Source organism: Bos indicus x Bos taurus, chromosome 5 (assembly GCF_003369695.1).
Source record: "Bos indicus x Bos taurus breed Angus x Brahman F1 hybrid chromosome 5, Bos_hybrid_MaternalHap_v2.0, whole genome shotgun sequence".
Lineage (NCBI taxonomy): Eukaryota > Metazoa > Chordata > Mammalia > Artiodactyla > Bovidae > Bos > Bos indicus x Bos taurus.
Window position 1 is genome coordinate 10,400,150 of NC_040080.1, and position 62,619 is coordinate 10,462,768.

General features: G+C 50.9%; 4 protein-coding genes and 1 long non-coding RNA gene across 7 annotated transcripts; 1 reads left to right on the forward strand and 4 right to left on the reverse strand.

Annotated features, from left to right (window-relative positions):
- Window positions 1-2,834: 2,834 nt before the first annotated feature.
- On the reverse strand, window positions 2,835-3,973 carry LOC113893611. Its single transcript, XR_003511313.1, has 2 exons — window positions 3,935-3,973; window positions 2,835-3,085 (listed from the first exon to the last, which is right to left on the reverse strand). It is a non-coding gene; the product is annotated as an uncharacterized LOC113893611 (long non-coding RNA).
- Window positions 3,974-7,948: 3,975 nt separating this feature from the next.
- On the forward strand, window positions 7,949-18,632 carry ANKRD54 (ankyrin repeat domain 54). 2 transcript variants are annotated; one of them, XM_027540832.1, is made up of 8 exons: window positions 7,949-8,408; window positions 10,484-10,531; window positions 15,156-15,254; window positions 15,937-16,008; window positions 16,488-16,535; window positions 16,608-16,732; window positions 16,878-16,985; window positions 17,301-18,632. In XM_027540832.1, exons 1-8 carry the CDS (start codon window positions 8,084-8,086, stop codon window positions 17,373-17,375), a joined length of 900 nt encoding a protein of 299 aa, XP_027396633.1. In that variant the 5' UTR covers window positions 7,949-8,083; the 3' UTR covers window positions 17,376-18,632. The 2 variants fall into 2 exon arrangements, with proteins under 2 accessions (XP_027396633.1, XP_027396634.1); XM_027540833.1 differs by having other exon boundaries at window positions 7,953-8,408; window positions 15,161-15,254.
- Window positions 18,633-26,312: 7,680 nt separating this feature from the next.
- Window positions 26,313-32,569, reverse strand: GALR3 (galanin receptor 3). The gene is made up of 2 exons (XM_027540836.1): window positions 27,710-32,569; window positions 26,313-27,112 (listed from the first exon to the last, which is right to left on the reverse strand). The coding sequence occupies exons 1-2, from the start codon at window positions 28,066-28,068 to the stop codon at window positions 26,332-26,334; spliced, it is 1,140 nt and encodes a 379-aa protein (XP_027396637.1). The 5' UTR covers window positions 28,069-32,569; the 3' UTR covers window positions 26,313-26,331.
- An 88-nt stretch (window positions 32,570-32,657) lies between these two features.
- GCAT (glycine C-acetyltransferase) lies at window positions 32,658-39,373 on the reverse strand. 2 transcript variants are annotated; one of them, XM_027540834.1, is made up of 9 exons: window positions 39,107-39,371; window positions 37,501-37,631; window positions 35,904-36,005; window positions 35,308-35,454; window positions 34,554-34,708; window positions 34,335-34,417; window positions 33,988-34,159; window positions 33,261-33,382; window positions 32,658-32,978 (listed from the first exon to the last, which is right to left on the reverse strand). In XM_027540834.1, exons 1-9 carry the CDS (start codon window positions 39,300-39,302, stop codon window positions 32,827-32,829), a joined length of 1,260 nt encoding a protein of 419 aa, XP_027396635.1. In that variant the 5' UTR covers window positions 39,303-39,371; the 3' UTR covers window positions 32,658-32,826. The 2 variants fall into 2 exon arrangements, with proteins under 2 accessions (XP_027396635.1, XP_027396636.1); XM_027540835.1 differs by lacking the exon at window positions 35,904-36,005 and having other exon boundaries at window positions 39,107-39,373.
- Window positions 39,374-39,827: 454 nt separating this feature from the next.
- LOC113892247 (histone H1.0) lies at window positions 39,828-42,064 on the reverse strand. Its single transcript, XM_027540838.1, has one exon. It carries the CDS (start codon window positions 41,781-41,783, stop codon window positions 41,199-41,201), a length of 585 nt encoding a protein of 194 aa, XP_027396639.1. The 5' UTR covers window positions 41,784-42,064; the 3' UTR covers window positions 39,828-41,198.
- Window positions 42,065-62,619: the final 20,555 nt, after the last annotated feature.

Here is a 62,619-nt window from a genome sequence, read left to right on the forward strand (position 1 = left end):
TTTCCTGTGGTCATGTATGGATGCGAGAGTTGGACTGTGAAGAAGGCTGAGCGCCGAAGAATTGATGCTTTTGAACTGTGGTGTTGGAGAAGACTCTCGAGAGTCCCTTGGACTGCAAGGAGATCCAACCAGTCCATTCTGAAGGAGATCAGCCCTGGGATTTCTTTGGAAGGAATGATGCTAAAGCTGAAACTCCAGTACTTTGGCCACCTCATGTGAAGAGTTGACTCATTGGAAAAGACTCTGATGCTGGGAGAGATTGGGGGCAGGAGGAGAAGGGGATGACAGAGGATGAGATGGCTGGATGGCATCACTGACTCGATGGACATGAGTCTGAGTGCACTCCGGGAGTTGGTGATAGACAGGGAGGCCTGGCGTGCTGCGATTCATGGGATCACAAAGAGTCGGACACGACTGAGCGACTGATCTGATCTGATCTGATGCAGTTACAGGAGAAGGCAGTGGCAACCCACTCCAGTACTCTTGCCTGGAAAATCCCGTGGACAGAGGAGTCTGGTAGGCTGCAGTCCATGGGGTCGCACAGAGTCGGACACGACTGAAGTGACTTAGCAGCAGCAGCAGGGCAACTAGAAAGCTTCAAATTTCCCAAAACCTTAGTTAGTATATGACAAAAATTTGATACAGGTTGCCCTCAACTTTGATAACTCTCAAAATGTTCATGACATTCAGTTCAGTTCAGTTCAGTCGCTCAGTCGTGTCCGACTCTTTGCGACCCCATGAATTGCGGCATGCCAGGCCTCCCTGTCCAACACCAACTCCCGGAGTTCACTCAAACTCATGTCCATCGAGTCGGTGTTGCCATCCAGCCACCTCATCCTCTGTTGTCCCCTTCTCCTCCTGCCTCCAATCCCTCCCAGAATCAGGGTCTTTTCCAGTGAGTCAACTCTTCGCATGAGGTGGCCAAAGTATTGGAGTTTCAGCTTCAGCATCAGTCCTTCCAATGAACACCCAGGACTGATCTCCTTTAGGATGGACTGGTTGGATCTCCTTGCAGTCCAAGGGACTCTCAAGAGTCTTCTCCAACACCACAGCTCAAAAGCATCAATTCTTTGGCGCTCAGCCTTCTTCACAGTCCAAGTCTCACATCCGTACATGACGACTGGAAAAACCATAGCCTTGACTAGATGGACCTTTGTTGGCAAGGTAATATCTCTGCCTTTCAATATGCTATCTAAGTTGGTCATAACTTTCCTTCCAAGGAGTAAGTGTCTTTTAATTGCATGGCTGCAGTCACCATCTGCAGTGATTTTGGAGCCCAGAAAAATAAAGTCTGACACTGTTTCTACTGTTTCCCCATCTATTTGCCATGAAGTGATAGGACCGGATGCCATAATCTTAGTTTTCTGAATGTTGAGCTTTAAGCCAACCTTTCACTCTCCTCTTTCACTTTCATCAAGAGGCTTTTGAGTTCCTCTTCACTTTCTGCCATAAGGGTGGTTTCATCTGCATATCTGAGGTTATTGATACTTCTCCCGGCAATCTTGATTCCAGCTTATGCTTCTTCCAGCCCAGCATTTCTCATGATGTACTCTGCATATAAGTTAAATAAGCAGGGTGATAATATACAGCCTTGATGTACTCCTTTTCCTTTTTGGAACCAGTCTGTTTTTCCATGTTCAGTTCTAACTGTTGCTTCCTGACCTGCATACAGGTTTCTCAAGAGGCAGGTCAGGTGGTCTGGTATTCCCATCTCTTTCAGAATTTTCCACAGTTTATTGTGATCCACAGTCAAAGGCTTTGACGTAGTCAATAAAGCAGAAATAGATGTTTTTCTGGAACTCTCTTGCTTTTTCCATGATCCAGCAGATGTTGGCAATTTGATCTCTCCTTTTCTAAAACCAGCTTGAACACCTGGAAGTTCATGGTTCATGTACTGCTGAAGCCTGGCTTGGAGAATTTTGAGCATTACTTTACTAGTGTGTGAGATGAGTGCAATTGTGCGGTAGTTTGAGCATTCTTTGGCATTACCTTTCTTTGGGATTGGAATGAAAACTGACCTTTTCTAGGTCAGTTCATGACATTACTAAAAAAGAACTGCGAGGTCTGAAGGATCTTTTCTAAATTAAAAAATTTTGCTTTGATATGCTGGAGGAAAAACTAAATTGTCTTTCCATTAAAATTGTGGAAAATGATACAAAATTGTTATATAAAGAAGAGATCAAAGTCAAGCCTTTCAAAAGAAAAAATAAAGGTGTTTAAGAAAATTAGGGCTTCATTTCTGGATTTCATAATGTTTGTGTTGTTAGCTTTTTAAAATTACAAATTGTAATTGCAAGATTTCTCCCACAATTTTCGTGTGATCCTTCGTTCTAAATAAATAAATCTCTTTCCTCTCTCGTTTTTGGTTTGTTATTTTCTGTTGTTTATTCCTTGTGTAATTTGAATCTGCCTTGTAATGCAGGGAACATGGGTTCCATCCCTGATGGGAACTAAGATCCCACATGCCACAACTTATGGAGCCCAGGTGCCCCCTAAACTAGAATCCACGCACCCAAATGATGATCCCACATGCCACAATTAAGATCCAAGGAAGACAATTTTTTTAGAAAAGAAAGAAACCCAACTTTGACCTGAGAGTAGCTGGGCCCCCATTGTAGACTATGTAATGTCTGATCACGGAGTGTTTGATTTTGCAAGGCTCCCTTGTTAATGGAAAACCAGTACTTCAAAGGGAAAGAAACTGGGGGCAGAAAAAAGCTCCTGGAATAATTTTACCTGAGAGAGTTACTGAGAGAATTTAGCAGTTGAAAAGCTAGCCTGTTTCTCTTGATCTTTTGCTTGGGATTTGAAGCAAGAAATTCTGATGCAGAAAAGCCATTAGTTATATTTAATAGTCATCCTGGGCTCTTCAGCTCTGTTCATGTCAAGCCCCACTTCCCAAGAATCTTGAGTTTGTTTGTAGTTGATGTATTATCTTGTTTGTTTCACTCTCCTGAAATGATCTCAGAAGCCTCTGCTCACTGCCCTTTGGGGCAGTAGTATGTAGGCCTTGAGAGACAAGTAGCTGAGTCTTCATAAATTAGAAGCAGAAGTATCTTTAGGGATCATCTGGTACAGGAGTTCACTAGATTGGAAAAAAAAAAAAAAAAACAAGTAGGAGGCTGTTTCCGAATGTATGTTAAACTGTAGCCTTCTTTGATAGAGACTATTGAAGACTGTTTTTCTTGCCTGCAAATAAATATTTACCTACTTTTCTGAAAAGGGCCTGTCCTTCTTTCTACAATCTAAAATAGCAATTCTCAAATTGTTACAAATATAATTGTCGTGCTCATATATATATTTCTGTGTCATGCTACATATCTTGATTGAGGTGATAGTCACCTGAGTGTATACATTTATCAGAAATCAGTGGCCTTGTGTTAAAACGTGGAAATTTCTTGTATATACTTTAAACCTCAGTTCAGTTCAGTCGCTCAGTCGTGTCCGAATCTTTGTGACCCCATGAATTGCGGCACGCCAGGCATCCCTGTCCATCACCAACTCTCGGAGTTCACTCAGACTCACGTCCATCGAGTCAGTGATGCCATCCAGCCATCTCATCGTCTGTTTTCCCCTTCTCCTCCTGCCCTCAATCCCTCCCAGCATCAGAGTCTTTTCCAATGAGTCAACTCTTCACATGAGTAAATTTCACTTAAAAATTATAAGTAAAATTAACAACAAATGACTAATGAAAAATCTTTGGAACTTCTACAGTAGGTAAAAGATTAATACCACTAAGAGATTAAAAACATAATTCTCATACCAATAAAGAGTGAGCTTAGTTATTCATTAATGAAGGAAACAGCAGTATGACAGACATGGCCTGAAAAGAATTTGAGAATAGTTGATGGGCAAAGAAAGTGTCAGACACAACCGGGCACACATGCACTAGAATGGGCAAAGAAATGCTGAAATATGATTGCTAGGGACTTACTTGGTGGTCCAGTGGTTAACAATCCACCTTCCAAAGCAGAGGACATGGGTTCAATCCCTGGTCAGGGAACTAAGATCCCACATCTGCAACTGGAGAAACTTGCATGCCACAACGAAGATCCTGTGCAGCCAAAAAATAGAAAGAAAGAAATATGACTGCTAAATTAGATCCAAATCTGTGTCTTACCCTCCAGAGTAACAAAACCATAACTCTGGTGTTACGTTCTTTACTGGATATACAAAAATCACTGTACCTTATCAGTTTCCTACAAGCTAACCTCTAACTTTACAGAGTTATAAAAAACATCTCTGAGTCCTTGTCAATTGTTAGTCAAAGTTAAATTTCCCCAGAAAGTCAGATGTCCCTTATGTAGGTTTATTAGAAATTCTCTAGAATGGCATAAAGAAGTCACACTATCACTGTACATCATGCTTTTACATACTAAATAATTTTCCTCCACACTAGTTTTTATTATTCCACATTTGATGGAGACAAGTGATATTTTAATTTCCTCTTAGCTCCATTAAAAAAAAAATCACAGGTATGAGGACAAACGGTAACTGCCTTTAGGCCTCAAATGGAGGTAACAGAGAGTGGTGGGGACTGTGGCAAACCAGAATACCATGCCCCATCTAAAGGGGAAAGTTGCTATGCAGCTCCAGCCAACCATTGCCATGTGGGAGAGTTGGTCGTGTATTGCTATACTGTCTTATTTTTTAAAGAATCTGGAAATAAAAAGTTTTATGGGAAAGATCTAAATTTTTTAATGTTGGAAACCAGTTCAAATTGTGTAGGCCAACAGGATGAAGGAATGAATGAAGGGAAAGCCAAGCCATCCTGAGCCAGTGTCAATATCTGACCTAGAACAATACTTTTGATGTGAAGACTGAAGCCCAAAGAAAGGAAACACTCGTCCCCAAATTATGAAGTGAGTCTTGGCAGAGTAGGTCTTAGAACACAAGCCCTTGGATTCCCAACCAGAAGCTTTTCCCACTTGACAACATTAGAGGTACTTTCTTTGTCTCCCATTAAGTGCTCCATGTTCTATTTGCTAACTGACCAAACATAATGACTTGCATATGAATGCTTGCAGCACCCTTAGATCAAGTTCATGCCAGTGTGATATGCCCACAATTGCATAGGATTTGCACTGGCATCACCAACTCGATGGACACGAGTTTGAGCAGGCTCTGGAAGTTGGTGATGGACAGGGAGTCAGACACAACTGAGCAGCTGAACTGAACTGACCTGCATCCTAAACTTCTTTATAAGAACAACTATCATACTTTGAGCAATAACCATCACACTCTGTACTGCTGCTACTGCTGCTGCTAAGTCGCTTCAGTCGTGTCCGACTCTGTGCAACCCCATAGACGGCAGCCCACCAGGCTCCCCCGTCCCTGGGATTCTCCAGGCAAGGACACTGGAGTGGGTTGCCATTTCCTTCTCCAATGCGTGAAAGGAAAAGTGAAAGTGAAGTTGCTCAGTCATGTCCGACTCTGTGTGACCCCATGGACTGCAGCCTACCAGGCCCCTCCATCCATGGGATTTTCCAGGCAAGAGTACTGGAGTGAGTTGCCATTGCCTTCTCCACTAGGTTCTTTTATCTTTGGCTTTGATCACTGGTTTGGGAAGATCATTGAAACAGGAAATGGCAACCCACTCCAGTACTCTTGCCTGGAAAATTTCATGGGCCTCTAGAGCAGCCTGGTGGGCTACAGCACATGGGGTCCCAAAGAGTTGGACATGACTGAGTGAGCATGCACTAACATGATATAGGGACTACTCTTACTTTTGTGGCTAAGGAAATTGATGATACGAAAAGGAAAGTCACTTGCTCAGAGCCATAAAACTACATATTTATGGTCCAATGTTGATGGTCTTAACCACTGGGACATGCTATCTTTACTCATGCATTCATTCATTCAACCAGTAAGTTAGTCAAATAGTTACAGAATACTGGCTCCAGTTGCTGAGCCAGGCATTATGAGGGAATACAATTTCATAGTCCCAAGTTCCGCTCTAAAACTCATCTGGGTTAGGCTAACTGGGTCCACATCCAACCCACATCCCATTCTTCCAATCCCAAATAACAAGTGGATCTTGCAACACACAAAGGGTTGGGCTATGCACTTCAACAAAGCTGACTTAAAATTTAGAAGTAACAGCAACCTCTAAAGTTTAGGGATCCTGTTTAAATTAAAAGATTTCTGACAACGCAAACATCTTAGGAGACCAGATGGCTTGAAGACCAGATCCACTAGTAGGACATGAAGAGAATTGTGCTTTAGACAACAAGTAAACCTTGATTCTTCAAAGAGAGACTGGAGGGATGAAGATTATTTTGGAGGTTATTACATGGAAAAAGTTGAGGAATGAGTAATAAAGTTAATTCAGGGTACACTCGGCAGAATTGAGGTATAAACACCCAGAAGTCACTTACATTCTCTGGACGCAGGTTTCCAGTGGGCTCTTTATTAAAGAGAGCAGTGTGATGGAAAGAGAGGATTTTCTATGTTCATATCCCAGTTCTCCAACTTTCTAGTCTCATACCCCTGGTTGATTCATATGACATTTCAAGACTACAGTTTCCTATTCTGCTAAGTCAGTATAATAATATCTACCTGCTAAGGCTCTTGTGAAGGAGAACTAAATGGCATCATATATATTAAGCACTTGGTAAATAGTACCCATTCAATGTTTCTTTCTAGATACAAATGAACTTGGCATATGCCCTTCTCCTGCATGGGGCAGAGGAGAAGAATAACAATAATAAATATTTTTCTCCATATGTTACAATGATAAACTTTATAGCGGTGTTCTGAGAACACTGCAAAATCTGAAAGTGCTTTTCAACTGTCAGAAAAAGATTACATTTTCACTGCGCTGAATAACAAGGAACAACTTTTGCCAGGACAGTCTTCCTCTCAAGAGAGCTGGGCATCCGTGAACAAGTCCGTTATCTCTCTGGTTTCAGCCCCTCGTCTATGAAGTAGCGGTGATCCTCTTTGCTCACTTTACAGAAGTGCATGTGGGATTCAGGGTTGTGAAAATTCTTACAAAGCAGGGTACCTGGGAGAGGTTGCTAAGCTCACCGTTAGCGGTTTGCGGAACACTTCCTTGTTTCCGGCTCTGACTTCTCCCATCCGACGTGAGCCTCTCGGAGCGTAGTCTGATTCTGTGTCCAGGACTTAGCACAGAGAATTTGCTGGCTCAGTGATTGGCTCTCAGACTCAAATGTTGATCACTCTCGTGTAATGATGTTGAGTTACAGTGTTAGTAGCTCAGTCGTGTCCGACTCTTCGTGACCCTATGGACTGGACTCCCCGCCAGACTCCTCTGTCCATGGGGTTTTCCAGGCAAGAATATTGGAGTGGGTTGCCATTTCCTTCTCCAGGGGAGCTTCCCGATCCAGGGATCGAACCCGGGTCTCCTACATAGCAGGCATATTCTTTAACGTCTGAGCCTCAGGAAAGTCCTTGAATTACAGAATTCATTTTTTTGTAAATTAGTGATCAACGCCAGGGTTACGGAGAGAACGAACGGAATTTATCGCCTTTAAAAGCTATTACTACACAGTTCGTGTTGCTAGCCCCACATTTTAACGTATTCTCATTTCCTACTTAACACTGTGTATTTTTAGGAAGTTTTTTTTTTTTTTTTTTTTTTTACGTTCATTGATTTAAACATTTTCTTCCTCTCCTTTCCCCGCCCCCCCTGGATTCTTCACTTTCCTTTGTGATTGGCTGCACATCATCTTAACGTGATTGGCTAGGGCATCTGCCCGTTATCTTTCCCTTGTTCCGATAGGAGAAATAAGAAAAAAAAGTGTCTTAAACTCAGCTATTTTATTGGCTCCGGTAGGGAAGTAAGGCGAGGGGATTGAGCAGCTCAAATTTGCGATTGGTCCTTATACCCATCAGTCATACTGCCGGAAACCAGGTCTATTGCAGTTGGAAGGGTTTTCATTGGTCCGAAACGGCCCCGCTCCCCTCCCCGAGACCGCCCCCCGACCCGGTTGCCGTGGTTGCAGGCCCGGCCCGCCAGCTCGTCCGCTGACAGCGAGCCATTAGGGCGGAGGGAAGCGGGTCCGTTGGTCCTTCAGGCACGAGGCTCCTCAGGCGGCCAGGCCCGCGCGGAGCCGTTGCCATGGCAGCCGCCGCCGGGGGCGCGGACGACGAGTCGCGCTCTGGCCGCTCAAGCTCCGACGGCGAGTGCGCGGTGGCGCCAGAGCCGCTGACGGGTCCCGAGGGCCTCTTCTCCTTCGCCGACTTTGGGTCTGCGCTGGGCGGCGGCGCGGGCCTCCCGGGCCGGGCGTCCGGCGGGGCCCAGTCCCCGCTGCGCTACCTGCATGTCCTGTGGCAGCAGGACGCGGAGCCCCGCGATGAGCTGCGCTGTAAGATCCCCGCGGGCAGGCTGCGGCGCGCCGCCAGGCCCCACCGCCGGCTCGGGCCCACTGGCAAGGAGGTGCACGGTGAGGAGCGCGGCGGGAGGCGGGGCTGGCCTCGGCTGATCTCCCCAGCCCGCTCAGGATGAGTCCTCCGACGTCTGCGCTACGGACCTGGAGTGACCCCTGAGTCCCCTTCCAGTAGGAATAGTAGTCGTATGACTGCTAAGGACCATGAGTGTAAAAAAAAAAAAAAAAAAAAGTAGTCTTCCTGCTCAGAAACAGTCCCGGAGGCTTTTCACATTGGGTAGTTCCTGAGTAGAAACGGATTCCTAGCCCCAGGTGTAGATAATACATGGGGTAGTGGAGAATATTTTCGTATCAGAGCCAAGTCGTACCAGCTTCTTTAAATGCACAGACCTGGGTTGGACTTTTCTAGCTCATGGTGGCCTTAGGCAAACTACAGACCCTTTCGGTTGTAGTTTTCTTATCTGTAAAATGGGAATGGTATGCTTTACAGGAATGTTGACAAGAGTTAGGTAAAGTAGGGAATGTATAGTCAATATTTGGCCATCAACGTGTGCCAGACAATGTTGGGTGATAATGTGGTCATTTTCTTTTCTTTTTAAGATTTATTTATTTTTGGCTCTGCTGGGCCGTCTTTGCTGAGCGCAGGCTTTCTCTAGTTATGGTGAGTGGGGGCTATTCCTTACTGCGGTGCGCAGGCTTCTCCTGGCGGTGGCTTCTCCTGTTGCAGAGCATGGGCTCTAGGTACACACTTCAGTAGCTGCAGCTTCTGGGCTCTAGAATTCAGGTTCAATAGTTGTGGCGCATGAGCTTAGTTGCTCAGAGGCCTGTGGGATCTTCCTGGACCAGGTATCAAACCCGTGTCCCCTGTATTGGCAGGCAGATTCTTAACCATTAGACCACCAGGGAAGCCCTGTGACGGTTTTTGATCCTCATAATAACTCATCAAGATCCAGATACTGTTCCCACTTTACTGAAGATAAAACTGAGGCTTGGAGAAATAACTGTCTTGCTCTAAGTCACATTCCATCTTTGGAAGGAATGATGCTAAAGCTGAAACTCCAGTACTTTGGCCACCTCATGCAAAGAGTTGACTCATTGGAAAAGACCCTGATGCTGGGAGGGATTGGGGGCAGAGGAGAAGGGGACGACAGAGGATGAGATGGCTGGATGGCATCACCGACTCGATGGATGTGAGTCTGAGTGAACTCCGGGAGTTGGTGATGGACAGGGAGGCCTGGCATGCCGCGATTCATGGGGTCGCAAAGATTCGGACGCAACTGAGCGACTGAACTGAACTGACTGAAGTCACATCAGTAAAAGTTGGTTGTGCTGGTGTTAGAACTCCTGCTCTGATACTTCTTCCATATTTCTTTTACATTTTATGGATGCCATGGAAACCAACACCCTGAAAAATTTAAGAATGGGGACTTTTAGATTCCCTCTAGGACCTACTCGTATCTTAGTGGTGTTATGAGGATTAATTGAGAATTTGAAAATGCTGTATGAATGTAAGGAATCATTATATATCTGAATTGTAATTTTTGTCCATTTCTCTGATGATAAAAGTATTGCTTTCTATTAGCCTTTAATATAGAGGTAGTGTCATTGTGGAGAAAAAAGTTTCTCTGTGGGAATTATCAAATTTAAATATGCCATTTGGGAGTGGCCTGTTTTGAAGGAGAATATAAGATTATATGTGTAACCAGCTCACAAAGAGTTTTGTGTAAATCATCTCATTTGATTTTTGCAACAACTTAGGACTGTCAGGACAGAGCTCAACCTTGTTTGTACTTGATAGATCTGAAGCCCAGGGGCTTAACTAACTTGTTCAAGGTCACAAAGTGGCAGAGCCAAGATCTGGCTGCAAAGGCCTTGGAGGATTTGCTACAAAATGTGGCTTTTGCACGAGCTGTGTCACATTTCAGGTTTCTCCTGGTTATATCCTGGCACCTCTCTTTCTTTTTAGATTTTTTTTTTTTTCCATTTGGCAGTGCTGTGTGCGACACACACATGGGTCCTTAACCACTGGACTGCCAGGAAGTTCCCAGGAAGCCATCACTTTCTGCTTCATCATGGCCATTGCTGGGTTTTTTTGTTTGTTTTTTTAACTGGCACTCTTATTCTCTTCACAGCTCTGAAAAGGCTGAGGGACTCAGCCAATGCCAACGATGTGGAAACAGGTGAGTGTGCAGAGTGAGTCTGGCTCCGTGGTCTGGTCAGGGAAGGAAAAGTCCACATCACCAGTACCTGGGAAGACAGTGCTTGAATTCTGCCAGCTCAGCCCTGGGACCACTGTATCTGTTGTATAACTGCTGTCGTCTTACAGATGACAAGTCTGGTGCAGATGCTTACTCTTCCCACGCTTGCCTGCCACCCTGTCCTTACTGGTGTCAGAGTGTTTATTACCCTGTGAGCCCCCTCATGGCGGGAGCTTTTGTATCCCTGGCACCCAGCCGCAGAGTGGGAGTTTTTGGGACCTTGTGGCTAAAAGGAATGAAAATCAATCAACTTGAACCGCCAGGAGAGCCACCATCTGCATAGAGCCCTTCCGCTGCTCCCTGAGGCTTGGTGGTAGTGGGGTTCTCAAACTTAAGTTGACAGAACATCTGAAAGGCAGGGGTGGGCTCCTAGCAGGACACGGCTCTGTTTTTTTTGTTGTTGTTGTTGTTGCCCTTCATCCTTTACTAGCTGATAGGGCAGTAGCAGCATCAAAGGTACAAGACAAGTTATAGGGAAAAAAAAGATTTAATTTTATCCACTGACTTAATTCATTCTGTGAATCAGGGAAAAGTGGTATATTGGTTTTCTGTAACTGCTGTAACAAATAACCACAGATATAGTTGTGTAAAACAGCACCAGTTTGTCATCATACAACTATGAAGGTTGGAAGTCCAGCTTAGGTCTCATCAGGCTGAAATCAGAGTGTCAGTGGGGCTGTATTTCTTGCCCAAGGCTCCAGGAAGAATTTGTTTCCCTGCCTTTCCCAGCTCCTGAGGCTGCCCACGTTCCTTGGCTCGTAGTCCTCTCCCTTCATCTTCAGAGTCAGCGATAGTAGACTGAGTCCGCACACTGGTTCTACCAATGGGAAAAGGTTCTCTGATGTTAAAGACTCATGTGTTAGATTGGGCCTGCAAAATCCAGGATAATCTAGCTGCTGCTGCTACGAAGTCGCTTCAGTCGTGTCTGACTCTGTGCGACCCCATAGACGGCAGCCCACCAGGCTCCCCCATCCCTGGGATTCTCCAGGCAAGAACACTGGAGTGGGTTGCCATTTCCTTCTCCGATGCGTGAAAGTGAAAAGTGAAAAGTGAAGTCACTCAGTCGTGTCCGACTCTTCTTGACCCCATGGACTGCAGCCGACCAGGCTCCTCCGTCCATGGGATTTTCCAGGCAAGAGTACCGGAGTGGGGTGCCATTGCCTTCTCCAATAATCTAGCTAGAGGTTGCTAACCTTAATCCTGTCTGTGAGGTCCCTTTTGCTATGTAAGGTAGCCTATCCATAAATTCTGGCTATTTAGCCATAGGCATCTTTGGGTGTTGTGATTCTGCCGTATCTCACGTGGCCATCATTCTATTTTGAGAGTGCGATGCTGTGGTCAACAGATAAAATGTAAGTGTGGATAAAGGGCCATGGATAGGAGAGCAGGCATGGAGAGGAGGTTGTTCCCCTCAGGGAGCTGGGCCTTGAGTGGGTCCCTTATCCCTGGCAGAGCATAGTGAGCAGGCCTAGAAACTGGAGGGCTTTTCAGCGCTCTCCAATTTCATCTCTTCCATGAACTTTAATATTGTGGAATATTTGGGTGGTAACCTATATGGCTTTTCAAGGAAAAATGATATATTCTCTTTTTAATACCTCTAGTGTATGGCCAGAGAATATTCTAATTATACTTCCCTTCCACAGAAAGTCTAGTTTACCTTTTTAAATTTTTTTAAATTTTATTTTATTTTTAGTTTACCTTTTTTAATAGGTTTACTTTCTCTCTCTTTTAAATCGAAGCATAGTTGAAGTACAATATTGTATAAGTTACAAGTGTACAGTATAGTGATTCACAATTTTTACAGGTTATACTTCATTTATAGTTGTTACAAAATATTGGCTATATTCCCCCTGTTGTATAATATATCCCTGTAGCTTGTTTTATACCTAATAGTTTGCCCCTAATAGTTACTTCCCCACCGCTATATTGCCTCCCCTCTTCCCAGTGGTAACCACTGGTTTGTTCTCTATGCCTGTGAGTTTATGTCTAGCTTATCTTTTCCTTTTCACAACAGTAAAAGATGTTTATCAGCTTTCACAATCATTAGCCAGTGTCTAGCTTATCTTGAATCAGGTGTCCACATGGTAGTTTCATTATTTTGGTGGAAATGCTGTAATTTTCCATTCAGAGTCTGTGACACACCCATCAGACTCTTGCAGGACTCTGATAGCAAAACTGGCTGTACTTTAGCTTTTTCACTCCTTTTTACTGTATGATTAGCATTCTGTTTTCTTGCTTCATGTTTGTTGGGTCTTTGGTATAGGTTAGCAATTATAGTGGATGTACAATTTCTGCCCTCCTATGGTTAAATTATACGTACCTTTCTGTGAATTCATAATCATTTGAAAGATTTTTTTTTTTTTGGCTGCACCAGGTCTTAGTTGCAGCATGGGGGCCCTTTAGCTGCAGGATCTTGTAGCTGTGGCATGTTAACTCTTGGCTGCAGCATGTGAAATCTAGTTCCCTGACCAGGGAGCGAACCTGGGCACCCTATGTTGGGAGCTCAGAGTCTTAGCCACTGAACTGCCAGGAAAGTCCCATTGAAAAGATTTTAAATGTGAAAATGATATATGCATTTAAAATCTTTTAAAAATTAGAAAAATATACAAGAAAAACATTTTAAATGTCAGCAAAGGAGCTAATCTTTGTTAATATTTTGGTGAATATCCTTCCTGTCCTTTTTCCTGTACAGAGGAATTTTCTTGATGAGCTTGTAGACTGTGCTGTATACACAGTTTTACAGCCTGCTTAATGCTTTCTGTATCATAAACCTTTCCCATAGTCTTCATAACCATTTGTTCTTTTTCAAAACAGAAGTGCCATCTTTCCTATTTATAGAATAAATACATAGCTGTACAATTTGTGTAAAGCTTGTAAAAAGCAGAAATTACCTTGTAATTCCATTCCCCAGCTGAAACCACAGTTTGTAATGGATGCACACGATGCCTTCAAAGGGACAAAGCAAGAGTTATTCAGTTAGTCATATATTTGCACACTGGTTTTTCACTATTAAGATAATTTCCTAGGAATGGGGTTTCTACATCAAAGGATACGTGTGTCTTGATGGCTTCTGATAGGTGTTGCTAAAGTGTTTTCCGAAAAGACTGTTAGCTGTACAGATCACAAAAATAGAACCATTTACTTTATCTCAGGGATGCTGGCTCTCTTTTGGTGACTGCACTGATGAACACCGAGGTGACCTGAAGCTCTTCCTTCTTTTCCACTCTTATAAACCTTTCCCATTCATTCATTCCCAAACCATTCATTCATTTATGCAGTCAGTCAGCAACATTTGTGAAACAGGTCAAGTCATATCTCCATCCAGGATATTAAGAAACAAAATAAAAACCTACAGTATAGCTGGAGAAGAAGAGTATAAAGTGACACCACTTCTAAAAACAAACCAAAAACCCAAAGAAAGGGAAGTCATGTGTTTAGTCAGAGAGGTAAAAGTTCTTGAGCAGGAGAAACCTGGGTTCCTATCCCAGCCCTCCTGTTGGCTTGGGTTGGAGTCTGTCTCCTCGTCTGTAGCATGGACATGGTACCATGTTGAGTGGTTGAGGGTATTGGCAGTCAGGCAGCTGATGCCTGGCTGGTGCTTGGTGTACAGGCAGTTACTCTGAAAGAGCTCAGCATGTTAATGTGAGAGCAGCAGGATGACCAGGGCACCACAGAGATGTGGGGGTCAGAGGGGCTCATTCACCTTAAGGAGACGGGAGAGATTCATGGAGCAAGAGATTATCTGGGCTTCGCCTGGAAGGACTCAGGTCCTTGAGAGGTTCGCTGGGGGATTGCTAGGGCATTCCACTGCTTGCTCTGAAATGATGTTTGGCAGCAATTTCTACATTTCAGTTTGGACATGGGCATGCAATACATAATGCCTCCCATTTTACAGTGGCTCCAGACTTTTCAGAAAAGGACTTTCATATCCATTATTCTCATCATGGCAGCTCTAGAGGTTGACTGGGCAGAAACTACTCCCATTTGCTGGTGAATGGGGGCCCAAATCTTGGCCTTCCTGCTCCCAGCCCAGCTTTGCCCACTGCCACATGCTGTTGGCAATGAACTCCTTTCCTTTTTGCTCAGCTCGGTCTGGGACTTGGTCTGCATGGCAGAGCCCAGGCTCTGTCCACTCTAAAGGGCTGCCTCTTGGGAGCTAAGTGAGCGTCAGCCCACAGATGTGTCCCAGTTGGATGGATGTGTAGCCAGACTCTTGCCCCTGTAGAGGGGCAGGACCAAAACCAATACTGGGGATTTCCATGACTCCAGAATTCCTGACCCTGAGGGCCAAGATCCTTCTGTGATGCTCTGTCCCAAGACACGTACTTGAGCACCCAGCACCCATGGTGCTCAGTTGTGCCCTCAGGAGAACAAGTCCCTTGTCACGGCAGTCCTCCAGGGGCCGCATCCTGGAGGGACCAGCTCTCCCACACATTATGGATGCCTTGCTGGAAGGGGCCCTGAGGACCCTTGCCCACCCCCGGGGCTGCAGCTTGGCTGACGCCGCCACTCTCCCTGCTTGTTCCCTCTGTCTTGGCGGTGCCAGTGCAGCAGCTCCTGGAGGAAGGCGCAGACCCCTGTGCAGCTGACGACAAGGGCCGGACTGCCTTGCACTTTGCCTCCTGCAATGGCAACGACCAGATTGGTGAGTCCTGGGGAGGTGGGGGAGGGGGGCTGGGTGAGTATTCTGCCTCCAGAGACACTGGGGAACAGCACACGGCCGGTGGGGGGCTGCTGGAGGCGAGGAAGGCTGGACCCTCCCACGCCTCTGGCCTGTGGAACTGGCACTGCCAGGCTAAGGTGGGCTCACCTGGGGAAAGAACGAGATCGACCCCAAGGTCGGACCGGACCTTCCAGACATTCAGGCAACATTTACTCAGTGCTAAGGGCAGCAGTGGGACAGCCCGCCCCCAAACCCAATTTTTTTTTTCCCAGAAGTCTTTTTAGGATGTGGTATAACTTGCAAACAGTAAAGTCTCTATGTACATACACTGCTGTGTCCACCTCCTGGATCAAAATATAGAATCTTTTCAGTGCCCGGCATCCTGTCTCATGCCCCTTAAGAACCTTCACTAGCAGCCACAGCTGTTGGGAGAACTTTCTTTAACCCTAAAATCTCAGTCCCGTATACCTGCACAGGCTCAGGGACCCTCCCAGAAGCCTTAGTTCATGGTGCTCAGCGTCCTGCACACAGGCCTCACGAGTGAGCAAGGGAGTGAAACCACACTGGGCAGTGTACTGGCTTTCAGTGTTCCGTGTAGGGATGGAGGCTAGGATGCTGCCAGTAGACACCCCCAGCGGCTCCTCTGGGGCTTTCCTTTTTCCAGTACAGCTGCTTCTGGACCACGGAGCCGACCCCAACCAGCGAGATGGGCTGGGGAACACGCCACTGCACCTGGGTGAGCGCCTGGAAGCTGCCAAGACAGCCTCCTTTGATGGAGAGCCCAGGGTCCTGCAGGCCCCCAGCAGGCTCTCCTGTCCCCTGGGGAGAGCCTGAGTCCCCAGGGCCGTACTCCCCTTGGGCTGTGTACATGGCTGACCCCATCCACTGTTGGTTGGCTGTGCCCCAAGTAGAGCTGATTTCACAACCTGAACTGGCTCAGCAGCAGCTCTGCCGGGGGAGGTTCCCACCCTGTGGCCAACTCTCATCATGGCTTGTGGCGAGGCGGGTCCCGCCTCCCAGCCTCAGTTTCCCCAGCTGTGTAGGGAGGAAGTTGGGTTTGATCGCTGAATCCCCCCAGTTGCTGCCTCAGTGATGCCTCTCGGGGTGTGATCTAGCACCTGAACCCTGAGAGACACAGTCCTGCTCCCTCCTGCGGGCACCCAGGGCCACGCCCCCCGCGGTCCTGAGCTCTCAGTCCCTGTTCTCCTTCCTCAGCGGCCTGCACCAACCACGCCCCCGTCATCACCACGCTGCTGCGAGGAGGTGAGTGCTCCCCTCCCCGTCCTCTCTCCTCCTCCCCCTGCTCAGCATGCTCACCGCTGTCTGTCCCCCCAGGGGCCCGGGTAGACGCCCTGGACCGAGCGGGCCGCACACCCCTGCACCTGGCTAAGTCCAAGCTCAACATCCTGCAGGAAGGCCACTCCCAGTGCCTGGAAGCCGTGCGGCTGGAGGTGAAGCAGGTGAGCGCTGAGCCTGCAGCACTGAGTGGGTGACTTAAGGGTTCACGTGGACCCCAGCCGACACCTGGTCCAGCATGCCCCTGGGCAGCAACCTCAGGCTGCTCTGTGCCTGTGGGCACACCCTCAGCCTGCCCTCTGGTTTCAGATCATCCAGATGCTGAGGGAGTACCTGGAGCGCCTAGGGCGGCATGAGCAGCGGGAGCGGCTAGATGACCTCTGCACCCGCCTCCAGAAGACGAGCACCCGCGAGCAGGTGAGCGCAGCTGCGGTCCAGACCAGGGCCTGGCAGGAGCCTCAGAGTGAGCCGGTTCCCGCTCTGAGGCTGGAGAGAGAGGCATGGCTGCTGGTTGCCGTCCTCTGTGGGCCTCAGAGCCTCTGTCCACCTCCTTGGAAGCGGCCTGGGTCCTTCTGTCTGGGTCAGCGAGGATTCACCCTTGGACAGCTGCTCCATAGTCCAGGGTGAAGCCCTCACAGGCCCTGGGAGAAGAGACTGTGCCTGCCTCTGCGCCTGTGGTGCTGTGGGGGAGACCTGGGACACCCCATCACAGAGCCTTGGTTTCCTCCACAGGTGGACGAAGTGACCGACCTGCTGGCCAGCTTCACCTCCCTCAGCTTGCAGATGCAAAACATGGAGAAGAGGTAGCAAGAGCGCCGCCCTGCCCGCTGCCTCCCCCGCCCTGCCTGCTGCCCTCTCGCTACAAAGAAAAGGCCTGGCGCCTGGGACCCCGTCTGCCGAGGCCTCATCCCAGCTGCTGGGAGGCAGAGGCGTTCTCTCACTGACCTCAGCGCTGCTCCCAGCTGCAGTCTCTGTCATGTCCGTGGACCGAGACCACAGCCCCCAGCTTCTTCCTTTGGCTCCCGCAGCAGCACAGCCACGCCTCAGCCCTGGCTGACTTGACACGCACTCTCCTCACAGGCCTTGCTCATCCCACAGCCTCCCTGGTGCCCTCGGCAGGCCCCAGACCCTCCTCTGAGTCCCCTCCCAGCTGTGGGCTTGTTGCAGCCAGCCGGGTGGGTTTAGGGCAGGCACCCTCTGGCCTAGGGGGCTTCTTGGCTGGCCCTGCACCTCTCACCAGCACTTAGATCAGGCTTGTCACCGGACTTGCAAGGAGACATGGCAGCTAGTTTTTTTGGTTTGGAAGGGGTCAGGGGGTTGGTGAAGCCTAGACCTTAGAAATACAAGGTTAGGGAGGACCTAGCTGAACCCAAAGCAGAAATCCCCAGCCCTTTTTTGCCCAATCACAGAAACACCAGGAAGGTGTAGCCTTTCTGCAGCCTAGTTGTAGCAGGCGAGGAGAGGCCCTCAAGATGGCCACATTCTAATCCCAGGAACCAGTGAACACCACCTTATATGATGAAAGGGACTTTGCAGATGTCATTAAGCTAAGGTCTTTAGACAGGGCGATTATCCTGGATTATCCAGGCAAGCCTGATGTAATCACATGGATCCTTATTAGAAGGAAGCAGGAGCTCAGAGAGGAAGTAGGGGACAAGGTGACCAATCAAGAAACGAGTAACGCGAGGCAGGGGTCACAAGGCAAGGAATGAGGCGGCCTCCAGTAGCTGGGAAAGGCAAGGAGGGCTTCCCTGGTGGGCCAGTGGAATCCACCTGCCAATGCAAGGGACACAGGTTTAATCCCTGGTCTGGGAAAATCCCACATGCCTCCAGGCAACTAAGCCTGTGTGCCGCAACTACTGAAGCCCAAGCACAGCAGTGAAGACCCAGTGCAGCCAAAAAATAAATTAAAAAATAATAATAATAAGGCAAGGAAATGGATTCTTCCTTCATAACTTCCAGAAGGAACCAACCTGCTGACACCTTGATTTTAGCTCAGAGATACAGGTTTCAAATTCTGACTGCCAGAACTGTAAGAGAATAAATTTGTGTTGTTTTAAGCTACTAGATTTGTGGTAATTTGTTGCAGTAGTGAAGGGAAACTAATACTCTAGTGAAGGCTCAAAAACACACAACCCTGCAACTTCTACCCTGGCAGAAGCCGACATTCCCCTTGGGGCTCAGAGATGCAAAAGGAAGCGCCCCCTCCTGGCAGGGATCTGCCATAGCGGGGAAGCCTGAAGGGAAGGCTTGCGAGACCCAGCTGTCTCCCAGAAAACATTTGACTACGGAGTCAAGATAGACTTTTCCCAAATTGTCAGTCCTGGTTCTGCTCTTGCTCTGCCCCGCTTTCCCTCTCGCCAGACTTGAGTCCTGGGTGCTTTTCAGGAGGAGGGGAGTTTGTCTCCCAAATCCCAGCTTGATCAGATCTGAATTGAACTCATGGGACCTAGCAGTTCCCCAGACCCTAAAGAAGAAAGGACCTCTGGGGAGGCAGAATGTGATATTCAGGCCTGGGGCTGCCTCCTGGGCCCTGGGAGAGGGGAAACTGCAAGCCCCATCAGGTTGCCAGGGTTGGGGAAAGACTGGGGAGAGAGGAGGGCAGAGGACGCAGTAGCGATCCTACATGCCACAACCGAATGAATAAGTAAACATTTTAAAAAAGAGGAGCAAACACGCACGTGGGCCCTGAGCGGGCTGGGCTGGGCAGGGCGAGATGGAGAACCTGACAGGTTGCCCACACAGGAGTCAGCTCTCTCCCTGGCTGCTCCAGGAATAACCGAGTTTGTGAGGGAAGCAGTGGGGAGGGTGGTGGTGGCAGGAAGAAAAAATCCACATCTGTTGATTTCACCTTCTGGGTAGGGTCCTCTTCTCTACACCTCCCATTTCATTCACGTTGGAAATACCTCTCAGGCACTTGCTTTACACTCACCAGGGCTCCAGGTGGGAACACAGCAGGGGAAGAAAACACAAAATCCCTGCCACGCAGATGGTGGTGATGCTGGGAGAAGGGTATTCACGGGTTCTCACAGCCATCCTGTGAGATAGCTGGCCTTCCTGCTGCTTCGGATGGGTAAGAAAAGGCAGGTTTGCCAGAGTGACCCAACGGGGCAGCTGGGGTGGAACCTGGACTCACCCCCAAAGCTCATGCTTCCACCATGCCTGAAGTCCGAGTCTTCTCAGAAGCGGTTTCCTAAAACTGAGGGCCACAACATTTGTTGAGCTCCTGCTACGTGCCAGCAGGCCTGTTATACAAGCCCTTTGATTTAGTGTTTGCAGTCAAAGATTAGCCAGCACCCTTGCTCACTATTTTATAGATGCACAAGATTGAGGCTCAGAGAGAGAGTAACTTGCTTGAGGTCAGATAGCAGCATGTGACCCAGCCGAGCCCAGGAATATCTGCCAAGATTCCCAAAGTGCCGATCTCCCCAGTGTTCATAAGACCCAGTAGACACCGTGGACCTTACTGAGTAAATCTCTCTCCCCACGTGGGGAGGGGCGGGCCCTTTCCTCGCTGAGCACGTGGTGCAGTGTGCCTGGTGTGCGAGGCCTGCACCTGGTCACCAAGGGAAGAGAGGACAGGGCAGAGTCATGGGACTGAGCTGGGTCTGGAGTGGTCTTTGCCCATCTTTGGTGGCTGCCCACACTATTATAGGCCTTCTGAGGTGGTCAGAGAGCTGGGAGCAGCATGAGCCAGGCCTGGTAGACGGACGGACACTAGCTAGCTGTGGGACCAGGAGATGGCATGGGAAATGTGGGGCCCAGGAGTGTGAGGGGCTGGCCAGAGAGGGAGATGAGACCAGGCTGCAGAGATCCTGAGGTCAGAAGATTTGCCCTGGCGACAGAAAGCAGGTGAGGCAGGCTCACCTCCACCCTCAAGGTCATATGCGTCCTTACCCAGAGCAATCACCATGAGCTCCGGGGAAAAGACCCCCTCCCACCAGATCCCCAACTGCTTCAGAGGCTGAGCCCAAGCCAGGGTCAGGAGGACAGGACGCTGGACTGATACATACCTGGATAATCCAACAAAGTCCCCAGCTCCCCCCAGCTATAGGGAATGAGAGCCCAAAGGCCCTGATGCTGACTCTCCAGCGACCACTGAGGCCTCGGTACACGCAGGGAGATATGATCAGTTCACTTGACAGTTGAGGAAACAAACTCAGGGAAGCAAAGGAGTCTTGCCCAAAGCCCCAGACCAGGACCCAGAGTAGTCCCTTGTCTCTATGACTGGCCCATGCCAGCCTAGTGACGTTCTCCCACTTTGGAAGCTGGGGAGGATGGCACGTTTATTAAATGCCCTTGGCCATCAGCATGCCCAGAGGGGGCAGAGGCAGATGAATTGAGCCTCCTCCACAATCGAGTTGGATTGTGAGGGTTCTTGGGGGTTTTTTTTTTTTGGCCACACCATGCAGCTTGTGGGATCCTAGTTCCCCAACCAGGGATTGAACCTCGGCCCCTGCAGTGGAAACTCGGAATCCTAACCTCTGGACCACCAGAGAAGTCTCAGATTGTGAGGGTTTTTAGGGTTCTGATGGAGGCAAGGATGTGCCCGGGAGAGCCCTGGAAACCTCTCATATAGGTGGCAGCAGCCAGGAAGCAGCCCGGGGCCGTGTGCCTGCCTTGCAGCCTGGCTCAGGCAGCTCAGTTCACAGTACTAAGAGGTCAGCTGTAAAGTGCAAGAGCCAGGATTCAAACCTGGTGATGTGGCTCACAGTCCGTGCCTTGACCCCTGCACTGTGCCACCTCTCTGAGTTGACCTGGCAGGCCCACCAGATGCCCAGTCCAGCATCCTCCCCAGAACCACAGCCATCCAGAGCACCCCCAGGAACTCCCAGCTGGCACCCCTTTGCCCCTCAACCCCTCCTTACAACCCTTCCCCCAGCTTCAGTCTCACCCCTACGCAGAGCCCAAGCTGCTAAAGCAAGGTGGCACCAAGCAGATGCCTCAATAAATCAGTCTTGTCCTCTTAAGCCAGAAACTATTCCACCCCCACAGCCGGTCCTTCTGGCCTCATGCCATCTTGGATCCAGCCGGCAACTTGCAAATGAGCCCTGCATCCAGGCTGAGGACTAATGTTCATTCATAGGGGAACTCGGGGTGGTTAATTGGTATTTATGTCCCCAGGTACACACCTTGAAGTTGATAGATGGTGCTGTTCCTGTCAGCCGGAGGCAGGGAGAGAGACTGGTTAACATGGTTGTGCCAAGGTCCTCACCTCACCCACCCTCCCCGGGGCTGAGTTTCACCTTGGCTACATTTGCTACATGGGGTGGGCTGGCGGTGGGGGTCACCATTGCACATTCAAATTCCTCCCTCCCCTTAAAAAAAAAACAAACTTCTATCTGCCTCTTCTCTTCCCTAAAGACCATAAAACTGAAATCAGACCAACTTGAATTAGACCTCAGCACTGTCTGGGACTACCTCTGTGATCTTGGGCCAGTGACTTAATCTCTCTGAGCCTCAGTTTCTCCAAATCCAAACTCTAAAGCAGATGAGACACACCTTCCAGGGCCAAGTACAAGGTCTGAAGTACAGCAGGCGCCCAGTTCACCACTGCCCACAGACACCCTGACCATGTCCCCAGGCCCCTTGTCTCAGTGGGTTCCCACCGAGCTCAACATCCCCCCACTGCCACTCCCTGTAGCCTAAGCCAGAAGACTGGGCGTTATCTGGGACATCGCTTTCCCCCACCCCGTAACATTTAATCACTATTTAGCCCCAACAATTGTACCTTGTATGTGGTTGTCCCATCTGTCCATGTCTCTCTACCCATTGCCATGTCTTGGACACCTTCATCTCTCTGGGTTCTCACACCAGCCTCTTAACTAGTCTGCCTACCCTCAGCTTCATTCTGCTCTCCCTCCCCAGGTACAGTCTACCTTGCAGCCAGAAAGAATTCCCTCGAGAGTGTATCTGATCCGGTCACTCTTTTGTTCAAAATCTTTCCATGGCTCCCCCTGCCCTCGGGACAAAGTACAGTCTTGGTTACAGACAGGATTTAGAGAATCCTTTGCAGCTGCCTCCCCCAACTTCTCCCACCTCACCTCCTGCTGGGGCTCCCTTGTACCTTGTCCCAGACCCTGGGTGTGTCATGCTGTGCCTGCGTCAGGTGGAGGACTCCAGGGCCTGTGCACATGTTCTCCCGTCTCCCTCTTCCACATGTGCACTGACTCGCACTTCAGGGCTTGGCTTGGGCATTAGCTCCTCCCGGAAATCTTCTTTGCCTCTCCAAGCTGGGTAGGACCCTCCTCTGGGCTCCCACAGTCCCCCATGCTTCTATCTTGCTTTCCTGCAGAACTCTGTATTGAGTAGGTATTCAGACTTGAAGGCTGCAGGATCAATCCTAACAGGTTGGTACAAACAGGAGGGTGAGAGAGTTACATAATTCAAATCTCCTTCCAAATAAGAGGAGCTCCATCCTGACCCCCAGGCTGGCCCGAGACCTCATAGGAGGCTCAGGTCAGGTGGATTCTCCTGGGCCCTAGGGGCAGTGACTGGGGCTCATTCAGCTTCTGGACAGCCCGATTGCCTGCCTGTGGTCCTCCAGGACTCAACTCTCTCCACCAAAGTATTACAATCATCTGCTCTTCCACACATTTCATTAGCCTCCTGAAGCAGACCTGGGAGCTTCAGGGGCTGAGCCTAAGCCCAGCATCAGGCCATCAGTCTTCCTGCCAAATCCACGGCAAAAATACTGTCCCAGCCCCAGGCCAAGCCCTTGGTGGTAGCTTTCCTGGCCCACGGCTCACAGAACAGCCTCTGGGTTAGATCCTTGCTGCCAGTCTGGCACCTCCAACCCAGCCTCTACACAGCAACAGTGGGCCCCTCCCTTCCTGAAAACCTTCAGGAAGGTTTTGCCTGCCTGAAAGGATGGAGTTCTTGTCCCCCGCCAGCTGACCTAGGAGGCACACGTGACCTCACTGCACCCACCCTCCCAGCCTCCCCAGACCCTACCCCACCCTATCCAACCCTGCTTCAGCTACACAAACCCACATACTGCTCCTACCTGTACCTGCCCTGGCCTTTGCTCTGCCTGGCAGGCCCGTCCCACCTTTTCCCAGGAAAAATGCCTATTAAATGTCATCTCCTCTGGGTATCCTGCTTGGACTGGTCAAGGAAGGCAGGCATTTCCTCCTCTGGGCCCTGTGTACTTTTCTGTTATGGCCCCATGACACAGTGCTATCCTTTCTTCTTTTGGTTTTTGGCTCTCCAGCTAGCCTAAGTGCTCCCGCAAGGCAGGGGTCAGGCCAAATTCACGTCATCTCCGACTTCCTCTCGAGGGCTAGATTAAGGCAGGCATTCAAATGTTTGAGGGATAAAGGAAGAAAGGGTCACGCCTTGCCTTCCCTGGCACCTCTGTCCTCATGTATCATGTCAGCCGCCTACTCTAGGCCAGGCTGTATGGCCCTCCGTTAGTCGGGGTGTCTGGGCTTCTTTATCTAGCTCCAATGGGTCAGGGAGACCCATTCAGAAGCAGCAGTCAGAAGCAGGAGGCCTCGGGGTCCAGCCAGGGTCTGGGCTGTATGAGTGTCCCTCTGCCAGGCCACTATGCAGGGCTTTCACTGACGGACCCCTCCCCCAGGCCTGGAGTTTCATTCAAGTTCAGGCTCTGGCTCTGTCACTCCCTGGCTGGGCGCTTGTCCATTTTGTTTGCAGTCTGTCACCTGTCCGTGCCCACAGAGGTGACTGTGGAGGAGCACCAGCCCACCTGGGTGGCTGGACTAACCATGGCATGGCCACCCTGCAAGATTTTATTCTGCACTTTGACTTTGCAGGCTCTCACCATTGTCGTGTGTAGCAACCCTGTCAGATGCTCTTAGATGTTTTTCCAATACTTCCCAGGCTGCCCCGAGAGCCATTCCTCTCGCCCAGTTAGGATCCTGGCTCTTCCTCAATTTTGCCACTTAGCTATGATCAAGTACCTCATCTCGAGCCTCAGTTTTCACTTCCACAAATGGAGGTCATATCCCTTGCCTGTTGGTGCGAGGCACGGATGAGGCAGGGGAGGTGTGAGTGATGGCTGTGGGAGACAGAGGCCACTCTGGGGGCTGCAGAAGTGGCAGCATCACAGCCCCTGCCCTCCAGGAAACTTTCCCGCTGCTGCAGCCTGAGTCAGTCAGGGACATCTTGGCAGAGACCGGGGAGAAACAGCCCGGGACCAGGTGTCAGCCCTGGTGCTGGGCCCTGGCAGCACTGGCTCCCCAGCTGGCTCTCAGCCTCCCCCTGAGAAGGCTGACTGCCACTCTGATCCCTGGGTCTGTGGCAGGTGGCAGGCAGTGAGGAGGTCTCAGCAGCTGCCCAGTGTCAAGGAGGGCCTTTCCAGGGTGCCCAGCAGCTGGGGTATGTGTGCTGGGGAGACAGAGAATTGGAAGGTCTCAGCCAGAAGCTAATAAACAATATTGGCTTACGGTGAAGGAGGAAGTGGGCAGCTCCACAACCATCGAGACTGATCTATTGCTTAATTAGGAGGTTTCCACAGCCACAGACTATGCCAGCTGTGTGTATGGCCAGGTAGGGAGGGTGCCACAGGGTAATCAGGGCTGCTGGAAGGCCAGCTGGGGTCTGAGTGCAGCTCAATGTCTCCTCTGAGCCAGGAGCCTTAAGTGGCTGAAGGAATAATGCGAGAGGTTGGGGTCAGGCAATGGACCTAGGACTTGATGCCTGGGGCATGCCCATCAGGACCCGCTGTCCTGAGTACTGAAACAGAATTCTGCTATAGCAGGGGGCTAGGGGCCCTCTGCGGTTTCAGGGCAGCCAGTTGAGTATGGGGAGCTATAGGTTTGGGGAAGAGAGCTGATGCAGAATCAGGAAGAACCAAGAAAAACACTGGAAACCATGGGATCTGAGAACAGAGGTCCCAGAGGTGGAGAAGTCGGTTCTTCTAAGTAGAAAAAGGTAAACAGCAGTAGGTTTGAATCCAGACTCTCCCAAACACTAGTTACGTGGCAAATCACTAAACCCCTCTGATTCCTGATGTCTACATTTTTAAAGAGGAACGAATGATATCTGACCTTGCAAAACTGTAATTAGATTGAAGAATGTAATACCACAGTAGCTGTTCCCTTCTCCAGGGAATCTTCTCAACCAAGGAAAGGAACCCAGGTCTCCCACATTGCAGGATTCTTTACCAGCTGAGCCATCAGGGAAGCCCCATGGGATACATATGAAGTGCTTAATAAATATTTGCTATATTTATTTTGTATCTGTTAGTATTAAGTTACTCTGACTTCCCTGATGGCTCAGATGGTAAAGAAATTGCCTGCAATGCAGGAGACCCAGCTTCGATCCCTGGGTTGGGAAGATCCCCTGGAGAAGGGAAGGGCAATCCACTCCAGTATTCTTGTCTGGGAAATCCCAAAGGCAGAGAGGCCTGACGGACTACAGTCCTTGGGGTCGCAAAGATCGGACACGACTGAGCAACCAAGACTACCACTACACTATTAAGTTACTCAGGACAGCGCTTCGAAGGGAGAAGGAGCTTGGTAGAGGAAGCAGGGCTTCCAAGATGCTAACAGAGTTGGCAGAATGGGCAGAGGGGCTACCCTCCTTCCTGCCAGACTTGCTATGGACACAGTCTGGGGCCTGGGGGCCTGCGCTTGGCTGCGTGGAATCATTTTCACCGTCCAAGGGTGTCCACTCCATGAATTGAGTATCCACTGCTCCTCCGAGGGCTCCTGGCTTTGGCCCTATCCCCTAGTACGGTCCGGCCCTGGGGGAAGAGGAAGGACAGATGGACACCTGGCAGAGCGGAGGCAGACAAGGTTTATTCTGGTACTCTGACAGGTAGGGCCCTGCACGCCTCTCCACCACCTGCGGGCTCCGGACCCCGCTCCCCGCCCCAGTCGCCGCCCGCCGGCAGCCTCCCGCGAGGCCGGGCGTTCCCGGAGCAGCCAGCGGCGTCCCCGGGCCCCGGGCGGACGCGACGGAGGGCGCGGCGGGCACCACCCGGGGGGCAGCGGGCGCGGGGGCGGTGGCGGCCGCAGGGCCACAGGCGGCGGAGGCGCGCGCGGAAGTGGCGGGAGGCGAGCGCGTAAACGAGCGGGTTGAGGCAGGAGTTGGCGTAGGCGAGGCAGTGCGAGGCCAGGCGGCAGGCGTAGGTGGCCGGGCTGAAGGCGAAGCGGCCGTACCAGAAGCAGAGGATGAGCGCGTGGTGCGGGCCCCAGCAGAGGGCGTAGAGCGCCGCCACCGCCAGCATGACGCGCCCCGCGCGGCCCGTGGCTCTGCGCCGGGCCTCGGCCGCCGCCGCGCCCGCGGGGCCCACGGCGGCCCAGAGGAAGCGCAGCGTGCGCCCGTAGGCCAGGCTCACCACGGCCACGGGCAGCAGGTAGCCGGCGGCGAAGGTGGCCACGTCGAGGGCGCGGCGGCGCGCGTCCTCCCAGGCGGGCACACAGAGCTCAAGCGCGCCGTAGCGCACCGTTCCGTAGTAGCTGAGGTAGGGCGCCGAGAAGAGCGCCGCCAGCAGCCAGACCAGGCCCACGGCGGCGCGGGCGTTGCGCGGCGTGCGCAGGGCCCGCGAACGCAGCGGGTGCCGCACGGCCAGGTACCTGCGGGCGGGCGCGGAGTCAGCGCGGTGGCGAGCGGGCGGCCTGGATACCGCCCGGTATCCAGTGAGCGCGCGCCGGGCCTCGCTCGCAGGGAGGTTGTGAGGATGAAGGGAGTTAGCGCGCAAAGCGCTTGGAGCAGCGCCCCCGGCACCTAGCGAGGCTGGGTCGGAGCTCAGCGAGAAGTGACCAACCGGCTCAAGGTCATCAACGAGTCAACTAGAGAGTGAGCCTGGGCTTGACCCCAAGTTTCAACCCCTGAAAGCCGGTCTGACCACAACTCGGGCCAGATGTGGGCGGTAATAAAATAGCTGATGAATTTCATTCGTGTGTTCCTTTGGCCATTCATTTCATGCTTACAGAGCACGGACTAAGTGCCAGGCCCTGAGCTGACACTTGGAACACAGAGATGTTCTCTGGATTCTCCCAGTGAAGATGCAGTGAGGACAGGATGACCCCCTCAAGTATGCCCTGCAGGTGCCCGGAGACTGGTTGGTGGGGGCCAGACAGCTCTTCTTTTTCTCCCTCCCCCTCCCTTTTTGGTCCCCCATTTCCTCCTTCCCCTCCCCCAGACCCGGCCGCGTTCCCAGCCCAGCGCACCTGTCCACTGAGACAGCCGCCAGGGTGAAGCTGCTGGCGTACATGGTGAGGTAGATGAGCAGGTGCACAGCCTTACAAACCAGGGCCCCGAAGAGCCAGTCGTCCAGCGTGTAGATGGCGGCCTGGAAAGGCACGCAGCACAGGATGAAGCAGAGGTCAGCCGCTGCCAGGTTGAGGATGAATAGATCCGTCGTGCTGCCCGGCTCCTGCCAGGCACTCGGGCCAGGCTGCAGCAGCACTGCCAGCACCAGCCCGTTGCCCACCGTGCCCAGCAGGAAGATGAGGGCAAAGACCACGGGCACTGCCACAGCCCCCATACTCCCTGGGCTGTCTAGCGAAACATTCTGGATATCAGCCATCTTCCCAACAGATGGGCACCTGAGGAAGAAAAGCTGGAGTCCTCAGCTCTGGTCACTCAATTCAGGGGTCTAGTTCCCCCACCATAGGCCTGGCCAATTCTCCTGGGGTGGAAGCTTGTGGGGGATAGGGGTGTTGGGCAGACAAAGACAAAAGTTATCCCTGGGACCCACTGTGCAAGCTCCTGGCAGTCTCATTGGTGTCTAAGGTGGGTTTCTCAGTTTCCTAGGAAACATCCCAGGGCCTGAAGGACTGATTAGGTAGTTGATAGACACCCTCAACCAATGATGCAGGTAAAGACACATGCAAAGCGGGTGCGGGGAGGGGCAGTTCCAACCCCAGGATCTGGTGTATTTTCCTCACTTGTCAATGGGGATCTGAAATACAGGGAAGACTTTTGGATATTAGTCAAATTCAGCCAAACATGGGTGACACCCCTGAGTCACTGGATAGTCCAGCTTAGTGACAGCACCACCTGGCATAGCTGGGAGCACCATATAGGTCACTGCCCCCTTTTCACATGAGGAAACTGAGGCTCAGAGAGGGGACTTGGGAAGCTAGTGTCACACTCTGAGTGGTAGACCTGAGGTTGTTGCCGCCGTGGTACCGACTCCCAGGCTGGAGCACTCATCTGAGAGCTGTAATAGGCGGTGCCCCTGACAACCCGCATGTGTGCATGTGCGTGTGTGTTACATCTATGTAAGCTGTGATCACCTGACCCCTGTCGCACCCCATGGCCCACATCGGCTGCTACCTGTGGGTCTCCCTGCATGCTTGGACCTCTGGGGTGGCTGGATGAATGAAGGGCAAGGGGGCCAAGCAGGGAGGAGGAAAGAAAGGTGGTATCTTTGAGACACCCCCATCCCAACATGCAGGAGCCCCCACCCCCACCCCAGCAAGCCCAGATGGGTGACACAGACCTCAACCCTGATGGGCTCCTGCTCTCCCTGGGTGAACTGACCAGGCTGAAGCTGCCTCCTGGCTCAGTGGCTGCCTCTTGGTGCCTACCTGCAGGTACAGCTCTGCCTCCCACTGCTCCCTCTTCTCCTTTAAGTCCTCTCCTCTCCCTCCGAAGTAGCCGCCTCCTCCTCAGCCCCTGATTTTCCCCAGGTGGCATGCTCTTCTGCCTGGCTCTCCTCTCCTCCGCCTCTCTGCGTTGCTTCTGCCTTTCTGCAGCGAGTAACCCATTGATCTCGCTCTCTGAGATTCTCGCTTTGTGGTTAACCCCTCTGTGCCCAAGGCCCAGTCCATTCCTGGCCCTCTCACCTCCTGTGGTCCTGCCTACTCACTCTACTCCACATCCTCTCTGCTCCAAGAAGGGCTCCAACCCAAGTTCAGATAGGACTCCTAGTCTTTTTTTTTTTTGCCACACGGCCTGTGGGATCTTAGTTCCCCAACTAGGGATCGAACCAGAGCCGTCTGCCTTGGAAGTGCGGAGTCTTGACCACTGAACTGTCAAGGAAGTCCCAGGACTTCTAATCTTGAATGGAGTGTCCAACGCTAGGAAACCAGATAAAAGTCCCTTTTTCTGCAGACTAGGATTCCTCCTGGCCCTGAGAATTTCAAGACCCATCAGCTTCCCTGAGCTGATTCCAGGGCTTCAGTCTGCCTGAAGACTGGAGGGCCTATGTGCGTGTCTGGAGTCTAACTTTTAGTCTTAGGGCAGTGGGGAACTACAGGAGATTCTAGGGCAGGGATGTGACCTGCTCATTTATTTTGTAATTAGCTTATTATGGCCTGGGGTTAAAAGAATGGCTAGAGGGGGAGTGATTTAATGAGAGACCCATTAAGAGCCTCTCCTCCAGGCAAAGAGGTTACCAGGTCTTGGTGAATGACTGGTGCTTCAGTCATGGGGTTCTGGTCTGGACCTCCTCTTGGAAGGACCACATGGCCACATCTTCCAGAGGGTTAGAGGCCAGTGGGACAAGATGCATTGGATTTAACAACAAGGTTGTTGTTGGTACTAGACAAGTGTAGTGGGGGCAGAAGGGAGACTGCAGTGAATGGGGAGGAGAGGCGGTAGGGGTTGTGTGGTCTTTCTAGAAGCTGGGAGGGTGGGATGAATGTCAAGAAGTCTGTGCAAGGGGAAAGAAAACAGTCTGAGAGGATACTGACGAAGCCAGGACTTGCAACCAAGGTCCGAGGAGCTAGGAAGAGACTCTTCAGGACTGGCTTCCCGAGGCCCTGGGATGTTCACCAGTGCTCAGGCTCCTCTAAAGCCTGATGCCACCCATCCCAGATGTGGAACATCCCTGAACTTTTAGAAGCAGAAACTCATTGAATTGAAGATATTAGGGATCATCTCCAAATTCTGCAAACCCGAATTCAGAGCTATCAAAACTGCATTAAGGAGTTAGAATTGTAGAATCTTGTGATCTCTGACGAGCAGAACTGTAGGATCTAGACTTAAGAGTGGTAGGATTTGAGAACTTGGGGGTCCACAACCATCTTGTATGGAAGGAATGCACTGTGAGACGCCCAGAAGCCTGGACTCACAAATGTGGCAGGCCTGGCCCCTGAAAGCCCCTGACACACTGCCCTCCCTCCCCTTGGGAACCCCAAGCCAGATATGCCCCTCCTTGTCAGAGTTTGGGCTCTGGATGGGTTGGAGCAGTTCTAGGGCAAAGAGCTCCCAGGAGCAGCAGTGCTGAGCTGTGATATGACAGCAGAGGAGAGGAAGATGGTGGCAACCAGAGTGGGACTACCGATGAGGCAGGCAGGACGGGCGCCTCGCCACGACCTGAGCCCCAGCGGGCCCCGGGCACCCACACCTCCCCTTGTTCCAACTGCTGCTTCTGGCAGCTGTGGCCTTGAACCCTGCACCCAATGCAGAGTACAGATGGTGCAGCCTGAGAGCAGTCCCTGGAGATCTGGGCCCTGCAAGATGTGAAATTGCAACTTTGTGGCTGGCCCTCAGCCCTATAGCCTGTCTTGGCCTCTGGCAATGACCAGTATGTGCTGAGCCCAAGCATATGTGCCCAGCGGTGCCCCTGTGCCTGCTGGCACCTCCTGTGACCCCTTGGGACAGTTGCGAAAGACCTGCGCCATGGGGCACCTGGGCCAGTACAGGTCACATGCTGAGCCACGAGCTGGCTGAAAACTTGGCGCCCTACTGCGACGAGCTGGCCCACAGTGTCACAGTGCTGGGCTGTCCCCAGGCACACAGTGTCAGCAGCTGGTGGTGCCTGGAAACTGTAGGAGGAAGAAGCATGCACTCTGTACCACTGGTGGGTGGACCTCACCTACGGCTGTCTTGTCTTGGCATCACCGATTGTGACCCGTCATCCCGTGGCTGCTCATGGCCACTTGCCATGACCTGCCAGCCTGAGCAGACCACACACATCAAGCTGCTGGCCTGGCCAGGGGCTGGGCACCAAGTGGTAGGTACTTGCTGCTGAAGTGGGCCTGGTGCTAGATGCCCCACCCCGTGTTTGTGCCCCTGACGTGGCCACAGCAGCCCCCTTCCCGGGGCCTGTATCCCCCAGTACCCCAAACTCCTAGCTTCAAGCTGCCCAGGATCACAGGCTAGGATTCTCAGAATCCCAGCGTTAAGACTCTGCTGGCTGGAGCCAGAGCTCACCCAGGTAGCTCTCTAGACATCCAGGCTGAAGGGAGGGCTGGGGGTGTGGGGCACCAGAGCCGTGGTCCCCACCTTTCATGAAAAAGGGCTTTTTCATCCTCCCTGCCCCCTCGCCAGCAGACTGTCAGCTCCCAAGGCCACACCATGCTGAGGCTGGTGACTCAGACCCATCCTTTACCTTATCAGGTGCCCATAAGGCTGAGTGGGGAGGGCTATGGAGAGAGAAGGGCTGCGACTGTGGGAAGGGGACTGTCATCTACAGCAGGGGAGCAGTAAGCCATTGTCGGGGGGCAAGGGAGGATGGGGTCTTGTCTGTGGGGCTGCAAAAACAGCCTGTCCAAGGCCTGAAGTCTAGAGGGGGCTGGAAAATAGCAGCCAGAACCCGAGCTCACTGCGCCCCCTGGCGGTTCCTCTGACCAGACCAGTGAGCCCTGGGAATATGGAGATGGAAGGGCCCCAGATACCAATGTAACAGCCAGTCTTGGTACAGCAGGGAAGACCGAGGCACACACGGGGGAAGGGGCTGCCTAAGGCCACAAATGCAGGGACAAAGAGGGGCTAGAATACAGGGCTCCAGACTCTTGGGGCCTCTCCAATAGTGACAGACATTCTTTCCTCTGGGATGCAATCTTCTGCTTCTCTCAAACATGGGCTTGGGTGCCCAGCCCCTTCTTATCTGGGCAGCTGTAGGCCATCCTTGGGGTGGGGAGCAGAGGACGAGGGGTTCACCAAGGCTAGACTCTGGAGGCTGCGGAGTAGGGGGGCGGGTGGCACGGGAAGGGGCCTGTAGGGCTGGTGCTCAGCTTCTCTCTACGTCAGGAAAGCATCCAACTGAGCCAAACAGTGGCCCCGGCCTCTGTCATCCCACCTGCCTGGGTCCCACCTTAATTTGGGAGAGGTGGTCAACTCTGAGAGCTATCACAGCCCTCAAAGCCCCAGATCTTGCCTGATCCTTCGACCAGCTGCAGGACTGGGGCTGCTCCGAGAGAATAAAGCAGACTAACACGTCACAGCCGATTTTCACACTGTTGCTTTAACCTCACACCCACAAGCACAGGCCTCATCCCAGCCTGGCGCCAGGACTGACAGAGCTGAGAGCTTCTAGCCTGGGCTGATCAAAGGCCCCCCTTTTCACTGTGTTGGGAGGGGGACCTCGGCCCTGCTTGTCACTACCCAGAACTCAAGGCAGCGCGCCGTGCAGTCGCCCCACCTCCACGAAGGCCTCCACACAGCGGTCAATGTCCTCCTCACTGTGCACTGCTGAGATCTGGACTCGGATCCGGGCCTTGCCTTTGGGGACCACAGGGTAGCTGAACCCAATGACAAAGATGCCTGTGAGGGTAGAGAGGGTTCAAGCTGAGGCTCACCGGAGCCAGGTAGGTTCTGGGGGCATGACAGATAGCTCCTACTTTTCTAGGGGCTACAGAGGGCAAGGGAGCTGCCAAAGGTCTCTCAAACCTGGGACTGCCTCATGGCCTAGGGTTTTCAAGCTTGGACAGACATCTGATCTAAGAAAGGTAGTAGGGCTGGGGGAAGAGGGAATATTCACAGTCTAAGGGTTCCCTCCTTTTCTTTTAGGACCCACAGCCACATCTCAAGCCCCGCCCTCCTTACCTCTCTTAAGCATGTCATCCGCTATGTTTAAGGCCAGCCGAGCGTCACCCAGCATCACAGGGCAGATGGGGTGATTGGCTCCTGAGATGGTGAAGCCAGCAGCCTCCATCTGACTGCGGAATCTGTGGGCATGAGCTGGGTGTCACTGGTAGTTGGGGGACTGTGGAGCAATCACACCCACTCCTGATGGACATGGATGTGACCCAAGGCTTGTGGCCAAGTCTGCAGGAGGGACCAAAAAAGACAGAGATGCTGACCCAGAGAGGCAGATGGGGAAAGAGGCAGAGAAGCAGGAAGACCAATTAGGAAGGCAGAAAGACAGGACTGTACAAGAAGGGGGAATGCAGGATCATTTGCAAAGAAATGCACCGGGGAGACTTCCCTGGGAGTCCAATGATTAATACTCCATACTTCCAATGCAGGGAGTGTGGGTTCGATCCTTGGTTGGGGAACTAAGATCCCACAGGCAGTAGGGCCAAAAAATAAAAAAATAAAAATACATGAAATGCGCCAAGAAATGGAAGGAAAAGACAGACAGAGAGAAGAGGGTGGGGCAAGCAGGTAGCCCCTGATTAAGAGAGACAAGTCCCAGTGCAACCCACTGGGGACGTGGAGGTGGGCAGAGGCAGGACGCAAAGGCAGGGAGTTACAGGCCTGTGCAGGCACACAGGGCAGGCCCCCACCAGCTCCCTTGGCCCTGCTGGCCCCACCCTGCCCAGGACCGCACCGCAGGGTCTTGGCCGCCATAGACTGGACGATGGCGTTGCTCTCCATGAGCAGGTCCAGGGCCTTGGAGGCACAGCCGACAGCAGCAGGGGGCAGGCTGTTGGAGAAGAGGTAGGGCCGGGCACGCTGCCGTAGCAGGGATACCAGGGCCCCAGGCCCAGTCGTGTAGCCCCCTGAGAACAAGGGTGAGAACAAGGAGCCAGAGCTTACCCCATGGTCCTCCTGAGAGGACCGTCCATGCTGTCTTCTTCCCTGCAGCCCCAGGCCTCCCCTTCCTACCTCCCCCAAGTCCCCTCCAGGGCCGTGCATGCAGATAAAGGGAGCCCAGGGGCCCAAGCCTGCAGGCACCTGATGCTCCGCCCAGGGCCTTCCCCAGTGTGGAGTTGATGATGGTGACTTGGTCCATCACGCCCAGCAGCTCATCCGTGCCCCTGCAAGGGAAGCTGCCACTACCACCACGGCCACCTGAGCACCTAGGCTCATGGGTTGGGCGTAGGGGCTGGCCTTGTGGTTTCCCACCCACCCTGACGAGTCCAACCCAAGGCTTCAGGGGCCATGTGCTCCCACCGTCCTGTGGCCCCCAGGAAGCCAGTGGCGTGGCTTTCGTCCACAAAGACTAAGGCACCATATTGAGAGGCAAGGCGGCAGATCTCCTGCAGGGGTGCGATGTCACCATCCATGGAAAAGGCCCCATCAGTGGCCACCAGGCGCAGCCGATGCTTCTGCAGGGAAGATACAGAAGGCAGTGGCTGGTATCACGAGTTGGGCCAAGTCACTCCCTTTCTGTGCTGCTTGGCGCTCTTAAGGTTCACTCTGCCCAGTGCCCATAACAGAGGGAGCACACATGTACCCTCGTGCTGAGGCTGGCACATGCTCTCCCTCCTCTGGGCCTCTCTGGGCCTTCCCCATCTCTTCCAGGGCAGTCTGGAGACATACTTAGCCACTGGGCAGTGAGAATGCTCCCAGTCTCCTCTCCAGAGGGCAGAGTGGGGTGGGGTTAGTTCTGTCCATAAGCTTATCCCACTCTGATGCTGGGCAGGGGCCTGCCACACATAAGGTGCTTCCTCAAACTCAAAACAGCTTTGTGCCATGGGATAAAGTTTTGGGTCTGAGATTGTTGATGTTATTTAGTTGCTAAGTCATGTTGGGTCTGAGGATCTGGGTTCAGATCTTGGCTGTTTCGAACTTTCAGGCTATTTGCCTGTGAGTGAGGAGACGGCTTCTGCAAGCCTCTTTTCCTTCACCGGGGTAGGGGGCAGTTTCGGGGGAGGCTGAGGATAAGACCAGTCCTTGGCCCTGGAAGTGCGAGGCCCTGCCGCACCTGGGCCTCCTGCAGCTTGGCCTCCAGATCAGCCATATCCAGGTGGTGGTAGCGGTACTTGTGGGCCTTGCACAGACGGATGCCATCGATGATGGAGGCATGGTTCAGCTCATCCGACAGGACTGCGTCCTCCGAAGTCAGCAGTGCCTGGTGGAAGGCAGTCACAAGTAGAGCCATCACCCAACCACCATGGGGTTCTCCCTCCCTCATGACTCCCCCTGAATCAATATTTCACTGCCAACCAGGCATTCTTCTGGGCAGGGAGGCAAGGAGCCCTCTGTCTCTATCTTGATCCCCAGGCATCCCAGGACTGGGCTGAATCAGGGGCCCTGCTCTAGCAAAAGCAGGTGAGAACATGTTTGATGAATGCCTGGCCCCTAACACCCTCAGCCTTCCAGCTGATGTAGGTTACCTCCCATGGAAGCTGGCCTCCTTGTAAGCCCCAGGATTCCTCCTGGACACCTGCTGGCCCAACCTTGACCTCCAAAGAAATGGGCACTGGAGCCTCTTGACATGGCCCTGGCATCCTGCCAAGTTCTCCCAAGCCCTGCACAGCCTGGTAGGCCTCACCAACTCCCACCCGTGGCGTCACACACCTCAAAGAGGCCGGTGTTGGCATCAAAACAGCTGGGATAGAGGATGGCATCCTCCCTTTGGTGGAAGCGGGCTATCTTTGCTTCTAGGTCTTTGTGGATGCTCTGAAGTAAAGGGGTGAAGCACACAGTAACGCCTTTGGGGCCACGTGGGACAAGCCCCGGGGACAGAGGCTCAGAGCCACAAACACACCCTCCCCCTGCTTTTTGCACCACAAGGGTTCACCCAGAGCCAACACAGGAATCTGAAGCATTAGGGGCCCACTAGGTGCCCCTCTTCCTGGTTGGGTTTTCCTTTTACAGTGAGGGTCTGATGGTAGAATTATGAAGCTAATGGCAAAGGAAGATATTTTCTCTTTCAAACTGAGTACTCTTTTTTTTTCTATTTTTTCTTTATTTTCTTTTAATTAATTTATTTTTTCGCCACACCACACAGCATGCAGGATCTTAGTTCCCTGACCAGGGATCAAAGATCAAATCTGCGCCCCCTGCAGTGGAAGCACAGAGTCTTAACCAATGGATCATGACAGAAGTCCCTAAGCGCCTTTTTCTGTTGTTTAATGCCAAAAAGGGGGATTACATAAGTAACTCTAGGTTCATTTGGGCCTCCAATTGTTAGATTTTGAAGCTGTCCAGAATTACCTGCCCTGGTTGGAAGTCAAAAGTTCCATTCATTTCACCTTCACCTTTCTGAGAGGACAAATAATAATAATCACAAGGACTCAGAAGCACTGACTCTTGAGCGAGGCCATATAGGTTCAAGTTCCATCACAACAGGCTGGGTGCTCTGGGCAAGAAAATTAACTTCTCGGGGCCTCAGTGTCCTCATCTCTAGAACAGGGGCAAGAATAGCTCTTAGAACTTGGGATTATTATCTGCATTAAGGAGTAATTTGCAATGTTCTTAAAATAGCACATGTTACACAGTAAGCACTGTAAGTTTCATGTATAGAGTTCATTTTGTAACATTTACAAAATAAAATAATTAAGCAACAATTTATTGAGCACTGCTATGTGCCAGGCCTTGTTCTAAGCATTTTTACATGTATTGGGTTGGCCAGAAAGTTCATTCAGGGTTTTCTGTAAGAAGTTATGGAAAAACTTGAATGAACTTTTTTGCCAACCCACTATTAACTCTTTAATTTGGGATAATCTTATTAAGTATTATTATTCCCACTTTACCAATGAAGGCATTGATGCTCAGACAAGTTAAGACACTTGCCCATGGTAACAGAACCAATATATGGTGGTACTAGAAACCAAACTCAGGCAGAATAGCTCCAAAAACCTCTATCTCAATCCCTGCCTTCTATTCTTCCTTTCTTGAAGAGGAACAGGTAAGAAGCTCTGTTCTGTGGGTGGGGAAATGGATGCTCTGAGAGGTTAAATTTCTTGCCCAAGGCTTCACAACAAAACAGAAGCTTGAACCCAGTTTTCCCAGTGAACAGCACTGGGGCTAAGCACGGGCCTAGAGTTCTGGGATGAGCTGAATTGCCTAACCAGCCCTGCTGACTGCAGAAGCAGACACCTGAGGTCAGTGGCCAACACTGGGGACCACCCCGTCCTCCCCCGCCCCAGCCTGGGCCACACCCTCAGTGTACCTGGGTGCCACAGATGAAGCGGACTGAGCTAAGGCCGGCTCCAAACTCCTTTAGGGTCCGCAGACCTGCCTGAATGACCTCAGGGTGGCTGCTCAGGCCCAGGTAGTTGTTGGCACAGAAGTTAATAATTCCTGAGACAGAGGACAGGGGATGGACACAGGAGCTCAGGACAATCAGGGCCTGTAAAGGTGCCAGGCCCTGGGGACTCAGGAGAGGAAATGAACCTGAAGTTGCCCTTGATGAGGCAACAACCACACAGCACCATCTGTTCTGGGGCAGAGGCCAGGTTGGGGAGTGGGGAGCCCCTAGCAGGCACCAAATTCAACAGCTGCAGGAGAGGGAGGGGCAGAAATGGACTCCCAGAGCAGCACCTTGGAGAATGAGAAGGTTTGGATCACATTCACCCCCAGCCCTTCCTCTCTGGCTTCTCCTATCTCTGAAGAAAACCAGTAACCCCTCATCTGGCCCTTGGCTCTTTCCTGGGTAAAAGAAGAGGGCATCACAGAGCCCTGTGATGGTCTCCAAACTCCACACAGTTGACTTTGCTGCCTGGTACAGAACAGTATGCTCAGCAGGGTGGCCTCTCTTGAGACCTTGACCCTTGCATTTTAAAGCCCAAAGTGGACACAGCTGATCCAGGGAGGAAATTAAGGCTCCAAGAGGGCAAGGTTTATTCAGTTTGGGAGAGGCAAAACAGGATGGGAACCTGGGTCTCCTAATTTCCCACTGTTTGATCTGCTCCAAGGTTCCCTGGAGGAGGATAGAGACCTCTGTTTTACAAATAAGCACAACAGCACCAAATATTCCAGGCCTATTTCCTGGGCAGAAGGCAGGTTTGGAGGCCTATTGGTAACCAGCACCCACCTGGGTCCTGGCACAAACAAGATGAGCAATGACCACAGATGACAGAAACCAGGGCGGCCTGGTGGGCCAGTTCACAATCTGACTTGTGGGGCAGCCCTCAAGCCCCTTGCTCAAACAGTGATTTTGGCCAGAAAGTTGGTCTCTATGGACAGTTATGTGACCTTCCAGCTCCAATATACCAGAAGACCTACACTAAAATCCCAGCTCTTCCTGCAGCTAGCTGGGGGTTTATAGGCAAGACACTTCAAATCTATGAGCATCAGCGTCTCTTCGTTTGTAAATGGGACCAGTCATGCCCATGTTTTGAGATTTGCAGGAGTGCAGGCGCAGCAATTAGCAGAAATCTGAACAAAGCAGCAGCTCTAGAAATGTGGGATTTCTTGCTACTGCCTCCCTTTCTTGAATCACCCTTTCTTGAATCCGTATGGTGGGAGCCAACTGGCTGTCTCTCTTTCTTCCTTATGTTCTCACAGGCTGGATCTCGGATTGAGCCCTGGCCTCTAAATAAAAAAGGTGCTCAAAGGGCAAATTACCTTCTTCTGGGGGAACGGATCTAATCAGGTTAAAATTAACCGTGGGAAAAGGCAAGTCGGCCTGACAGATGGGAAACGGTCCAGCAGCGGCTACGTGTGCCTGTGCTCCGGCCCGCTCACTGCTTCCAGGACCTCCACTCCAGCGAAACCCTCAGGACGGCCCCCCGAAACCCGGCCAGGTCTGGCGATTCCCAGGAGGGGGTAGTTACCTCCCGGGGCGCCGTCCACGTGGATGTGCGGCCCCTGACGGGACGTGATGACCCGCTCGCTCTTCCAGGTGCCAGCTCCGCGGATGCTTTCCAGCTCCTCCTCCAGGATGCCACGCAGCTGAGCCAGCGCTGACTGCGCCCGGCTCTCGCGGGGGGCCCGGGAGAGCGCAGCATGCAGGACGCGGCCAGCCCACATTTTGCCCACTTCGCCGGAGCTAGACTGCCCGCTCAGGTCCTTGCGCACCTAGGCCGCGGCGTGATCACGTGCGGGGGCTGGGCCCCGGCAGCCAATCGGAGCGAGAAGGGCCCTGCTCTAGGGCAGGGAAGCGGACCTAGGAAGAGGAGGGCGGGACCTGGCGGGATCGGAAGAGGACGAAAGTGGAGTGACTTGTAAGTTGAGACTGGAGCTGTCCGTGTTGGGGGAGAGGAGGCGACGGGGGTTGGAAGGCACATCAGGGCCAGACCCACCAGACCCCCACCCCATTCCCATGCCCTGCCTACACACACATCTCCCGGAAGGTAGGGACGCCCTCTGGACGCGGGAGGCGGGCGCCTAAAAGCAGGCTGAGGGACGTTCCATATGCTCCGGCCCTAAGGTTTCTTGGGTTCTGTCGAGCTCTTGGAACTCTCCCCAGTGCTTAGGTGCAAAAGCCCCCAGGTTTCGACCACCATATTGCTCTGCATTCTCCTTCAGTTTTAGAAGTATGGAAAAACACACCGCTCAGATTTCTTTTTTAAATTTTATTTTAAAGTTTGAAAATTACAAAGACAGCAAGTTCTTCCAGGCACAAATAACACTTATTTAAAAATAAAAAGGGGCGAGGGGGGTGGGGAGAGCGCAAGCGCGCCTATTTAAAAAAAAAAAAAAAAGGAAAGACTGTACAGGGTTTTTTCTCCCAGCTCCCGGGTGTGAAACGTTAAGTACTAGCCCTAGATATGTATATATACACACACACATACATACATACACATATATATACATACACACATATACACACACACACACACACACACCAGACCTAGCTCTGTAAACTACTTAGCAATTCAAAGTCGACTGCAGTATGTCTTACTGTCCACTCCCCGCCCTCCCCCCACCCCGCCCCCGGTCTACCACTACATATAAAAAAAGTAAAGAGGTCTGGAGGTTTTTAAGTGGTGGGTGGTAGGGCTGAAGCCCCACTGGACTGCCAAGCAAAGCCACCTCTTATACAAGAGGAACCAAAAATCAGGGGGGAAAGGAAAAAGGTCTTCCTAGGAAACAATTGTGTGGAAAAACCCAAGTTTCAACAGGGGCACACTGAGGCACTTGGCTGACTCCTCCCTCTTCCCCTAAAGTTTCTACTCCCATTTAACAGGAGACTTTCTGAATCCACAGAAACCCCCACAGTGGCTAGTTTCTAGCTGACTGAAAGAAGCTACAGTTTCTAGGACCAGCTGTCACTTTAACCCTCCCTCCGGTTCTCTAGGACAATCGAGAGGCCACAGGGACAGACTAACAGAAGTGAGAAGGAAACTGGGTTTGGACGTCCCACTCTCACCACGGGAAGGTGGCAGACAGCCAAGAGAGGGCTTCCCCCCACCCCCATCTACCTCTTTTGCCGGCCAGCTGCTGCCATCCCTCTCTCCTCCCCACCAAGGTTCTGAAACTCTCACAAGGAGTGCTCAACTTAAAGCCTGATAGTCTCTGAGGAACTCCTACAAATCTTAACAGTTCCTGGGCTCCCTGTCACCTAGCCCCAACAAACTACCTTGCCCATTCCTCCACCCAACCCCACCGACTTTTACCTTCAGAGTGAACCAACCACCCAACTAAAGAAAACACACAAACCCACCCAAATTCCCAAACCCACAGGCAGATTAGTAACAAATAAAACTAAAGTACATTCTCATCATTACAGAGATATTTGTTGTTGCTGTCCTTGCATGGTTGGTTAAGGAAAAATGTATTATTCCCTAATTTCTGAGGAATACAAATTCTCTTTACAAAGTGAGAAGGGAAAGGGGCAAAGGATGGCAGATGAGACCAAGAGAGGAGGATAAAGTATTTACAGAAAATAGACAGGCAGGAGTGTCCACAAGAAAAGCCTCATTGTCACTTCTTCTTGCCTGTCCTCTTGGCACTGGACTTGGCTTTGGGCTTCACTGGCTTGGTCTTCTTAGGCTTGGATGCCTTGACTGGCTTGGCTTTGACAGTCTTAGGCTTTTTGGTTTTCTTGGGCGTGGCAGCCGGCTTCTTCTTGGCCTTCTTGACTGGGGTGGCTTTGGGCTTCTTGCTTGGGGCTTTGGAGGCAGCCTTCTTGGGCTTGGCTGCCTTCTTTGGCGTGGCCACCTTCTTGACTTCCTTCTTCGTCTTCTTGAAGGCCACGGACCTTTTGGGCTCGTCGCTCTTGGCCAGGCGGAAAGACCCCGAGGCACCCACCCCTTTGGTCTGTTTGAGGACTCCAGTGGTGACCAAGCGCTTGATGGACAACTTGATCTGGGAGTCCGCGTTCTCACCCACCTTGTAGTGGCTCTTGATGTACTTCTGGATGGACTGGCGCGAGGAACCAGCGCGGTTCTTCTCTGCTTGGATGGCGGCCACGATCATGTCTGAATACTTGGGGTGGTCTGTGGACTTCTTGGAGGCCTTGGCCCGCTTGGGCTTGGCCGCAGGGGTGGACGTGGAGTTCTCGGTCATGGTGGCCTGCCTGGTCCTGCTGTTGAAGGCACCTTCCAAAGGGCCAGCCCTCGTCGGAAACCGAGGAAAGCCTGATTCGGGATCTGCTCTGGAGCCTCTGGCTCCCAGGCCAGTCCAGAGGCCGGCGCTCGGGGGCCCGGCTCGGGTCGCGGGGAGGGCTCACTGGGCCGTGTCTGCGTGGCCCAGCCCCGCCGGTCTGTCGGTCGGTCTCGGCGCCCGGCTCTGCCTCCGCCTCCTCCTCTTCTGCCTCCCTTTTCCCAGCTCCGCGTCTGGCGCTCGGGCGGCGCATCCGGGTATTTAGCGGCGGCGGGCGGACCGCGGTGAGGACAGGGCTGCTGGCTGCCTGCTCCCGGCCCAGAATGGCGCCGCGCCGCCGCCATCTGTGTTTCTTCCGCCGAGCAAATCCGACCTTTCCCCCCAGCCCGGGCCTTCCTGCTCCCCGCCGCCGCTCCGGGCCGCTGCCTGGCTCTCTGAGCTCCTCCGCCAGGCGTCCAGCTGCCTCGGCCGCCGCCCCCCGCGCCCGCCACGCGCCCCAAACAGCGCTGAGGACCGCTGGCGCGCCGGCACATTTCCCCTTTGCGGGGGGCTGGCTCTGCGGGGCCTGGGAGTTCCGCTGCTTGAAAACCCCCGTAGGAAAGCTCCCCCCTGGGGCTACCGGAGACCCCACTCCTGGCCCGCGGCGGGATCCCCCAGCCCAGCAGAGCGGCCCGAAAGCGGCCCCAACTAACACACGCGGCCCCGAGACGGGCGACTCCCAGCCGGGCCGAGCTGGGACAGGGGGGAGGGGTCGCTCCCCCGGGGTCCGGTCACCTCTCGGGGGTCATCCTGCCACTGGGCCCCCCGCACCTCTACCATCTCTCAGGCCATGGGACCCCTAAGTAAACTTTCCCTGGAAGAGTTGGAAGGACACTTTCAAACTTTGTCCCTTCCCCCTCCTCTGTGTTCGCTCCCCCAGCGCGCCCCCGATATCTACATCAAGGATCTTTACTGAGGTCGAACCCCGAATGCTGCATGGGTCCCTGAGGGAATGAAGAGGGGTCTCCCAGGTCTCCTCCTCTCCTCAAAGACCCCCCCCCCCCACATCCTCCATGTATCCTAACTGGTAATTCATTTATAGTCCTTCCTCAGCCTAGGAGTTTTGGGGTGTCAGAGACAGAGCTTGCTGCCCCCACTCCTAGGACCCAGCCTGGGGGTCTAGTCCCCCTCCCAGGGCTCCTAGAAGACAATGAGCGGGGAGGTCAACAATGAAGGCGCTGCTCAGAAGGCTCTAATCAAAGATTGTCCTGGGGACCCCTGGGATGAGGAGAAGCCCTAAGAGCTTTGGGAGTTTGGGAAAACGGGGCTCTGGCGGGGAGGTCGAAGAGAGGGTCCTATTGCTTGAGTCCTGAGTGATCTTCAGAAAGTGAGTTGTTCAGGGAGCCCCGGCCGGGACCACCTCCATTTTGCTGGAAGATGCGATGTCTTTGTTAAAATGTATGTATCTTTCCCCTTGCTGCTTGGCAGGTACAGATAAGGAAAACAAGGGGCACCACCGTCTGTGGGGAGCCTCGGGGGCTCAGAGGGGCTTTAGTGGTCAGAGGCTCAGCTCAGCGTTCCTGGGACCCCTCGTCTGCCATAGACGTCCTATATTCATTCCCATGCAGGGTCCCTCTTGGCAGGGGTCCTAGGTTGAGATTCTGTAATGCTCCCTCTCTGAGTCGCCTCCCGCAACAACCCGCTTTTATTCTCCAAGCAAATAAGCCGACACTCTTAGCTTAAACAATACCCTGGTGGTGGTAGCTAGTCAAAATGATGAAGGCATCTGGGTAGTAAGGTCCAGGAGCTGTTTGAGACACCAGCTGTAGACGGGGAAGGGTTGGAGGGTTTAGATGGGGGAAGAGGGGGAAACTGGTGGCAATTGGGAGGTGTGTATGTGTGGGGAAAGGCTCCTACTGGACTTGGGAGTCTCTGAGGACAAGGAAATTAATGGGTTCTCCGCCCCCCCCCCCTCCCCGCCCCCTCACACACACACCAAGGGTTGGATTAATCCAAATGATTGGGAACGGGGAGGGGGAGTCTTGAGACTCTATCGGTATGGGATACCTTCTCCGGGGCTTATCTTGGTGCCACAGATGAGGAAGAGAAACCAGGAAGGGCCAGGTTAGTTCAAAAGCTCAACCTTCTTATTTGAATATTGTCAATTACCCCCGAAGTCTCCTGGCTTGAAACACAACATTCTGATGGGTTTGCTTTGGTTATTGTCAAAGACAGTTCTTCCGGTTCCCACTAAGATCTGGATGGGAAAATACTTATCCACGTGACAGCCACAGGTCCAAGATATTGTTTCACCCAGAGATCCTATAGATAGGTCATCCCCTCATCCCAGGTCCCCGAGTGTCTAAAACTAAGGCCTGAATGAATTCAATGGCACCATGATGAAATAATTTTATTTGCACAGCGCTCTCCAGCCGTTTCTTGATCCTTCGCGCCTCCTGCCTGGGGAAGCAGGGAACGCGATCACTCCCCCCGCCCCCACCCATCACTCCCATTTTACGGTGAAGGTCCCGGGACTAGGAAGGATGGACGTGGAGGCGCTTTGTGAGGCTCAGCTCCCCACGCCCCCAGGCCTTCACTTCATTTTATAGTTCTCACGTCTCGAATCCCCGCCCATCCCAGCAACCGGTAATTTCTCTCCCGGTCCTGAAGCCAGAAATGGAGGGAGGTGTCACCTCGGGGTCTCGGGGGCTTTACCGCCGGCGGACAGCCTTTCTCCCTTTCTCCCTCTGGGCAGGGGCCGAGATTCTCTGCCCCTCCCCTTGTAAGGGAGAACTGGATAGGAAGGTGGGGCGGGGGGTGGGGGTGGGGGGGCGGAGGTTGGCAGGGGTTTCCCCGGAGTTGGACATAGAGTCCGAGACAGAGGTGGGCACGAAGAGAACAGGGTGCCTCCAGATTGGCTTGAGCTCACCTCGCCTCGCAGACACTGCAGAGTCTGGGGGGTCTTATAGACCGCGACCCGGCCCCACCCGCCTACCCTGGCACGGTACCAAGCTTCGAGTCGTTTACTGGCCGGCAGAAGGCGGAACTCCCTCCGCCTCATTTAACGCGAGCCCTTTAAAAACTCGGGAGCCGCAGGGCTGCGGGCAATTCCTCCTGGGAAATGTAGTCCCCGAGTGGCAGCCCCGCACTGCGACCCGCCGGGGACCTCCCGAGCCTCGGAACTGCGGAGCCACCCCAAGCATGGGGAAGGGGTCAGACCTCATCTGTCCTTTCATTTAGGGAGGGGCTCAGACCTCCCGGCAGTTTTTCGGTTGTCAAAAACGGCCCTTGGTGTTTTCATTTATCAAAAAGGGGCTCTACCTACCTCTGGGGTTGGTGTGAAGGTGAAATGAAATCCTGTATGGAAAAGGGTAAATCGAGCTAGAATGCGGGGATCTTGTTTTTACTAACATGCCTGGGTGAATGTGCCCGTAAATTTACTGAGTACATTCAAGTCATACATAACATCTCCATTTTTCAGAGAGGAGGTCTGTGATGGCTAAATGATTTGTCCAAGGTGGGTGACCCAGGAGGGTGGCGGGTGACTGACTCTCAAGCCAATGACTTTCCCGGTCCAGATGTGAACTCATTCTGGTCTTTGGAAAACTTAAGGCATTCATTTGCTATGTGCCAGGCCCTGGGATAGGGCTATGAACAAGAGATCTCTGCTCTTGTGGAACTACTTTCGAGTGGAGAAGCTAGGTAAGAAAAGAAGTCCGTTGTATGGTATGTCGGGAAGCCTTGGTTGCAAAGACAAAAATTAGAGCAGGGGGACTCCCCAGGTGGTCCAGTGGTTAACAATTCACCTTCCAATCAGGGGGAAACAAGTTCAGTCTCTCCCTGGTTGGGGTACTAAGGTCCCACATGCTGTGGGGCAGCGAAGCCCAGGTGCAGCAACTACTGAGCCCAGGGCCAGTAGAGCAGGTGCTTCACAAGGAGAGAAGCCCTTGCACTACGTGAGAAGACCATGTGCCACCACAAAGACCCAGTGCGGTAATTAAAAAATATATAGAGAGAGCAGGGTATGGGGGAGCTAAGAGTACTGAGAGAAGAATGTTTGCAATTTTGAATACGGTGGTCAGAGAAGGACTCATTAAGAAGCGGACATGTGAGCAGATTCAAAGGAGATGAGAAAGGGAGCCATTTTTATTCTTGGAGGAAGAATCTTTCAAGCAGAGGGAATACCCAGTGCAAAGGCTCTGTGGCAGGAATGTACAGGGTGGCTGAATTAAGAAGGACACTAAGGGGAGATGAGGGTTTTTTTTTTTTTTTTAATGTCTGGGAAACAAAGGAGGCACAGGTCACATAGTTTGGGATACCATTGTAGGGACCTTGGCTTTTACTCTGAGGGAGATGGGAGCCACTGGACAGTTTTGAGCAGAGGAGGGACATGATGGGACCCAGGCAGTAGCCAACCAGTCACCTGTTGCAGCTGTGTGGAGAAGCTGCAGAGGGCAAGGACAGAAGCAGGGTAGGGAGTCTGTTGCAGTAATCTAGGTGAGAGATCATGGCAATCTGGTCCATAGGGCAGCAGTGGAGGGGACAGAAAGTGGTCAGGTCCCAGTAGGGCACTGTGGATTTTGGCTTGAACAAGCAAAGAAGGAGTTGTCATTAAGTGAGGCAGGCAAGACTGAGGGGTTTCAATGTTCTGGCTGGGTTAGGTTTGAAATGCCTCCCAGATGTGTGAGTAGAAATGCTGAGAAGGCAGATAAATAGAAGAACCTGAGTCTGGAGTTCAGGGAGAGAGATCTTCTACCTTCCTTTTCTCCTATTGAAAGACCCTCTACTTTGGCCAGGAGGGAACAAAACAAACTTGGTTTGGTCATACTAGGCTCAGAGGCCACTGGGGAGACGGCACTGATATCATTGCAAATTGTGATTGTGTCAAGCGCAGATAAGGCTGAGAACCAGGACCTGGGAAGGAGTCACAGGTGGGCTTTTGTAGATCAAGCACCAGGGGAGGCCATGTGGTTAGGTGGGGGCAGGATGGGGAGTGTGATGGGAGATGTCCTCAGGCTGAAGAGCCGGCAGGAGCACATGAGGCTTTAAGCCATGGCAACAGGTGTAGATTTTACTTTGAGTGCAGTTAGAAGCTGCTGGAGAATTTTAAGCTTAAAATTTTGTTTCTTAAAATAATTAACCCAGTTATTTTAAAATAAAAAATTTAAATCATGACATACATCACCCATGCAAGAGAGTATGCAACGTATATTCAGTTCTAAAACCAATATGGAGACAACTGTTTCTTTTGCTCAAGTTAACATAAGAAACATCATCAGTCCATTGGAAACCCTGTTTATTGCTCTCCCTAATCACGTCTCTGTGACCTTTATCCTGAAATTATGTAAGCAATTCTCTTCTGTTTCTTTCTTTATGGTTTCCCCATATGTGTACTTAACCCCGTACACTACTGTATAACTTAGTTTTGCCTGTTTTTGGACCATAGACAAATGGAATCATATCATGAGTATTTTTTTCTGTGACTTGTTTCTTTTATTCAGTGTATTTTTGAGAGTCATCCCATTGGTGCAGACAGCTGTAGCTCAGTGGTCAGAGCACATACTAGTTGTGTAGGACCTGACATTTATACAATTTTTAGAGTCCTTTAAAAAAATACAAACTTGTAATAGAATATTGGGTAACAAGTGAATTTATATTTAGAGTGAGAAAAGAACTCACAACAAATCCTAGATTTTTTTAAAAAACCTGGTAAATATCACAAAGATCATAAGATCCAGAAATACATTTTTTCTGATGCACTGTTTGACCCACATTGCTAGGATCCCTCTCACGGTTGTACAAGGGGCTTGCGCAAGGGAGAGAACTTTCACTGAAGCAGCTTCACAGTGAATCCATCCCAGAAAGTGGTATGTTCCACTGTAGGAAGAAGCTGCAGTTGGGCTTCATGCAACGTGTGATAAATGGCTCCCAGACCTGTCCACATCCTTCCCTGGAAGCCGTGCTTGTGTTCTGTCACATGGCAAGTTTGCAGATGGAGTAGTTTGCCAACCTTGAGATGGAAGATTACCCTGGATTATCCAGGGGGACTCCAGTGTAATCACAAAGGTCCTTAAGTGGAGGAAGAGGGAGGCTGAAGAGAACAACCAGAGAGATGGCATCATGAAAGAACTGACCACTGTGGGCTTTTAAGATGGAAAGAGCCCACAAGCCAAGAGGCGGGCTGCCTCTTGAAGGTGGAAAAGGCAGAATCCAAATCTTCCCCTACAGCCTCCAGAAAGAACACACACCTGCGGACAGCTTGATTTTAGCTTAGTGAGACCCTATTTGGACTTCTGATCTCTAAAACTGTAAGGTAATAAATTTGTGTTGTTTCAAGCCACCAAATTTGAGACAATTTGATTCAGCAGCCTTAGGAAATTAATATACTACTGTTTGGGTTGATATTTAGGTTGTTCCAGTTTCTTACTTTCCAGATAACGTTGCTGTTTGTGTAGCCTCAGCTTTACCAGGTCGAGGCAACTGCTTCTCATAGGCTACAGTTTGGCTGATTTGGGGAATGGCAGGGTGAAGGTGGTGAGACCATTAGGGGCCATCTCAGCGAGCTAGAGGTGAGAAGTGACAGTGGAGGTGGGAAAAAGGGTCAAATGTGAGAAATATTAAGGAGGACTAGTCCACAGGACTCCCTGAAGGGTTCCCTGTTGGAGGTGAGGGAGCAACCAGAAAGAGTCCTGAGTTCTGGAGCAGAAGCAAGGATGGTGGTGGAACCAGAGATGCTGATGGCTGGAAGTCTGATACCAGGACCCTTCCTCAAGGGCATCCCCATTTCCACCCTCACTGGCAGCTCTCCTGGTCCCTTCTCATCCTTTACAACCTCATGCCTTGGAAGCTGACCTCTCACCCACTTCTCCCAAGTTGGAAAATGATCGAAATCCCATGTGAATTCAGAGCCAAATGATGGACAGAAAGATAAACACACACTCCCAGGACAAAGGAATGAAAATGCAGGTGATAGCTTCACCATTAAACTTTAACTAATCTAGCTGAACTAAACTTTAACTAGTTTCCTAAGATTTAAAGCAGCAAAGACATCAGCAAGGCCAAGACTGAGGGTTTTGATTCTTAGAAACAGTTTAATCTCCTGCACTGGCACCATCCTTTGGGAACCCATGTGACTCTTCCACAGGAGAGGAGGCTGTATGTGCAGACTTGGGAGGTGTCTGTAGCACACCAATTCAGAAAAGCAGACTGAGAAAAATTTGTTTGGGGATCTAATTTTTATAAAATAGGGCACTTCATCCAGGTATATAGTAATAGTTCACATCTATAGAGCTATTACTGTGTGCCCAGCATTGTGCTGAGGGCTCTCTGCTCTGTTGATAGGTAGTAATGTGACAGAGGGTGAGATGGTTGGATGGCATCACTGACTCAATGGACATGAGTTTGAGGAAACTCTGGGAGATAGTGAAGGACAGGGAAGCCTGGGCGTGCTGCAGTCCATGGGGTCACAAAGGGTCAGACAGGACTTAGCGACTGAACGACAACAATGCATTTGGACCTTTTTCTGTTATTGTCACTTCCTCTGACAGATGGGGAAGGAACCTGTCCAAAGGGGTCTGACTCCACGCTCTAACCAACTCTCAAAGCTTCCCCTCCCTTGGACTTCCCTGGTGGTCCAGGATCTTAGGTCCCCTTAGTTCCCTGACCAGGGATTGACCAGCTAAGATTCTGTGCTCCCAATGCAGGGGGCCCCAGGTTTGATCCCTGGTTGAGGAACTAGATCCCGCTGCAATAAGAGTTCGGGTGTCACAAGTAGAAGATCCTGCACGCTGCAACTAAAAAGATCCTGCATGCCACTGCTAGGGCCTGACACAGCCAAAGAAATGAATAAGGAAAAACAAATGCGTATTAAACAAACAAACAAATAAACTTCCCCTCTCTTAATCTGGGGACCAGGAGGGCAAATTTGTGGCTGTCCCTGGGAGCCCTGGGAGGAAAGAGCGCTGAGCACGCTGACCAAGCCCTCTCTTATACGGGTCATTGAGATTAGCTGCCATCTGACCCATTGAAACAGTCCTGACTAAGGTCATCTGGCAAAGAAGACACTTGTGCCCCTGAAGAGGGAAGCCACTCTGTGGGAAAGCAGACACCACATGTGGCTTGGGCGGGAAGCCATGCTCTCCCCAAACCGCGCCCCCACCTTCTGGCATCATTCCCATTTCAGGGATCAAGAACTGAGCTCCTGGTATGAACCTTGGGGCCAGCAACAGCCAGGCTGGGAGCTATGGAAGTGGGATTGGCTTTAGAATCCAGTGAGCTCTGGGAATCTCAGGCTATTCTGGAAGAGACCTCAAGAGGGAGACGCCGGGCCTCTTTACCAATAAATGCATTCGGGTGCATGACAGATGATTTTAAAAAAAGCAACCACAGGACTTCCCTGGCAGTCCAGTGATTAAGACTTCACCTTCCAATGCAAGGAGTGTGGGTTCGATCCCTGGTCGGGGGGCTAAGATCCTAAATGCCTTGTGGCCAAAATGAACATAAAATAGAAGCAGTATTGTAACAAATGTAATAAAAACTTGAAAAAAATAAAACATGCTGAGCTGTGACCAGTAGGTCATTCTCCAGGCTGGACAAGTGGGTTATGGATATGTGTGTGTACATCCATGTTATTATTGCCAGTTTTATCTGAAGAGTAGAATTAGGTCATGGCAGGCTTTATTTTTTACTTTTATACTTCCATTTTAATTTTTGAAATAATAAGCATGCATTACTTTTGTAATAGAGAACCTTCATAATGTCAGAAACATACATATGAAGAAAAGGCAAAAAAATAATATTAAAAAACTGCTTCAGAGTAAATATGATGAACATTAAATGTCCAAAGCATATAGAATAATGTCACAAGTCCTTAGAAGAACAATGGTCACACCACAGTGGGAAATAGTACATAAACAGATAAATTATAGACAAATAATACAGATATCTCATTTGATCTCATATACAAGCTAAGATGTGCAGCATTAAACAGTAGCAATGTCAGATTTTCCACCTTTCAGGATTTTTTTTTTTGGTTGCACAGCTTGCAGGATCTTAGGTCCCCTTAGTTCCCTGACCAGGGATTGAACCCAGGGCCTTGGGAGTGAAAACATAGTGTTAACCATGAAGGAATTCCCTAAGATTTTTACAAATGGTAACAGGACTGGGAGTGAGTCAGGCACACCTTTCCCCTGCTCGAGGGAGAGGACATTAGATCAACAAGTTTGGATAACAATTTGCTGCTAGTACTCAAGGACCTTGAATTGTTCAAGGATCTAATCATGAGAAGAGAACCAGACAAACGCAAACCAAAGGACATTTATAAGATGACTGGCCTGGATCCTCCAAAAACATTGAAGTCATGCAAAACTACAAAGTCAGAGACATGTCCCAGATTACAGAAGACAAGAGAGACCCAACTAAATGCCATACGTGCTTCTGGATGGACCTTGGATCTAAAAGAGAATAACTTCTAACAGACATTATGGAAACAGTTGGGGAAGTTTGAATGTGGGCTCTATAATAGATAACATTACACCTGTGTTCCATTTCCTAAATACAATCATTGGATTGTGCTTTTGTGAGTGAGTGTCTTTTTACTTAAGAGATGGATGCTGAAGGGCTGAGAGAGTGTTGTGATGTCTGCAACTCAGATCACTGAGCAAAATATATATATTTAGATAGAGATATAGGCTTATAGATTTGAATATATATAGACAGAGATGTCAACAGAGAACACAAGAGAGAAAGCAAGGGTGGCAGAATCTCAACTGTTGGTGAGTCTGGGCAAAGGATACATGGGAATTTAATTGGAGTATTTTTTTGGTAAAATTTTATTTATTTATTTTAGGCTGCACAGCATGGCATACGAGGATCTTAGTTTTTGTTTGTTTACTTTTTGGCCATGCCCCACGGCATGTGGGATCTTAGTGTCCTGACCAGGGATCGAATTCATGTTCTCTGCATTGGAAGCACAGAGGCTTAACCACTGGACCACCTAGGGAAGTCCCAGCAAGGATTTTAGCTTTCATGTGGGGATCTTAGTTCCCTCACCGGGGATCAAACCCACATCCCCTGCACTGGAAAGCGAAGTCTTAACCACTGGATACCCCAGGAAAGTCTCCCTATTGAACTTTTCTTGCAGCTCATCTGTAGGTTTGAAAATGCACAGAATAAGTTGGAGGAGAAGTGTTTAAAGTCAAGTGAGTCCAGTGGCACAGCCCATTCTCAACTCAGCTTCTGAGTGACAGGCAGGATGTGCAACCTGGTGGGGCTGACCCTGGCACTGGTCCCAGCACCCCCCAGCTTGCTGTTCTCCTCTGTCCTTCGGGTCCCAGACCTCAGCACTTCCGGGCTGGAGACCCTTTGCAGACCTGTCTGGGGGCACAGTGCTGCTTCTGCGCCCTGGTTTCACTCCAGACCCCGAGCCAGTCCTTTCTCCTCAACCCCTCATCCCACGGCCAGGAGGAGGCCAAACTGGGACCTTAATCTCAGCTCTTCCTCTGCCTGTGATCTTTGGCCCTCATCTACCCCTGCGTGCTGCCCTGGGACCACTTCCTCACTGGACTTGCCTGTCCGTCCTCCCTAACACTGGGGGCTTGTGTCTTTTCTGGCAAGTGCTGTGTGGGCAGCCACAGCCTGGAAGATCGTGGAAGCCCCCAGAGGTGGGGGTCTCCTGGGAGAAGCTGGGAGCACCCTATCCCAATCTGAGGCCCTGCTTCTGCCACCCCAGTGCAGGCCCTGTGGAAGCCCAGGGGATGTGGAGGGTCTGTTTGATTTTATTTTTTCAAAAACCAGCAATACCCAACGTCAGCAGCAGTTGTTCTCCTTAACCTCAGGGCACATGCTCTGCTATTGAAGTGGTCAGCTGAGCTTGACCTTGGGGCCCTTCCAGTGAGTAAGAGCCCGCCTGGATGAGGAAATAAAGTGGGGTCCCTGGCTAGGGGCAGGGGAACCAGGGCGTCTTGCAAACAACACACAACACAAACAAAACCAGGGTTTCTGGGAAAAGATGGCAGAGTACACAGGCCGTGGCCCTTTCCCTCTGAGAGACCGAAACCAGCTGCCCGTCAACTCTTTGATGTTTTCCAGGCAGCCACTCCCTGACTGCCCAAAGGAGGGACCGTTGGCCTTCCTTGGCCCTAGCTTTTGGGAGTGAAGGTCAAAGATTCTAGAATCAAAGAATTCAGAGAAATTATGGAAGCCAAGAATTCGGTCCTCATATTAGAATTCTCACTTACGTTAGAATTCTTAAATATTAGATTCAGAATCTCTTATAGCTGGACTTCCCTGGCGGTTCAGTGGTTAAGCCTCTACACTTGCATTACAAGGGTTCGATCCCTGGTCGGAGAACTAAGATCCCAAGTGCCACATGGCAAACAAAAAACAAAACCAACCGCAAAAAACACCAACCTCTTATGGCTGTTAAGTGATTAGACAGATGGGCAAATACAGCTTTTTTACTCCATGCACCACACTCTCAGATACCCTAACTGGTACTCTGACCAGCACCAGCGGCTAAAGGAACCTGGAAGCGAGGCTGGGATGCCCAGGATGGCGAGGAGGCCTACATACTGGGTCTAGCTGCTCTCTGGCGAGAGCCATGCCAACTGGAGCCCACACATAGCTGGCATCACTCCCTGCAAGTGTTCAAAACATGCTTTGGTGCTGGCTGGGGTGGAGAGCAAAATGCTCTCCCAGGAAGGGTGGGCAAAAACTCCAGGTCTCTGCGAGCGACATCTCTGCAAAGGCTCAGGGCCTTTCCCCATGGGCACTGGAGGTGTTTAAACACACCTGAGGAGGCAACGTGGGTGGGAGAAACACCCGAATCTGCTATGTGACCTAAAATAGCTTGCTAACCCTCTCTGGGCTCGTGTGCTCTCTCCTATAAAATCAGCATTGGGAAGGCCTCACTGACCCACGACAAGTCCACAAAGTCTAGCCTGGTGATAAGGTCCAAGCACCATAGATTCATGTTGTCTGGGTTCAGGTCCCAGCTTTACCACTTACAGGTATGAGGTCAGGACAAGCTGACACTTCTGTGTGTCGATTTCCTCCCCCTGTATACTGGGACAACAGTGGCACATCCCTGATAGAGTTTTCACAAAGACTAAATGTGTATATGTGTGTATAGATAAATACGTGTATGTGCACTTCCTAGGTGGCTCAATGGTAAAGAATTCACCTGCCAATGTAGAAGACTCCAGTTCCATCCCTTGGTCGGGAAGATACCCTGGAGAAAGAAATGGCAAGCCACTCCAGTGTTCTTACCTGGAGAATCCCATGGACAGAGAAGCCTAGCGGACTATAGTCCATGATGTTGCAAAGAGTCAGACAAGACAGCGACTGAGCACGCACGCATATGTGCATATGTAATATGTTTATAGTAAATTATATATCATTTACCTGACATCTATAATATTATTATAATATGATATGATTATATCTACATCACTTAGAAGAGTGCCTGACACATACTCAGCACACTTGAAGCATTAGCTGTTATCATCATTATTGGTATTTCATCACCTGGACGGAAATGAGATGTTTACCCACAATAAGTTGGGAGAGACTCACAGATGTGTTAAGTGTCTTTACTTTTGGCTGAGATGTGTGTCAGTTCAGTGTGGAAACAGTGGGTTTGCTCCTGCTGATCCAAACTTCTGACTGGCAGTTCCATACGGCTTTCCTTAATTTTTTTTTTTAAATGTAGAGATCTATTTTTGAATGTAGGTTGTTTGAGAGACCAGGATTTTTAAAACGTGAAAGAGGGCCACTTAAAGGGATCCAACCTAATGAAATGACCCTTAAATTCACACAAATATTTCTGCATGAGGATGTTCACTGTAGCATTATTTTTAACCCTAGAAAAATGGAAAGCACTCCTGTGTGAAACAGAATAATAGTGAAGTAAATCTTGGTCTTATCTCACGCCAGTAAGAATAATGGTGGGGCTCTCCAGTTGTCATGAAAAGATGCTGATGTGTCAAGAGGTTAAGATTTCAACAGAGCATTTTTAGCATTTTTCGGTTTTCGAGTAGCCTATGTATAGTGTGATTCCATGAAAAGCATATACATTTTACATTAAAAGAAGTTTATAAATGTGCATGGTCATGTGTATACAGAGGGTTACAAAACAGTCTGACAGGATATTCAACAACAACATCAAGTTTTGCTTCTAAGTGGTAGGTTTACTGCTGATTCTTCTTTTAGCTCCTCTGCTTTTGCACGCTTTCAAAAATTAACTTACTTCACTTGTATAGTAAATGTTTTACACTTATAGGGGACAAATTAAAAGTGACCAAAAAGCTGGTTCCTGCTGTACCTGAAGAACTCCAGGTCCCTTGGTGGCGGAGCCCCAGTCCCATCCCAATTCCCCTAGATCTTTGCCAGTCAGGTGATAGCATTCCTCTCCTCTCAGGGCTGGTTTTCTGAGGATCTCCTCAGGGCACTGTGCTGAGCATGTTGTGTTCATGATACCATTGTATCTTCAAGATCTTCCTTTGAGGCAGGAATGATTTTTCCCATTTTATAGAGGAGGAAGCTGAGAGTCTCAGAAGTTAAGGAACGGGACCATGGTCACACAGCTGAAAGGCACTGGAGCCCAAACCAAACATGCTGGACTCTAAAGTGCTTGCCTGTAACCATCGAGTGGTCCTCTCTCCCTCCTCTGAACTCTGGCTGGAAGTCACTGCCAGCCCTTCTCTGCGCAGGCAGTACAGGCTGGGGTACACCTAGAGTCCTTTTTTTTTAGAGTCTTTTTTTTTTTTTTTAACTACAGTTTATGTGCTCCCAGCCTGGCAAAGAATTCCCAACATACTTTCTGAATTTTAGGGAGTTGAGTTGGTAAATACTGATGATGGTAGAGTCAATATCCATGTCCCCCTTGGAGCACAGTGACATAGTCCCTAATGTTTGGCTTGGGCATGTGACCACCCAAAGTGGAGGCTGCCTTTTCCACCCTCTTTTACAATTAAAAATGGCCATGTGACCAAGTTCTGGCCAAAGGAATATAAATAGAAGTGTTGTGCTAGGGCTTCCTTAAGAGAAAGCTGGCATAGGCCTTTTGCCCCTTCCTTTTCACTTCACTTCTCCTACCTCCTGGCAGGGATGCAGATGTGTTGACTGGAACTAGAGCAGCCATATTGGACAATGAGGTGCATTTGTGAATGGACCCACTGTTTAAGATGGGGTGTAGGTCCTGTTGCTGCTGCTGCTGCTAAGTCGCTTCAGTCGTGTCCGACTCTGTGCGACCCCATAGATAGCAGCCCACCAGGCTTCCCTGTCCCTGGGATTCTCCAGGCAAGAACACTGGAGTGGGTTGCCATTTCCTTCTCCGATGCGTGAAAGTGAAAAATGAAAGTGAAGTCACTCAGTCATGTCTGACTCTTAGTGATCCCATGGACTGAAGCCCACCAGGCTCCTCCATCCATGGGATTTTCCAGGCAAGAGTACTGGAGTGGGGTGCCATTGCCTTCTCCGGGTGTAGGTCCTAGATATAAGTATATAAGGAAGCTGGATCCCAGACACTGTGACTCAGCTCAGCTTGGGATCCTTCCTTCAGACTTTTCCAGATAAGGCAAACAAATATCTTTCTTGTTTAAATTACTGTTTGGTCACCCACAGCTGAATATGTTCTAACTAATTCACTCACTGATGACTCTCTTTACCAGAATTTGGACTGGGTTTTGGGAATAAAGACAAATCAGACGTGAGCTTTATCTTCTCGACACTCACAGTTTGGGGGGGAGATGAAGATGAAATAGATAATCCCAGGATGACTCTAGTCTCAGTCTCGTACCATAGGCAGCCGTTTGTTCATATAGTCAGCCCTCGCCAGGAGATGGGCCTTCTGCTCAACACCAGGCTCTGTACTGGGTGCAAGAACACAGATGCGGCCAACCCTTACGGGGGCCCAGGCTGAGAACACGCACCACGACCCTGGAGCCTTCTTTGCATTCAGAGTAGTAGCCTCTGACTCAGTGCCTCTGGAATGTGGTTCCTGGCCTCCTATCAGTCTGGATCTGCTATTGGTGAGTCTGAGAAGGCGGCTGGGCCCTAGGGAACTGGCTTGGTTCAGGCCGGGGCAGCCTTTCAGACCACCTGCCTCACTGCCCTGTGTGCATATTTTCCTTGGGAAGAGAAGGCGGAGGTGAAGTGGGCACCTTTAAAGGATGCTTGTGTGCAGACACGTGTGTGTTTGAGGGTGTGTGTATATATACATATGCACATGTTTATAGGCGTACATGAGATGTGTGTGCTAACAGGCTTTTGTGTATGTATACATAAAATACTTATTTAACATACGCAGAGTACATCATGAGAAACGCTGGGCTGGAAGAAGCACAAGCTGGAATCAAGATTGCTGGGAGAAATATCAATAACCTCAGATATGCAGATGACACCACCCTTATGCCAGAAAGTGAAGAGGAACTAAAAAGCCTCTTGATGAAAGTGAAAGAGGAGAGTGAAAAAGTTGGCTTAAAGCTCAACATTCAGAAAACTAAGATCATGGCATCTGGTCCCATCACTTCATGGGAAATAGGTGGGGAAACAGTGGAAACAGTGTCAGATTTTATTTTTTGGGGCCCCAAAATCACTGCAGATAGTGACTGCAGCCATGAAATTAAAAGATGCTTACTCCTTGGAAAGAAAGTTATGACCAACCTAGACAGTATATTGAAAAGTAGAGACATTACTTTGCCAACAAAGGTCCGTCTAGTCAAGGCTATGGTTTTTCCAGTGGTCACGTATGGATGTGAAAGTTGGACTGTGAAGAAAGCTGAGCGCCGAAGAATTGATGCTTTTGAACTGTGGTGTTGGAGAAGACTCTTGAGAGTCCCTTGGACTGCAAGGAGATCCAATCAGTCCATTCTAAAGGAGATCAGTCCTAGGTGTTCTTTGGAAGGACTGATGCTAAAGCTGAAACTCCATTACTTTAGCCACCTCATGTGAAGAGTTGATTCATTGGAAAAGACTCTGATGCTTGGAGGGATTGGGGGCAGGAGGAGAAGGGGATGATAGAGGATGAGATGGCTGGATGGCATCACTGACTCGATGGACCAATGTGCTATCTAGTTTGGGTGAACTCCGGGAGTTGGTGATGAACAGGGAGGCCTGGAGTGCTGCAATTCATGGGGTCGCAAAGAGTCGGACACGACTGAGCGACTGAACTGAACTGAACATAAAATACATGTTAATATAAATCCTCTAGGCATGCATTTAGTAAAACATTAATCAGATCAGATCAGAAGCTCAGTCGTGTCCGACTCTTTGCGACCCCATGAATCGCAGCACGCGAGGCCTCCCTGTCCATCACCAACTCTCGGAGTTCACCCAGACTCACGTCCATCGAGTCAGTGATGCCATCCAGCCATCTCATCCTCTGTCGTCCCCTTCTCCTCTTGCCCCCAATCTCTCCCAGCATCAGAGTCTTTTCCAATGAGTCAACTCTTCACATGAGGTGGCCAAAGTACTGGAGTTTCAGCTTTAGCATCATTCCTTCCAAAGAAATCCCAGGGCTGATCTCCTTCTGAATGGACTGATTGGATCTCCTTGCAGTCCAAGGGACTCTCAAGAGTCTTTTCCAACGCCACAGTTCAAAAGCATCCATTCTTCGGCACTCAGCTTTCTTCACAGTCCAACTCTCACATCCATACATGACCACAGGAAAAACCATAGCCTTGACTAGATGGACCTTTGTTGGCAAAGTAATGTCTCTGCTTTTGAATATGCTGTCTAGGTTGGTCATAACTTTCCTTCCAAGGAGTAAGCGTCTTTTAATTTCATGGCTGCAGTCACCATCTGCAATGATTTTGGAGCCCAGAAAAATAAAGTCTGACACTGTTTCCACTGTTCCCCCATCTAGAGTCTGAAATATGAACACATAATGTAATGATATTAATGTATCACTGAGTGTGTTAGAATTCTTATTAACATGCCTATTCGAAATCACAACAGTGAATATCTGTTGAACAGTGTTCTCAGTACTCTACAGGAACTACCTCATTTAATCCTTACCACATTCCTACAAGGTCAGTTACTGTTATTATCCCCAGGTGAGAGGTGAGGAAACAGGCCCAGAGAGGTTAAGTGATTTGCCTGTGGTCACAAGCAAATCTGCCCCCAAGCTGCCCACCTGCAAGGCCCTGGAGCGTATGCAGACTCCTGTGCGGGCTGGGTGTCTGAGCGGGGCAGCATGTGAGTGCAGGGGATGGGGTGGCCGTGGGCACAGGTGTTCTCGACAGCATGCGTCCACAGCTCTGTTTACATGGTGTGGCTCCAGGTGTCCCCGCCCACTCCCTCAGCCTGGAGTGCCCTTCTCTGCCTTGGTCTCCTGATGACGCCCAAGTCCCCAGAGACTCAGCGTGGGTGTCACCTCTCCCTACAGGCGACTCTGACTCCTCTGGCTGGGGCAGTTGCAACATCCACCCTCCCTGGTGTTGTCTTCATTGGGGGTGAGGGTGTGTCCTTCACATCTGTGTCACCGAGGTCCTGGGACAGGCCTGACCAGACATTAACAGCAATGATGACAGCTGCCACTTGGTGGGCACGGGCCCTGTGGCCAAGCATGCTCGGGGGTGGTGCCCCCATGACCTCACTGAATCCTGTTCATCAATCCATTCCAGATGAGAAGGAAGTAAGTACTTGGCTGGACCAGAAATTGAACCCCAGACTTGGCTTTAGCTCTGTGGTTCCCGTAGTGTACTCCTTTGGGGCTCTTTTATTTATTTTTTTTAATATACACCAGGTCTTAGTTGCGACACGTGGGATCTTTAGTTGTGGCATGTGGGATCTAGTTCCCTGACCAGGGATTGAACCCAGGCCCCCTGCTTTGGGAGTGCAGAGTCTTAGCCACTGGACCACCATGGAAGTCCCCTATTTTATTACTTAAGCTTTTATTTATTTGGGAATAGCTATCACTGCACCTGGGAAAACTCAGGAAAGCCTACAACTTCAAAATAAGAGTCCCTTCCCCCTGTCACCCACCCTTCCAGACCCCTCCCAAGGCAACCACTGCTCCAGGCTTTTGCACAGCCAGGGCCATATTCCCCCTGGGTTTTCCCTCTCCAGGTGCATGCACATGAGTGTGTCTCCTTCCAGAGAGGTTCTAAGCATCTCTAAGTACATACACCAATCATACCTGTTGTATTTTCTTTCTTTTACATAAACAATGGCACACCCCACACCTGGGTTTGCCTGTTGATTTCCTTACTTCACATCTTGGAGATCTCTCCACATCATCATGTAAGAACTTCCTCACGGCTTTTAAAAAATTAATTAATTAATTTGGGGACTTGCCTGATGGTCCAGGGGTTAAGACTTCATGCTCTAAATGCCAGAGGCCCGAGTTCAATCCCTGGTGGGGAAACTAAGATCCCACATGCTGCACAGTGCCACCAAATTAATAACAATTTTTAAATTAATTAATTAATTTGGCCGCATTGGATCTTGGCTGCTGCCCGGGCTTTCTCTAGTTGCAGCAAGTGGGGGCCACTCTCTAGTTGTGGAGCTTGGGCTTCTCACTGAGGTGGCCGCTCTTTTTGCAGAGCACAGGTTCTAGGGCACCTGGGCTTCAGTGGTTTTGGCTCGAGGCTTCCAAGCACGGGCTCAGTAGTTGTGGCTCATGGGCTCAGGTGACCCACAGCGTGTGGAATCTTCCCAGACCAGGGATTGAACCTGTGTCCCCTGCATTTCCAGGCTGATTCTTTACCACTGGATCACCAAGGAAGTCCCCTCACTGCTTTTTATAACTGCTTGACGCATGTGGTGGGGAATTTATTAACCACTTCCTCTTCCCAGTGTGGCAATGAACGTCCTTGTACAGGCACAGACTTTGACTTAATAAATGGATCAGCGAAGAGGTGAGAGGATGCCTGAGGTTGGGGCCTGGATTATGGGGGGACCCTGAGTGTGGAGTCAGAGGTACCTCCAAGCCTGTCTTCCTACGGAAATGGGAGAACATGAGAATCTCCTGGAGTCCTGAGGGTCCCCACTGGCTGGGTCCCAGGTGAAGGTCTCCCAGCAGGATCCCCTCGGCTCCTCCTCAACAATGCAGCAACGTCTCACTGCCGGTGAGGTGTGTCCACCATGAATCACCTTTCACGCCCGCTTGGCCAGCTGCCCCCATCTCTTGAAGCTAGAAATGCCTCACTGAGGTGGCAGGACCCATGGGTGGCCGTACCACATGAGCATCTTTGGGAAGCAGGCTCCACGCCTTGCCCTGATGGCGGAGATGGGGACACAGAGACGGCCATTGATCTCGGTGAACCATGATCTCAAGGAGATGCAAGGGCGCTTGGAGAGAGAGGCCAGCTGGGTCCAGTGTGCCCAGAGCCAGGAAGGGTCTGGTGTGGGGGTTCAGAATGGGGTTGGAGGTCCAGGCAGGGAGCCACACTGCAAGAGCTCAGGAGCTTTGAGAAAAATCGTGTTTGGCAGCCCCCCAACCCAGATCTCTTCCCTGGTGGCTCAGACGGTAAAGAATCTGCCTGCAAGGCAGGAGACTCAGGTTCAATCCCTGGGTTGAGAAGATGCCCTGGAGAAGGGAATGGCTACCCACTCCAGTATTCTTGCCTGAAGAATCCCATGGACAGAGGAGCCTGGCGGGCTACAGTCCATGGGGTTGCAAAGAGTCGGACACGACTGAGCAGCTAACCCTTTCATTTTCACTGCCATGGGGTGATGCTGGAGCTGTGGGATGGTGAAGGGACAACAATGCGGGCCCCTTCCTGCCCTTTCCAGGGGCCCTAGCCTTCCTAGCCCACTTGTGAGGAAGCTCTCTTGATCTGCATAACTGGGGAAACTGAGGCAGGAGTGTGGAGGTAGCTCATCAAGTTAGCCCAACAGAGGTGAACCCCTATCTCCCTGCAAACCTATGTCCCAAGCAAGAGACCCAAGGCATGTGGTCTGTGGGTGGTTTCCAGTAAGAAGACCTGGGTCAGCCTGGGAAGCCCCCTGTGCTATGAAACCCACTGACCTGGACTCGAGCTCTCTGATTCCTGCGCTGCTGGGTCCCTGCCCCTCACCTATAAAATGGAGGTAACAACAAAATGAAAACAGAAAAAAATTGTTTTAAAGAAAAAAACAAAAAAACCCAAAACAAACAAAAAATAAAATGGAGGTGACTATGCACCTCCCTCACTGGCTGTTCTGGGGATTAAAAGAGACGATGAATGCAAATGCTTATTCTAGAACCTGGCACACGGTTAGTGCTCCACAAAAGGTAGATATTTTTCTCTTCGGCAGGTAGCCTGAGTCAGAAGATTTGGGCTCTAGAACCAGACACGCTGTGAGGTGACCCACTAAGTTATTGACCTTGGTGAGTCCTGTCCCCTCTCTGAGCCTCAGCTTCCTGCTCTGCAAATGGGACAACACATCAAAGAGGTGTTGTCTGAAAATCCACTCACAGCAGATGCTCCCTCAGTGTGAGCTCCTCCTTCCCTGGGCCTCAGAGCCCAAGGGGCCCTCATAAAAGCCAGAAGGGGACGCTGGGATGACTGGCTGACTCACGGTTACAACCTGGGCCCTTTCATGTAAAGGAAACTGCCATTAGCTGCCAGCGCCTCCAGCTGGTTGCTGAGCTTCCCAGCTGGTTTATGGGGAGACCTCACCCTTTGCCATTTGGCGTGGGAGTGAGGCTGAGGCTGTGTCTGTGCCCTGTCTGGAGGGTGCCTGACTGGGTAGTCATTCATTTCCAGTCAGTCAGTCAGGGAGTCAATCAACAAACAAGAATCCAGCTGAGACTCCAGTGTTCTGTGCTGGGCGCTGGGGAAACGGAAGTAAGTGAGAGCTGGCCCCTGGCTTCAGGGGGCTCCCAGACGGAGTG

Coding starts and splice junctions, on each gene's coding strand:
- ANKRD54 (XM_027540832.1), top strand. CDS start 8,084: ATGGCAGCCGCCGCCGGGGGCGCGGACGACGAGTCGCGCTCTGGCCGC. Junction 10,532..15,155: donor TGCCAACGATGTGGAAACAG/GTGAGTGTGCAG, acceptor TGGCGGTGCCAG/TGCAGCAGCTCCTGGAGGAA. Junction 16,536..16,607: donor CACCACGCTGCTGCGAGGAG/GTGAGTGCTCCC, acceptor CTGTCCCCCCAG/GGGCCCGGGTAGACGCCCTG.
- GALR3 (XM_027540836.1), bottom strand. CDS start 28,068: ATGGCTGATATCCAGAATGTTTCGCTAGACAGCCCAGGGAGTATGGGG. Junction 27,113..27,709: donor GCGGCTGTCTCAGTGGACAG/GTGCGCTGGGCT, acceptor GCCCGCCCGCAG/GTACCTGGCCGTGCGGCACC.
- GCAT (XM_027540834.1), bottom strand. CDS start 39,302: ATGTGGGCTGGCCGCGTCCTGCATGCTGCGCTCTCCCGGGCCCCCCGC. Junction 35,455..35,903: donor CCAACACCGGCCTCTTTGAG/GTGTGTGACGCC, acceptor GCCTTCCACCAG/GCACTGCTGACTTCGGAGGA. Junction 34,418..34,553: donor TTCCTGGGGGCCACAGGACG/GTGGGAGCACAT, acceptor CTTCCCTTGCAG/GGGCACGGATGAGCTGCTGG.
- LOC113892247 (XM_027540838.1), bottom strand. CDS start 41,783: ATGACCGAGAACTCCACGTCCACCCCTGCGGCCAAGCCCAAGCGGGCC.